The sequence below is a fragment of the Silene latifolia genome, chromosome 1 (assembly GCF_048544455.1).
Source record: "Silene latifolia isolate original U9 population chromosome 1, ASM4854445v1, whole genome shotgun sequence".
NCBI classification, from domain to species: Eukaryota; Viridiplantae; Streptophyta; class Magnoliopsida; order Caryophyllales; family Caryophyllaceae; genus Silene; species Silene latifolia.
Genome location: NC_133526.1, coordinates 187,955,723 through 188,027,811, shown reverse-complemented (window position 1 = coordinate 188,027,811; position 72,089 = coordinate 187,955,723). Strand labels below are relative to the sequence as shown.

General features: G+C 35.6%; 2 protein-coding genes across 2 annotated transcripts; both read right to left on the bottom strand.

The window, feature by feature from the left end:
• Positions 1 to 40,521: 40,521 nt before the first annotated feature.
• On the bottom strand, positions 40,522 to 67,744 carry LOC141613711 (putative disease resistance protein At4g14610). Its single transcript, XM_074432458.1, has 7 exons — positions 66,334 to 67,744; positions 50,996 to 51,472; positions 50,318 to 50,690; positions 43,699 to 43,757; positions 42,040 to 43,367; positions 41,052 to 41,443; positions 40,522 to 40,947 (listed from the first exon to the last, which is right to left on the bottom strand). The coding sequence occupies exons 1-3, from the start codon at positions 67,250 to 67,252 to the stop codon at positions 50,638 to 50,640; spliced, it is 1,449 nt and encodes a 482-aa protein (XP_074288559.1). The 5' UTR covers positions 67,253 to 67,744; the 3' UTR covers positions 40,522 to 40,947; positions 41,052 to 41,443; positions 42,040 to 43,367; positions 43,699 to 43,757; positions 50,318 to 50,637.
• Positions 40,858 to 43,356, bottom strand: LOC141589280 (disease resistance protein At4g27190-like). Its single transcript, XM_074410263.1, has 6 exons — positions 42,823 to 43,356; positions 42,679 to 42,740; positions 42,040 to 42,580; positions 41,482 to 41,489; positions 41,052 to 41,361; positions 40,858 to 40,947 (listed from the first exon to the last, which is right to left on the bottom strand). The coding sequence occupies exons 1-6, from the start codon at positions 43,354 to 43,356 to the stop codon at positions 40,858 to 40,860; spliced, it is 1,545 nt and encodes a 514-aa protein (XP_074266364.1).
• Positions 67,745 to 72,089: the final 4,345 nt, after the last annotated feature.

Sequence of the window (72,089 nt, the reverse complement as noted above, 5' to 3'; positions counted from 1 at the left end):
TTAACACAAAATCTGAAAAAAAAAAAAACGATTTTGTATAATTTACCGACGGCGGTGGTGGAGGTAGAGGTGGGCGGTGGGTGGTGTCGGGTGGGATAGTGGTGGGTGGTGGTGAATGAAGAAGAGAGAAATGAATGATTTATTTGGATTTTTTGGGTTTTTTTTTATTTATTTGGATTTTTTGGGTTTTTTTTTATTTATTTGGATTTTTTGGGTTTTTTTATTTATTTGGATTTTTTGGGTTTTTTTTATTTATTTGGATTTTTTGGGTTTTTTATTTATTTGGATTTTTTGGGTTTTTTTTATTGAGGTTTTGAGAGAAGAGAAGAGTGAAATGTGTGAGATGAGAGAGAAATGGGTGGGTAGAAAACAAATATATAGTAAATTAGTGGTTAATTAGGGTGGATTAGTAAAGTGTGTTAATTAGCTTCTATAATGACTTTGGGTGAGTTCATCTCATCCCTCCATCTCACTCCATCCAATGGCTCATAATAGAACTTATGGACTCAATATATATATATTGGCCTTACATGATCTCTTCTCTCTATATATATATATATATATATATATATATATATATATATATATATATATATATATATATACATATATATATATATATATATATATATATATATATATATATATATATATATATATATACATATATATATCACATGCGGCTATTGAACTGTTAGTTCATTTATATTCTCATTGTAGGGGGCCAATGCTTCCTATTCAATTTGGGACATTGAACTGTTAGTTCATTTACACGTATTTAAGCATGTTAATAATAAATTTATAGAACCGTGATTCATTACAATAATCACGTACTATACATTCATATTCTCATTGTAGGGGGCAAGCCATAGTGTTTTAGAAGACATCAACCAACGAGCGATATTATTGATTTGTTCTACGTATGAAATTCTGTACACAGAGAACGCCTTAGGACTCAAGAATCTGTAGACGTGAAATGGGAACTTCCACTCAGTGATCTGATTATTCAGGTACCTATTACACCACATAGAATGAAAAATGTTATTGTAATTGATAATTTTAACAAACATCATTATTCGTAAATGGAAATCACTAAATAGTTTTATTAATAAAACTTACTTCATCCAAATCAAAATGTGAACATCTAAATTGTCAAGGTCGACAAATTCCATCAGTTGCTTCGGGTCCAGTATGGCTATATCACATGCGGCCATAATTTCCTCTTCAATGTTAATCATGACTACATCCCCTCTAGGTGACTTCTATACAGCCAGGTTGTGCAAAGCCATCAGCGAAGCATTTTTCATTTTTTTCTTATATTCACACGATTCATAATAAGAATCATAAGCAGGCTTGACTGCAACAACTTCCGTTGACGTAGTAGTAATTGCTTTAGCTGCTGCCATGACTTTGCTTAACTTCTGCAAATGTACTTACGATGTGTTAATATTCGTACCCTAATATATTTAAAGAACAAGTAATAATTAACGTCTGCGTATAGGTACCTCCGGGATGACAACATTGATGAGGTTGTTAAGCCATTGCACATAAGAGCTCAGGACTTCTTTCAAATAAGTAATCTCCTCATTAGGAAATGGTACTTTTACTTCCCCATACTCGTCTTTATGTAATTGGGACACTTTCACTTTACTGCAATTGTGACGAAGGGGTATACCATGAACCTTAACTTGTTGAAGCCAGTCGTAAGCGAACACGTGTCCCCTGGCAACAACAACTTTCTGTTTCCCCTATAAATAGAACAGACGACAAGCCACCTTGCAATCGCCCTTCACGACAACTTTAATCAATTAGTACACATATATTCACTACCTTTAATAAACTTCATAAGTAAAAAACGTGTACTGAGATGAATAATTATAAACTAGCAGCTATTACCTTTTTCGGTGTAGAGAAGAATGTCTTATCATTAACTACCTCAATCTCTTCCTATGTCACGGCCTTCCTGGCTTCCTCTTCCTCTTCAACTGCCTAATATCGATCCTCGGCTCCCACCTGAGTCTCCTATGGCATTTCCTTCTCCCTTGCCATGTCCTCCTCGGCTTCCTTCTGTACATTAACACTTGTCCATATAACACGTACTGATTTTCCAAATCATATAACACATTGTGTATATATTTATAAGACATAAATATTATTAACTCTTTTTCCTCCTCCTCCTCCTTCTTCTCCTCCTCCTATGCTTCCTTTATGACTTCTTGAACCATATCCAACTCTTTTTCTGATACCAACATGCATCGATACCCCTCTCAAACGACCTGGATGCTCTGCTTTTCCGATTGCCCTAGCAAGAATGTCATCACGTCCTTCGGGCTTTCATTTTCCTTCCTTGACCTCCTTCTCACAGATCCTCTACATACACATAAAACCATTAAACAACACACAATTATATAACTCTGACTACCAGTGGTAGAAGTGACATATTTATTCAAACTTACAATTTTCTCCTTGATGTCCTTATCATATTCAGTTTCCGTCTTTTCATTATTAGGAGTGTGACCTTCTACCCAAACGTCGTGACGACTGAATTTTCCAAGCTTTGCCTACAATTCATTCATCACATTGATATTCTCTCAAAATATGTATGATTACTATGAACATATATAATATCCGACTAAAACACCTAATAGTCTAATACTATAAGAATTATGTACTTACAAGTTTCTTCTTAATCAATCTATAACCACCTAGGGAGCCGTAAAAGACGGTCTTTTTCTTTGAAATGTTCGCCTTGTTTCTCTCACTCATAGCCTTCATCAAATAATTTGTATCAAGAAACGTAAGCATGACCAAACACTAAACTAAGTATACTTCTTTACTTATTATTATTAAGTTACCTTAAACTTGTCAGACTGCCTATAAGCGATATAGTTATCCCAATGGTCTTTGACTGACATACGGATACTTCTTTGTTGGTGTGTGTCTGATCATCTACCCGATTTCCTTGTTAAACAAGTGCTTCTCAGCAATCTTTAACTTCCAAGAAATGAGGGCTTCCCCTGTCTTTGTTTTTAGGTACTTATCATACTTTTCGGGGACAACGTAAGCTAATTGCATATATGATGAGCATTGTTGGTACAAGTGTTTCGGCTAATACACATATCAAGTAGTAACTTAATTTCAGCAAAAACATTTATTAATGTATATACATACCTTTATTCCGTTTATTAGCATGGTGTTACGTATTTTACTCAGTTGATTTATACGCGGCGTACCGAGAGGCACATACTGTCTTACACAACAACCAATCCAACCCGCAAAATACCCGGCATACTCACCATATGGCAGCCCCGTATCTTTATCCCATTGTAAAGGATTATGTATCTTTGAATTTATTGCTTCTAGGGAAACCCTGTGGCACATTCGACCCGCAGTGTGTTGCAAATTATTCTCATGACCTGAGTCGTCGCCTGACGCATTTCCATCATTTCTTTTCCGCTTTTGGACCATATCTAAAGCAGAAATTAATAAACAAATAATAACAATGCATACTTATAAAAACAAACAAATCTACCGAGAGGAGGGTTTATTACTTCTTTAAAGAGGAGAATCCGGATTGATCTGGCGGCGACAATGGCGATGATAATGATGACTGCGACGGCGATGGGGTAGGCTGGTGGTTGAGGGGAAACTCAATGTTTAAGAATATTATGTGGGGGAGGGGAATCTCAGAGTATATATGTGTGTGAATAATATAACACTTGCAAGACCTTATTTATTGGAAAGTAATAAACATGGTAGAAGAAAAACCGTTGTATTTTGTTCCCAAACAGACAACGGTTTTGTTTGAAACCATAATTGATTAGTACTATCTACAACAGGTTTGAAATAACCGTCGTCTGTAAAATTTTCATGTAGTTTGATTTTCCCGCCAAGAAATAAAACATCATTTTTATAAACATAACAACGGCCTGAACCGTTATAACTGCATACGTCCTTAACAACGGTTTGGGTATAACCATTTTATTTTATATTTCATTGTGTTTGATTTTACCGCCAAGAAATAAAGCATCATTTGGTATATTCCAGCTAATTACAATATGTTTCTTAGAAAATCTTGCTTATTTCCATTAATTTAAAGGATTACAAGTTTACACATAAAGAGTACAAACTACCACCATACATAATAAACTAGGTAAATAACAATTAGAAGAAGAAATTTGACAATTAACTTAAGTCATGCCTCATTATTTTTGAGTTCTACGATATCCATGGTTAACTTCTTGCATTCTTCTTTTGCCTTCAATATTTCACTGTCATTTCCCCGCTTCGATTCTTCGAATTGATATAGTATACTTCTCACTTGAGTAATCTCGATATCCATGCTCCTTTTCTCATTCACTAACTTGTTTATAACCTTCCTCTGCCACTCAGTCATTGGTTCATCAACCCACTTGAAGTAATTGCATCCACGCATTTTAGTCTCGGGATTATAGAATTTGCATGTAAGAAATTTTTTTCCCGGATTTTGCAAAGTCCAAGAAGTCCGAAAAGCTGCCGGAACTGAACAATTACATGTCCCTGTTGAAATAGAGGAAGAAGAAGAACTACCACTTGACATAATTTGAGTAATGAGAGAGAGAGAGAGAGAGAGAGAGAGAGAGAGAGAGAGAGAGAGAGAGAGAGAGAGAGAGAGAGAGAGAGAGAGAGAGAGAGAGAGAGAGAGAGAAATAAAGAAAGAAAGAAGGTTATTTAAAATAATGTTATTCAGCAATTGCATGATTTAACACGGTTCTTATAAGAACCGTTGTAATTATCTTATTAATATCTTCCAATTTTCATTTATTTTTAGAGGTGTTTGTGAACTAACACGGTTGTTATGCACTACCGTAGTCATTATACTATATGTTATTATTTCATTCCTTTGTCTGTTCGCAAGTTATTTAAAATCTATGTTAATAAGCATTTTCATGTAATAAAGAGTAGAACAATATATTAAAACGAGCATATTATACAATGGCATAAAAAAAACAGTACAACAAGGGGAAAAAAAGGAAACACAATAAAAAATAGAAAACCCACAAAAACAAACAGCTAACTAATTAGTACATTAATCAAACACCCTAACAGGAGTTTGACTAGGAGGTGGGTACTGAGGATAAACATGATTATAAATCATGCGTACTACATCGGCATCAAGACGAGGATCAAAATGAGGCACTTCTTCGTCTTCTCATGATTTCGGTACATTAATTAAAATGTGCGGAATGATTCTTCTCCTCAGATGAGCGTCCTCGGCGGTGGCAACCCATAAATGAGGCCTAGCGTGAACATAACGATCCCTAGGGTGGTCGCTATAATAGTCACTTTTGTCCCTTTGATGGTCACGTGATGCATATCTTGCAGCGAGTTGTTTTGCTTGGCGAAAATCGTCAAGACCATCCCCTCGAAACATGATCATAGCATATCCAAGAAACCCACGACCAGAATTCCAAGCCGGGTAGATTGCCCTCACATTTGAAAACCCATTCTCAATGAGGATGTCCCTTAATGGGATAAGAGACTTAGAAGCTGGATTCTCGGCAGCATCGCGTATGACTGGGAGATTGTGAATTATGCACGTAATCGGGTTGATATAGCGGGTTACCGATTGCTGAGGACGTGCGACTGCGGATGATGAAGACGACGACATTCTTTTAATTATGATATGTATGTATATGTAGATTATTTAAAAAGTGAAGTAGAAAGGTTAGTGGAAATGTGATGCTATTTATAGTATAATAAAGCTATAATTAATTGGATTAATTTTATCCAGACGTTACATTCAAACTTGTACTAATTGTGCATGCATGCATATGGTGGATAATGGTCAAACAAACAATAATAATATAGGGCATGCATTGGTAAACCACAAACTTTTCAGCTTTCACAGTGGATCTGTATTTACAACAGTTATAAGAAAAACCGTTGTTTATTGGTGTAATATGGCAACGGATTTACAATAACCTTTGTTGATATATGAAATATGATAACGGCTTAACAAAGAACTGTTATCTTTTTGTGTTATACATACGGTCAAACAATCAATACTGCAACTTTGAATCAGAAAAAGTAAAAACTACAGGGTATGCATTAGTCAAATCATAAACACTAGAATATCACAGATAATTAAACATTGTTTTATAAAATGGATTCTGTCCAACCGTTGTTGATATGTGTAATATGATAACGGCTTAACAAAGAACCATTATCATTTTATGTTATACATATGGTCAAACACGCAATACTGCAACTTTGAATCAGAAAAAGTAAAAATTACAAGGCATGCATTAATCTTGTTAAGTAATTGGACCGTTGTGTTTTTACTAATTGGACAAAGGTTTTTTGATAACCGTTGTAAGCTAATATGTTTAACACGGTAGAGTTGACCGATTCTTATTTAACTTGTACCATTTCAACTTTCCAATTCTTAACTTGTTAAGTTTCCAATTCTTATCTTATTATTATACCGGTTCCACTTCTTACTATCTTATTATACCGTTTCCAATACAACCCAAACTCATTATAAGTAGAATTATAATTTTCACAATCTTAACTTGTACCGTTTGCACTTTCCAATTCTTAACTTGTTAAGTTCTCCATTAATTTTCCACATCAATTATGTCGTCAAGTTCATCAACTTATAGTGGTTCATTTTATTCATCCGCTGATGATGATGAAGCATCATATGAACCTCTTGTAGGACCCCCAAGTAGATTTATGTACGCTAAACCCTTTACGTACATCATTCACAATCTCCCGTATACAGAGGACGGGAATGGAAAGGCTATACTCTCGTATAGCCTTGACTGGTTAATAGGTCAGATTCGGTTAGCCGGATTGAATTTGGGTTAAACTATATACCCGGCCAATGATGCGCATCGTGGCTTCGGACGGTGCGCCCATGATATGGCTAAAGTCGTATCACCAATATCAAAATAAAACTATCTCAGTACTAACAAGAATAGCTAGTCGTAAGACAGGTATCGAATCCACAGGGAGGCGGTAATAGTCAGTCTGTAAATATTTAGATCGTCTGAAGGTAACCGTTTTCTTGGGGGTTTTGATTTTTTTGTTATCTAATCAACTAATAACAAGTAATTAAAAAGGTTTATAACAATAATATTAAAAGTCTAGGATTTCCGGTTCACTAGGTCAATTATATGGGGTCTCTTAATCAATTGCTAGATCTATCAAGTTATCTAAGGTCACAAGATTGGTTAATTCTATTTATGTACTTTAGATCGATTATAACATGCAATCGCTATAATTAGACACAATCTATTTGATTATCGCAACCTATATTAATCCTAACCCTGTCGGTGAAAGCATTAATTCGCTACACTAATTAACAACTCAGGCCTAAGTTAATTAACTAGAAGAAGAACAATAATCAAACGATAACTTATAAGACTTCGCTAGCAATTAATCAATAATCCCCTTTCTAATTAACCTAGATCCCCTTCATCCTAGATGAGGGATTTAGCTACTCATAACTAATGTAACAATAACAACAATGATAATTGAAGACATAATTGAAAATATGAAATAAGAACAATTAATTGAGAACATAAACTTGAATGAATAATTATTGAAGAAAGATTAATACCGTAGCAACAAGGAAAGATTAAGCTAGAGAGTTTTTCAGTCGTTCTAAGCAAAAATAAAGTGTAACCTAATAATAACATACGAGTTTAGAATTTATAAAACAAAATAACTGTTTTAGGAAAATCCGGAAATAAGACTGCCAGAGAGGTTCCTCGATCGAGCCTAGCAGGACTCAATCGAGGACGATTACTCGATCGAGCCTCAGGGGACTCGATCGAGGAACCAACTTCACAGGTTGATTTCTTCGTTTCTTCACTTCTAACCTTTAAGCTACGTCGTTCCGCGTGCCATGCTCCGTGTATTCCACTATGCCATCTCCTCTATGCTCATCTTAGCTCGATTATCCTCGTAATGCGTCATTTCTGCATTAAAACATAAAATAGCGGTAGTATCGACAATTCACTACAAAAGGGTATATAAACGATATAAAGGCACGAAAACGGTACATAAAATGGTATGAAAGGAGTTATAAAAGTATATATAAAAGTGATACATCATTGATATGGCTAAAGTCGTATCACCAATATCAAAATAAAGCTATCTCAGTACTAACAAGAATAGCTAGTGGTAAGACAGGTATCGAATCCACAGGGAGGCTGTAATAGTCAGTCTGTAAATATTTAGATCATCTGAAGGTAACCGTTTTCTTGGGGGTTTTGATTTGTTTGTTATCTAATCAACTAATAACGAGTAATTAAAAAAGGTTTATAACAATACTATTAAAAGTCTAGGATTTCCGGTTCACTAGGTCAATTATATGGGGTCTCTTAATCAATTGCTAGATCTATCAAGTTATCTAAGGTCACAAGATTGGTTAATTCTATTTATGTCCTTTAGATCGATTCTAACATGCAATCGCTATAATTAGACATAATCTATTTGATTATCGCAACCTATATTAATCCTAACCCTGTCGGTGAAAGCATTAATTCGCTACACTAATTAACAACTCGGGCCTAAGTTAATTAACTAGAAGAAGAACAATAATCAAACGATAACTTATACAACTTTACTAGCAATTAATCAATAATCCCCCTTTCTAATTAACCTAGATTCCCTTCATCCTAGATGACGGATTTAGCTACTCATAACTAATGTAACAATAACAACAATGATAACTGAAGAAATAATTGAAAATATGAAATAAGAACAATTAATTATGAACATAAACTTGAATGAATAATTATTGAAGAAAGATTAATACCGTAGCAACAAGGAAAGATTAAGCTAGAGAGTTTTTCAACCGTTCTAAGCAAAAATAAAGCGTAACCTAATAACAACATACGAGTTTAGAATTTATAATACAAAATAACTGTTTTAGGAAAATCCGGAAATAAGACTGCCAGAGAGGTTCCTCGATCGAGCCTAGCAGGACTCGATCGAGGACGATTACTCGATCGAGCCTCAGGGGACTCGATCGAGGAACCAACTTCACAGGTTGATTTCTTCGTTTCTTCACTTCTAGCCTTCAAGCTACCTCGTTCCTCGTGCCATGCTCCGTGTTTTCCACTATGCCATCTCCGCTATGCTCATCTTAGCTCGATTATCCTCGTAATGCGTCATTTATGCATTAAAACATAAAATAGCGGAAGTATCGACAATTCACTACAAAAGGGCATATAAATGATATAAAGGCACGAAAACGGTACATAAAATGGTATGAAAGGAGTTATAAAAGTATATATATAAAAGTGATACACCAAACTCCCCCAAACCAAACCTTTGCTTGTCCTCAAGCAAAGAAATCAAACCCAACAAAAGACAAACATACAAATGGTGAACGAATAACTCAGAGCAAATGTCTAGGCACATACAAATCCCAGCTATCCATATTTATAACAAAGTAATGACCAAAAATTGTGCCAATAAAACAAATTCAAAGGCACGGGTAACAGATTAACGTAGCTCTACTCAAGATGTGACATGATACCGAGACTCAGCCAAATGCTTTTCAACCTTGCAAGACAATTCTGTTGGATTCTCGCGGTTTCACTCATGCACTCATAAGGGGTGAGATATATGTAAGATAGAAAGAATAAAGACACTCACTCAACTTATGAAACATGCATGCAATCTAATGTGATAGAAGATTCTCCAACTAGTGCGCATTCATAATATAGACCAAGTACATGTATCAAGGACATAATGGTGGTAAAGAGGCATAGGTATAGAAGTGGCTTGTGCAAAAGCATGTATGGATATGTGAGGCTCAGACGGTAGTCGCAGCGCTAAACCAATAGCCAAATCTAATAGTAAACAGTAAAATCATGCAACTAGAGAAATCATCTCAACTTTGACAACATATAAGAGAATGAAAAGACTCTCCAAAGGTGCATTAGACTCTAGTAATTACCACTTACGGTCTCCTAACAAAACTTGATGAAGCAATTTCTCTCTTTTTTTTCTTTTCTTTTCTTTCTTTTTTTTTTGGTATTTTCGATTTTTTTTTTCTCTTTTTTCTCTTTTGCTTCACAATTTTTGTTCTTTTTCAACATAGGAGATCACACAATTGCTTATACAAATGAAAGCTACTACCCACATGACATAAAAAGTCCCAACCCAACCAAAGTAGCTATATCAACAAGAGACTCAAGAAACTGCGACTGTCCCGAAAAAGGTAGGCAAATTCTTGAATGTAGCTAAGAAATGGGATATAAAATGGCTATATGGTTCAAACGGGCTAACAAAACTGGGTAATGTATGGCATATTTGAACAATAAGAATCGCCCTTCCTCATATACTCAATCATATGAATGCGTAAAAGTTAAGAAACTAATGTCACACTTATGCAGTTTGATATTACATATTCCACAAGGAAACCACACTTTTCAGCCTAAATAACAATGAGACCGGTTTATTAATGTTCCCGGCCTAGGAAGCCCTAAAGACCTCAGAAATTTAAGTGGTTTACCAACAAAATAAAGTCCAATTTACTCGGCATAAGGCATATTGTGACGGTCAAGACTTGAGTAAGGAGCTTTGTTTATCATAGCTAACGGGTCAAAACAATGTACATGGACAACTCAATGGGATTCAAATGCAAAGACAAAGCAAATTATCATCATTGCTAAACAATTCACCAAGACTCGACTCAGAATAAATAAAAACATGTTTTTGTGTTTTATAAAATTTTCAATTTTTTTGGATTTTTTTCAAACAACAATAACATAAACACACAACAGAAATAAATACCCTCCCCCAAACCTAAATGTCACAGTGTCCTCATTGTGACGCCTACAGCATAGCAATCACACAGAAATCCAGCAACCTATGGGACACTACTAACAAAGGGAAGAGGGAAGATAAGAAATACAATAAAAACAAAAACAAGAAAGATAGTACCAGCTGTAATGCAAAAGCCTCCCCCAAACCAGCTGAAAGAAAGGGATGTAGTGACCAGTAGTCACTACTGAGCTCCACCACCATCATAATCAAGGTTGGCTTCATCAAAGCCATCAATCTCGGCGTACATAGCCAACAACTCAGGATCAGTAGCAGGTGCCCCACGGCCTCTAGCACGGCCGACTCGTCTACCATGGGCTCTAGAACGGCTGCCTCCTGGAAAAGCTGTTGCAGCAGAAGTAGAAGCTACAGACTGGCCAAAAGCCCCCCCACTGCAAAACAGGAACACCAACATCCTCTGGGAAGACACTAGAAGGCTGGTGGGGACATACAGGACTGTAGAAAGGACAACCCAAAGCACCATAATCTGTACTGAACTGCCCAAAATCAGCAGGAGTCACACCGTAAAGGTGGAAAACACGGCTATCATCACCAGGCGTGGTGTAGTAACTCGGAGCAGTGCCCGTGTAATGCCCTCCTCCAGCAAGAGTAACAGCCTCCATCTGCTCCCACAAACGCCGCTCAGTCAATACGGTGTTGATACCCTCATGAATCCTCACCTTTCTCGCAAGGACTGGGTCAAAGTGATAACCATGGGAAAGAAAGGTTGTAGGAGGAGCAGTGGGCTGGTAGGAACCAAGTAAGTGAGTGGCAGGCTGAGGACGTCGTCGACGCCCACCAGTAGTAGTGGTAGTGCCAAAACCGGGAAAAGTAACCAGAAGCTCCTCTAGTATCAAGTATGTAACAGGAGCAGGTCGCTCTCTAGCGGTACTCTCCTCAAGAGGCTCAACAGCCGGCAAATGATCACTAGGCAAAAGCATATAGGAATGACCACGCACTTTCCAGTAATGATCCTTCCCACCCTTAATGTCAATGTAAAAGATGTCATAACGTAGGTGATCATCATCTACCAATGGCTCATGGTCATCCATCGGCTCATAGGGGTCCGTCCCCTCAAAACCACACAAGACCCTAGCAATCCTAGTAATAAGGGCACCACAATCCAAATCAGAATGTTTCCCAGTCATGCGGTCAAAGGCCTGGCAAACAAGAGCAGGGGGAGAAAACTGAAAGGTAGCATCCTGAAACGGGTTCAAGTAGCTAGCTAAAATCAAGACCTCCAAAGAAGAGGCCTTGGTCCTATCATGTCTCCCATAAAGCAAGTACCGTAAGAAAAGCCGAAGACAAACATGCTGAACATCCAGCAAAGACATACCACTAACATCTGCGTCCGTAAAACCAGTAAACAAAGGGAAATATAGGACCGCAGACAACCCACTACCATTATACAAGTCACCAGTGGTATGCTTAACGATCCCCAAAATCTCAGAAAGACGGTCAAAAGTCAAGGATCGTTCCTCATTAAGCAATCTAAACCGAATAAGATGGTCCCGAGGGAAGTAAGCATATGAACTCAAAAACTCGAGGGTCAAGGCACGCTATGATAACTCATGTAGTAGAAAAATACCCTGCAACCCAATCTCAACAAACATACCAAACATTATCTCATCAATCTTTAAGGTTCGCAAAATTTTCCGATCAACACACCGAGTGACATTCATGGTTTTGGACATCAAGAACTCGAACCTATCCCGCTGCTCTTTATCACGGAATTCAATAAAAGGAAACTCGTCAAATGGTGATAAATTCTCCTCCTCCTCAGAAGACTCCATCACCTCCGGCTGACGAACAGGAGCGCTCATCTCCCGTGTCCTTTTATTACCTTGCCTACTAGTCGACATTACCTGCAAAAGAGACACGTAAACAATCACAAATCCGACTGTTACAACAAAACAGTCCCGTTTTTTAGCAAATATGGGTCGAAAAATTGGGTTTTAAGACCGAAAATCGCAAGGGAACCATCTAAAAAACTAGGGGATCATGATTATATATCAATTAATGAAGATTCCAAGCATAAGAACACAATTTCTAACCAATTTAATGAAGGAAAAGTAGATTTATATACTTACATATTCATATATGTTTTAATTTAATTTGTCATAAAATTAATGATTGATCTTATGCATGCAAACATAAAACAAGATAAGGAAGAAACATTGTTCTTACAATGGGATTTTCGGTTAATAGGGCACAAGAGAGATCACCTTTCTCTCTTGTTCTTGTGCTTTCCTTTAATGGAAGAACTAAGATCCAAGTGTAGGATCTCTCCTTAGGATTTATACCCAAAGCTTACTCTTAATTAAAATTAATATTATAAGAACTAGTACAATATTAATCTTGTGAAAAATGACCCAAAATAATTTGGTATTTTGTCTCTCTAAAACCGGTTAGAGGAGAAGAGGAAGAAAATATTTTTTTTTATCTTTCTAAAATCTTATTTAGATGAGTGAATGAATAATAGAATGATACACCCACTAATGAATGTGGTGTATATAAAAAATATAAGGCAAAAACCTTTTGTTTTCCCCTTGTGAAAAACCGGGCAAGGAAGAGGAGGGAAGAAAAAATTGAGCCAATGCATGCTCTTGTTTGCCTTCACAATGCAAACTAGGGTTGCATGGCTAGGCTATGAGAGAATGATTATGTCTTCCACTAATTAAAATCAACACAATATCATCCTAATCCTCCTCCATATTTCGGTACACTTATAACATGGAATCCATGTTATTTTTGTCAATTTGTCAATATGTTACATGTCACATGTAACATAAATTTGTTATGTATTTTTAACATATTAAAAATCAACGTATTAATAAAAACACGTCATATACAAAAATCAACTTAGTAATTCATAATTACTTGTACCAAAATATTTTTCCAATTTATAAATCACAACAACTTGTATTTATAATTATTCATTCGAATTCAATTGTTTCCTTAAACAATAATTTCATCTGAGCAATGATACAATTCGATTACTCAGACCGTATCTTATTTAATCAAATTTCAATGAGATACGTAAATTTTACTTCCAAAATCGTCCGTCAATTTTCAAGTAATTTAATTAACTCGTAACATTATACGATTAATTAAATGATCAATTAAGAGTGTTGCCCTATAGGTATGACCTAGGGGGTCAACTGATCACCACCGTCACACGACAAAGAATAATGTCAAACTCTAGTCACCAATCATTACCGATATATGTTGACCAGTTGACAGTAAAATATTACTTCCCAATTGTATTCTTTTTAATGAGACTTAAACATGTGATCATCATGATCAACAGTCGTGATCGCATTATTGTCGGAGGGCACATATTCCAACAATCTCCCACTTGTCCTCGACAAGTGTGCGTCACCAATTCTCTTGTCCTATTACTATCTCCCACTCAATGCAAGGTGTCTTTCAGGTCGTACTTGCAAGTGATCATATCAAGAGTGGTTTCCTCGATCTGGAGAATAACTGATTGACCGGATTTATCTATCATAGATACATTCCGAGCGTGGCCACGCATTTCCAGTTCATTACTCCTCGAGTGGCCCTGAGATATTGTTATAACCCTGACTAGGGGTGGACAATTCCTATCGCACTCATTCCCTTCGACTAGCCACAGCCATCATAACCCAAAATATGCCCATTTGACCCCATTTACGAAGGTCGTAGTAACACAAATCAAAGTTAATCTGAAACTGTGCCATCTTAGGTGAACAGTCTTTAGTCAAAAGAATCGACTCATTCGAATACTATAGTAGCTCTCGCCACGACCAGGCTATATAAATTTGCCAGAACTCTATAAGCGGTCATTAGGCCCGACAAAATGTTCCTAACAGTCTGCCTATGTGATCGACTAGTCATCTCACATGACTCTATGGCACTTGAACTTGCCATCAATCGCATCACACTCTAGTCACTTCGAGACGTCACCTCATACAAGTAACTATGGGCAAATACAATGTTAATCCATGTTCACTTTAACGGGGTTCAATTGTCTCCACAACCCGTTTGGATGTAACAAAGTGTATGGTGAGTTAATAATAACTCAAACGACAAATGTCGACATCACACTCGGGTAGTCAATATCATATTACAACCTTGTGATGTATATCGTAAGTGTAAACACTTATTGATTGCAATAGAATTTTAACATGCCATGTGTCCATGTGTTCAAACTTCTTATAATCGCATTTTCCTTTACATTCATGTTCTCTCTCATAGCATGAATCTTACCAAGTACGCATCAAGGTTCCCGACCTTGGTTTCGGTTCTTTAACTTGAAAGAACTTCCTTATCGATTATCACATAACGAACGAATTTGTGGTGAATGATATAACTTGTACTGATCAAGTACTCCATCCACACACAATGTACTAGGTACATGTTTTGTAGAGTCTTGCAACAATTTTGACAAGACGATTAGCCTAGCACTTCTCACAAGTCCTAGCATAGTTAGGAAAGATTAGTTTTGAGTAACTTCTTATTCAACTAAGTATCTTTCCAAAACTTCTTATTTCTCTTTCTAGCTTGAAAGGTTAAAGATTCTCATAAATCCTTGCATGTGAACGGATTTTCTATAATATGTGTAACCTCTTGACACACAGTAGAGCATTCCGTCAAACACCGAAATCGCTCATCGGATTCTACTCGAGAATTCATGACGTTTCTATTGTGGCTTACCAATGAATCATCATGCTCTTATGCATATGATTCACCATTGGACATGTGCATGATCATTCTAATGGCGGAAACATTAGTTACTAATAATCATGAGATCAACCATTCATAGGTTCAATGAACGACCATGACTGCTAATGGCAATTCCATTTTCATCTATATGAATATCCTATGTGTATTTTGATATGATGTGTATCTCTTAATACTAATCCAACATCCCTTGATGTAATTGGATTCATCATAGTCCATTTTCATCCAGAATTGAAAACTCAAATGCTTCTTTATGAAAGAAGGTATTAGCTCGTCATTCTTCAATGAGTGATGAGTTGTAAACATTCAAAGGATGATAGCTCCCACTAAATTCCATGTCTTTACATGACAATTTCCTAACTCCCACTCAATTCTACATATTTCAAAATTGACTTCTCAATCGAAACTTTTCAAGAATTGAAATATAAATTGCATTGCCAAGTTATTAAGATAAAACCATATATGTTCCCATCATATCCTTTCAAAATACCTATTTTGAAGTGGTCTCATCTTAACCTTATGAAAAGATTTTAATCTCTAACTCTCACATATCATAATGATGTGTAGCGATGTCATTATTTAAATATAAATAATATCTAGAACACGTCCTTCGAAATACCCTTTCCGAAGGAGGTTTAACCATTTCATAATGAGGTTAAGTAATGACATTTGCGTGGTTAAAACTTGGCCATTGAAGATATCGGTATATCAATCTTTGCAACTCGATCATAACTAGTATGTGACTTTGATTCATTTAGGCTTTTAAGTAAATCTCAAGGTTGAAACTATTGGTCAAAATTTTCATTAACTTAGTCAAAAAACTTGTTAAGACTTTGCATTAGTCATTTTTCTTCCAAAACTTTCTTTTGGTCTCCTCGTGTAGTAATCTTGAGAATATACTCTTATGATTACTTCACTTGGTCTCTTTAGTCATATAGAACTAACTTGAGACCATAGATCTTATCTATTCGGTATACTATGTAAATAGATATACCTTCATTCAAATCATTCTTTCTTGCGTAGATCTTCATTTACACAAGTACACAATTTTTATCTTGTCTCGTGTGTTGTGTCCTCATTTTTCTCTCACTCTATCTTTAGAATAAATACACTATAGATTCAAAGATAGCATATGAGACACGAATAATGATGTTAAAGTATAAGGAGAACTATCTCATAGATAGACTAATAGTTTTAGATTTCATATGTGTACTTGATGATTGACATACCTTTAAGAGAGTTCATAGACTCAACACCACTTTATAAATGATCATACACAAGCCTTAAGCATGTGGACATATAATGAAACCCGTCGTTATATTTGTCTATTAGATCACTTTAAGTGAATAATCTTATGTTTCTAAAAGCAAGCATTTAAACATGAATTTTAGAACAAAAGGATAAAATGATAAAACGGGTGACTTGGGTTGCAAACCAAGTCACCTTTATCCAAAAATACAACCCATTATCCAAAATACCTTTCCATGTCGAACACGGAAACTTAAGGTTCTAAAATTCAAAACAGAATTTAAAATAAGACAATGAAAAGCAAAGCTCCATGAAAGCTATCCCTAGCTTCTTGATGGTTTCTCATGCTTGCTTTTCCTTTCCCTTGTCTTTGCTTGGTGGAGGCCCTATTTACAATAAAAAGGGAGATACATTATCACAACTTTGCATCATAATACCATAGTTGAATTAGAAACATAAAAGAAGGATAGTCATTTACCTACTGGAGTGATCTTTCCAGCCTTAATATCACCAAGGTATTTGGAACAATTTCTTTTCCAATGTCCCATACCATTCCAATAATGGCATTTATCAAGAGGACCCTTCTTGATTTTTGAAGTTCTAGCTTCACAAGTCTTAGCTTTGGTGAACGTGGGAGTTTGCTTTTTACCCTTCCTCCCATTCTTCTTGAACTTCCCCTTACTCTTAGTGCTTATGTTAAGCACATCCTTGGGTGGGTTCACATTTAACCCCATGTCCCTTTCGGCTTGCACAAGTAACTTGTGCAATTCTTCAAGAGACACATCCTTGTCTTGCATGTTAAAATTCACCCGGAATTGAACATACGCTTTCACTTTGGACAAGGAGTGTAGAATCCTATCTACAATGAGTTCTTTGGAGATTTCAACCTTTTGAATTTTCAAGGTCTCGACAAGCTCCATAAGTTTGAGCACATGAGGGCTAACCTTTTGGCCCTCTTTGAAGTCGAGATCAAAGAATGCCGCGGCCGCCTCATATTGGACGATCCGCGGAGTTTGTGAAAACATTGTCACAAGTTTGGAGTAAATCTCATTAGCATTGCCCATTTTAAAGGCTCTCCTTTGGAGGTCCGCCTCCATCGCAAATATCAAGACATTTTTCATTGCGGCGGACTCCTTTTGGTAAGCCTCATATGCTTCCCTAGTGGCGGTGGTCGACCTAGTAGTAGGTTCGGGTGGAGAGGCCTCGGTAAGGTAACGAAGCTTGTCGTCACCTTGGGCGGCCAATTTGAGTTGGGCATCCCAATCGGAGAAATTTGACCCATTCTTTTCAAGTTTACATCGATCCATGAAGGATCGGAGCCATGATGAACTAGCGAGAGGTGTGGCGTTTGGAGTTGGTGTTGCCATTTGTTATGAGAAAAAGAAGTGTTCTACAAAACAAAATATAAGGAGTAAAACAAATGTCGTTTTAATAATAATACTCGTAAAAATGTATGATTTAAACAAGTTTTATGCATTTTTCTAGTGACCTCTACCCAACTAGATAAATGATTCCAAGACCCAAATTCATATCGATTTAGGCACGGTGGGGCCGATTCATCCTTTATCAATATAACTTGGTGGATTAACGTTTAATCGATTCTACTTTTAGAACTCTTGGTTGATAATATTACATTAACAATTATCTTTAGCCCAAAACACATCCGACAAGGGCACGGTGGGGCCGATACATCCCTTATCAAAAACTTTTGTTGAGTTCAATCCAAATTTCGAATAAATGTGTCCATGATCCAAACCCACATTAACTTGGGCACGGTGTGGCCGATACATCCCTCATCAACATGAATTCGGTGGATAGACATTTATCACCCACTTCCCCTACGTAACAAGGTTTGTACCCCGGTGGGGCCGAGCGCACTCCCTCGCGAAATAGGTTTTCATGGTTTCTACTATTTGGTAAGGCTATGTCTCAATTAATTGTTTTAGCGAGAGGTCATGTCAATTTATTATCTATCACGTTTTAAGTGAACTAAAGCGGTGAACTACGATAATTCTAATTGACACGGTCGATAAACTCGATAAAAGAAGATACATGTTTTAGTTATGGCGATTTAGCGATGCATGCGACATAAAATAAAATGCAAGCATAAAAATAAATAAATCCTAGTATGGCCTTTCCTAAAATAGAAAAACTATTTAACTATTACATATTCGGAAACCAACTCCATTGGTCCCTTGAACTTCGGTTGTGGCACGCATCTCGAGGTAACACCGTCTTTATGTATCACCATTCTTGAAGAAATCCGTCTTTGGGAACTCCGGAATGAATAAAATTACATAATAAATTACATCATTTCCTATTATACATTTGTAACTAAAATAAAATAAATCTATTAAATTAAAAAACGATGATACGAGATCACAAAAATTACAACCGAATCGATATTCCCATACATTTCGGGAAATACCAATTAAAATCTAAGGCCATACTAAGTAAAATTACATAATTCAAAAATTACATAAATTAAAATTATGACAATCATAAAGAAAATGCAGCATTATAATATGTATGAACATGCTCAATTTTATGCTAAATCGCCTTTAATTAGCCAATATCGTATATTATTCGGTTTTTACGGATTTGCGTGATTTCAACATTTTATAATCACAAAAATTACATAAATTCATATTTATGCATAAGTTAATTACCCTAACCTCTTAGGACTCAAAATTTAGTCTTCACTAATTATTTGACCATAATTAACTCATATTTATAAAATTGTTCATTAATGGACTAAAAATTACAAAAATAAGCTATAAACTTCAAATAAATCACAAAATTTCAAATAAATTCAAAATTTGAAATTTAAACTCATGAACATTCTGGAAAAATACCATGACACTCATAATGTTCAAAAACTTAGGTTAAGAATTTCGAAATTTTCCGGAAAAACAATGTTGCGGTTTATCGATTTTAACAAAATAATCATAAAAATATGAGAAAAATTATATTCATTAACTTTTCAATTTTAGATCTGAAAAAGATAATAAAATGCAACATATGATGTTTTTCTTTAGCCATAGAGTATGTTTTATTAATGTTGCACTAATAAAGTCACTATTCATGCAATTTTTCTTCAAAAATCCATAAATCATGCAAAAAGACTTCACTATAGCCTATTATTTTACACACATCTTGTAAAATTGCATGTGACATCATACTAAATTTATATGACCAGATTCGAAATTTATCTCATATTAACCTATTTTTCACCTAAATCCGAATTTAATAATGAAAAAACCATTTTTCGAGCATAACAAGTCCAAAAATTATGAAAATTTACAGGTTATCTCAACATAATATATGTGACAACATATCCAAAAATCACTGGAAAATTCGAAGTATAGCTAATTTTATACCGAAAATGACATTTTTACTCATAAAATCATATTTAAATGCCATTATTGTATAAAATGAACAATAAAAATCCGTAAATTTAACCAAAATATCCTAAAACATTTTAGGACCAGAAATTTTAACATGCATGAATTAATTTCGTGATATATCATAATAACACAAAATTTACAAGTTTTATATGTTAATCTTTATAACTCGGAAAAACTTTTAACCGATTTGCATGCAAACAACCATGGCTCTCTGATACCGATTGAAGGAAAAGTAGATCTATATACTTACATATTCATATAAGTTTTAATTTAATTTGTCATAAAATTAATGATTGATCTTATGCATTCAAACATAAAACAAGATAAGGAAGAAACATTGTACTTACAATGGGATTTTCGGTTAATAGGGCACAAGAGAGATCACCTTTCTCTCTTGTTCTTATGCTTTCCTTTAATGGAAGAACTAAGATCCAGGTGTAGGATCTCTCCTTAGGATTTATACCCAAAGCTTACTCTTAATTAAAATTAATATTATAAGAACTAGTACAATATTAATCTTGTGAAAAATGACCCAAAATAATTTGGTATTTTGTCTCTCTAAAACCGGTTAGAGGAGAAGAGGAAGGAAATATTTTTTTTATCTTTCTAAAATCTTATTTAGATGAGTGAATGAATAATAGAATGATACACCCTCTAATGAATGTGGTGTATATCAAAAATATAAGGCAAAAACCTTTTGTTTTTCCCTTGTGAAAAACCGGGCAAGGAAGAGGAGGGAAGAAAAAATTGAGCCAATGCATGCTCTTGTTTGCCTTCACAATGCAAACTAGGGTTGCATGGCTAGGCTATGAGAGAATGATTATGTCTTCCACTAATTAAAATCAACACAATATCATCCTAATCCTCCTCCATATTTCGGTACACTTATAACATGGAATCCATGTTATTTTTGTCAATTTGTCAATATGTTACATGTCACATGTAACATAAATTTGTTATGTATTTTTAACATATTAAAAATCAACGTATTAATAAAAACACGTCATATACAAAAATCAACTTAGTAATTCATAATTACTTGTACCAAAATATTTTTCCAATTTATAAATCACAACAACTTGTATTTATAATTATTCATTCGAATTCAATTGTTTCCTTAAACAATAATTTCATCTGAGCAATGATACAATTCGATTACTCAGACCGTATCTTATTTAATCAAATTTCAATGAGATACGTAAATTTTACTTCCAAAATCGTCCGTCAATTTTCAAGTAATTTAATTAACTCGTAACATTATACGATTAATTAAATGATCAATTAAGAGTGTTGCCCTATAGGTATGACCTAGGGGGTCAACTGATCACCACCGTCACACGACAGTAATGTCAAACTCTAGTCAGCCAATCATTACCAATATATGTTGACCAGTTGACAGTAAAATATTACTTCCCAATTGTATTCTTTTTAATGAGACTTAAACATGTGATCATCATGATCAACAGTCGTGATCGCATTATTGTCGGAGGACACATATTCCAACATTTAATGCATAAACTCAACCCGGATTTTGAAGAACCCTAATTCCCAAATTAGTAAATTAGGTTTTTAATTCAACCAATAAAGGGCTAAAAAGCAAGGAAATAGCAATTATATATGAGCAATGGAAGATTCAAGGCAATAAACTCAAGATTTAAGCACAAAATTTCAGATTTTCGGACCAAATTAAGAGCAAAAACGGGACTTACCTTATCAAATAGAGCAATGAAAATGCAAAAATAAGCACAATAGATTGATGTAATCACTTAATATGCAAAGAAACACAACATTTATGGGAGATTTGATGATGAATGATGATGAATTGAGAGAGAAAGAGGAAGGGTAGTCGAAAATAAGTCAAACAAGAATGACGGAATAAGAAAGAATTGGAAATAAAAAAAAGCAATTAAGAAGAAAACCGGCCGGTTCGAAAACACGGAACCCGGTCTAAACTGGTTCCTCGATCGAGCTTGGGGGGACTCGATCGAGGAACAAAAATCCCAGCATGCCGTCTTTCGTTTTAACAAAATTTAATTAGGCATTTGGTGCCTTGATCGAGTCCTGACTTGACTGGATCGAGGATGTTGGTGCCTCGATCGAGCCCTGACTTGACTCGATCGAGGAACCTGTTGGTACCCTCCTTTTCTGTTGTTAGTGATTCTTGTCTTCAAACTCCATCATAATCTACACAAAAACTCTTGAAAATATATTAAACCCTCTCCTCTCATCTCTCAAAACTCAAGGTTAAATTTAAATTGAAATGCGGTAATTAAAATAAAATCCTAATTTACATAATAATACATTACAAATTCCGAGCTGCCTCTCGGTAGCGTTGGTTTAAGCGGTCCCGCACGACCGTAATTCCTCATCAGTAAGAAGAATCAATGGCAAAGAGGTTAACGGCCTCTATTACCCCAATATGAGCTCCTTCATAGTAGATCTTTAATCGTTGCCCATTCACTTTGAAAGTCTCTCCTTTGTCAGTTTGCAGTATAACTGACCCAAATTTGTTCACATCAGCAACAGTGAACGGTCCAGACCATCTACTCTTTAGCTTACCTGGAAACAAACACAAACGAGAGTTAAATAGTAAAACTTTTTCACCGATATAAAATTCCCTTTGCAAAATATGCTTGTCATGCCACTTCTTCGTTCGCTTCTTGTACACTTGATCACTATCATAGGCATGCAGTCGAAATTCATCGAGCTCATTCAACTGGATCAGTCGTTTCTCACCCGCCAGTGAGGGATCCATATTCAGCTCCTTTATGTCCCACATAGCCTTGTACTCAAGCTCCACATGTAAATGGCAAGATTTGCCATAGACTAGACGGTAAGGTGATGAGCCATTCGGTGTCTTGTATGCAGTACGGTAAGCCCATAAGGTGTCATCAAGCTTCCGACTCAATATTTTCTGTTCTTGCTCACTACCTTCTCTAAGATCTGTTTTAATTCTCGGTTGGAAACCTCCACTTGTCCACTGGTTTGAGGATGATAGGCCAATCCTCTGCGGTGAGTAACGCCATAATTCTTCAATAAAGAATTAAGATGACGCTCATTGAAGTGCTTTCCTCCATCAATTATCAACACGCGAGGCACTCCAAACCGTGGAAAGATGATTTTCTGAAACATCTTAACAACAGATTTAGCATCACAAGTAGGAGTGGCAATTGCCTCCACCCATTTAGAAACATAATCCACAACCACTAATATATATTGATTCCCATGAGAAGTAGGGAATGGCCCTTGGTAATCAATGCCCCAAACATAAAAAATCTCCACCTCTGAGATTCCAGTTTGAGGCATCTCATGCCTTTGCGAGATATTGCCAGTTCTTTGACATGCATCACAAGAACGGACAAAAGTAGTAGCATCTTTTAAGATAGTAGGCCAATAAAAACCCAATTGCATTGCCTTAGCAAATGTCCTAGAAGGACCATGATGACCACCATAAGAAGAAGAGTGACATTGAGAAAGGATGGCACGTACCTCACCCTCTGGAATACATCGTCTATAGATACCGTCTGCGCACTCCCGGAATAGATATGGATCGTCCCAGAAATACCGTTTCACATCATGCATAAATCTCTTCTTCTGCTGATAAGATAAGTCAAGAGGAAGCATACCTCCGACCAAGTAATTGGCATAATCTACAAACCATGGAGTATTTGCAGCTACAGCTAGAAGATGGTCATCTGGAAAAGAGTCATCAATGGGAAAAATCTCTCTTTCTGCAAATCTCAGCCTAGACAAGTGATCTGCAACAACATTCTCAGCACCAAACTTATCACGAATTTCTAAATCAAATTCTTGCAACAACAAAATTCATCTAACAAGTCGTGGTTTAGCCTCTTGTTTGGTTAAAAGATATTTTAAAGCTGTATGGTCAGTGTGAACAATAACTTTAGAACCAACAAGATAACCTCTAAATTTTGTCTAAAGAATAGACAACTGCAAGAAGCTCCTTCTCCGTAGTAGCATAGTTGATCTGCGCATCATTAAGGGTATTACTTGCATAGTAGATGGCATGTAACACCTTACTTTTTCGCTGCCCCCAAAACAGCTCCAACTGCATTGTCACTAGCGTCACACATAATCTCAAAAGCAAGGCTCCAATCCGGAGATCGGATTATGGGAGCTGAGATAAGAGCTTGTTTAATCCTGTCAAAGGACTTAACACACTCGTCAGTAAACACAAAAGCTGTATCTTTGTGAAGAAGCCAAGTTAGAGGTTGAGCAATTTTAGAGAAATCCTTAATAAAGCGGCGGTAGAACCCTGCATGACCAAGAAAACTACACACACTTTTAACATTAACCGGGTACGGGAGTTGCTCAATTACCTCAACCTTAGCTTTGTCCACTTGAATAACCTTACCTGAAACCAAGTGAGCGAGTACCACCCCTTCAGTAACCATGAAGTGGCACCTCTCCCAGTTGAGCACAAGGTTGCTCTCCTCACAGCGCTGCAACACTTTAGTCAAGTTTCTCAAACAAACATCAAAGTCAGTACCATACACACTGAAATCATCCATAAAGACCTCCATGACAGACTCTATGTAATTAGAAAATATGGCCATCATACAACGCTGAAGGTAGCAGGAGCGTTACATAAACCAAAGGGCAACCTCCTATAAGCAAATACACCATAAGAACATGTGAAAGTGATCTTTTCCTGATCGTCAGGATGGATGGGTATCTCAAAGAAACCGGAGTAGCCATCTAGGTAACAGAAATAACTATGACATGCTAATCTCTCTAACATTTGGTCAATGTAAGGAAGTGGGAAATGGTCTTTCTTAGTAGCAGTGTTCAACTTCCTATAATCAATGCACATCCTCCATCATGTAACAAGTCTAGTAGCAATCAACTCATTCTTATCATTCTTTACTACTGTAGTACCTCCCTTCTTAAGTACAACTTGGACAGGACTAACCCTCTTAGAATCAGATATAGAGAAAATAATGCCAGCATCAAGTAATTTCTGTACCTCTTTTCTTACCACCTCCTGCACTGGAAGATTTAGTCGTCTCTGACCCTATGCACTAGGCTTGTGGCCTTCTTCCAAGTGAATACGGTGCATACAAAAATCAGGACTAATACCTTTCAAATCATCAATGCTATATCCAATGGCCTTTTTATGAGTTCTCAAAACAGTCAACAAAGCAGAAAGTTGACTTTCAGTTAGGCTAGCATTGACAATTACGGGATTCATTTCACAGTCATCAAGAAACTCATATTTAAGATGAGAGGGAAGAGGCTTTAGTTCAGGTTTCTTTACCTCAGCCACCTTAGGTGCGATACCTAAACTGTATACCTTTTGATGGGGGCATTCCTCTCCAGTTAGAAGCCTCTCAATCTCATGAACTTCTGGACTCCATGAACCCGTCTGATCAGCTGAATCCGAAACCAGGGCAATCTCCAGAGGATCCCTGTCCAAACACATAGGAAGACACTCATCAATAGTAAAATCAACAACATCTATACTATGACAAGTTTCTTCTATCATGGGATGTTTTAATGCTTTTTCTAAGTTAAAAACAATGGTATCATCCCCCACAGCTAGAGTCAATCTCCCTTGCCTAACATCTATAACTGCCCCCGGCGTGTGAAGGAACGGTCTGCCCAAAATGATAGGGATTTGGTTATCCTCAGCCATGTCCAAGACAACGAAATCTACGGGGATGAAAAATTTCCCAATCCGAATGGGAACATCCTCTAACACCCCCAGTGGGTGTTTAACAGATCTATCAGCCATCTGCAAAGTCATATTAGTAACCGTTAACTGACCCATATTTAATTTCTTGCAAATAGAATAAGGCATGACGCTAACGCTAGCTCCTAAATCACAAAGAGCTTTACTAATAGCGAGATGACCAATATGATAAGGGATAGAAAAACTCTCTAGGTCCTTTAATTTAGGTGGTGAATTAATTGGCAGCATGGCACTGCACTTCTGAGTGTAAGCAATGGTTTCCACCGCATCAAAGGATCTCTTCCTTGTCAAAATCTCCTTCATAAACTTTGCATAAGCCAACACTTGAGTAATTAATTCAGTAAAAGGAACACTTATCTGTAAATTAACATAAACTTACCAAACTGCTTGTCCAGCTTAGATTTTTGTTGCCGATGAGGAAAAGGTAGTGCAATAGTAATGGGCTCGGCTTGCTTGACCTTAGAATCAGGTTTTGAAACATCGTCATCTGCCAAAGAGGTGCCTCGATCGAGTCTTGATGTCACTCGATCGAGCACACTAGTTCCTCGATCGAGGAACCTTAGCGGGTTCATCTTTTTCGTTCTTTTTGCTCTTGTCTTCAGCTCGTGTTTCAACTTCGCCATGTACTTTTTCGTCATTACTAAGCTCCAAATTGACCAATCCCTTAGGATGCATATAAGGTACCTCATAATCAGCAGTGGGCACGTCATTATCATGGCTTTGCATGTCGGGATTTGCATATGTGGTACCGCTCCTCAGTTGAATAATATTAGCTTGCTCGTGATCTTGTTTACCTTGAGGAGGAACACCCCTAGCCTCTTTTGATGGATTTTGAAGTGCCATCTGAGCCACCTAATTATCTAACATCTTATTGTGGGCAATCAGTTAAGAAATTTGAGTCGTCTGCTTCTGCTGCATTGATAAAGTTTGTTGCAAAAGATTACGCAACCCTGCCATCTCATTGGTTGGAGCTTATTGAGGAGTTTGTTTATGAGGTTGTTCATATTGGTTGTTAAACTGCTGGCCTTCTTGATTTTGCCTTTGATATCCCCCTTGTGGTTGATTACCACGATTGTTGGGAGGGACATAAGTATTCTTCTGTGGTTGTAGCTGCTGCGGATTTTGCACATTCTGACTAGACCATTGAAGGAAGGGATGCTCCTTCGTTCTTTCATTGTAAAAGTTGGAGAAAGGTGTACCTTGTGCACCTTGTCTGTAAGACTGAAAGGCATTAACCTGCTCCAATGTGCTCAAACACTCAGCTGCATTGTGACCGTCCAAACCACATCTAGCACAAGACCCCTCTATTTGTTTACTCATAGCATGAACTCTCTCTTTACTACCCAATGATTGGGTAGTCTTTATCTCAGCAATTTGGGCAGAAATAGCCTCTAATTGTGCCGCAAGAGCATTATTAACTTCCACGCGGTAGCATCATTGGTGTTGTCCTGAAACCTCCCATTAGCTGAAGAATCCAAAAGGGCACGATGATCGTCATACAACCCGTTATAAAACTGGTTGCAAAGAAACCACTTTGGGAAAACATGATGGGGAACTGATTGGACTAAACGTCTGAAGCGAATCCAAGCTTCATTCAAATCTTCGGTGGCTCCTTGCTTGAAACTAGTAATTTGACTTCGAAGTGCGTTAGTCTTCTGAGGTGGGAAGTACCTCTTGTAGAAAGTAAGAGCTAAAGTATTCCAATCAGTAATTCCTTCACCCTCCATATCCAAATCTCTCAACCACTCTGTAGCTCCATCCTTCATAGAAAAAGGAAAAAGCACCTGCTTTATCTGATCTTGTGTCACTCCAGCTGTTAAAGGAATAGAATGACAATAAGTGACAAATTTGTCCATATGTATCGCAGGATTCTCAACAGCTGCCCCTCCAAATAAGTTTCGCTCCACCAAATTGATGTAAGATGGGCGAATTTCAAAGGTTCCATTGTCAGTAGTGGACAACTTGAATCCTTGTGGGATAGAAGCTAAGGTCGGCTCGGAGTGACTGGCTAGAGTAGGCATGATGGTAGTCTTAGGAGTAGGAATTTCAACAGGAATTTCAAGTTCGGGAATTTCGTCCTCATCGTTGGACTGATCGGCCGAAAGTGCTGAGCTCACCGTCTCGACGTCAAGTATACTCAAGTCTTCTAGTTGACCCACTTCTTGCTGAAATTTCCGTCTGTAGCGAAAAGTCTTTTCTAGTTCAGGATCAAAAGGAATAATCATGGACCTATTCGACCTGGGCATACACGGAACTAACAAGAAAAGTGTGAGAACGGTCTCAAGGAACTAGGTTCCCTGAGACAAAAAGACAAAATAAACAGAAACAAACTAAACAATTGTTGCCTCCCCGGCAACGACGCCAAATTTGATATGGCTAAAGTCGTATCACCAATATCAAAATAAAACTATCTCAGTACTAACAAGAATAGCTAGTGGTAAGACAGGTATTGAATCTACAGGGAGGCGGTAATAGTCAGTCTGTAAATATTTAGATCGTCTGAAGGTAACCGTTTTCTTGGGGGTTTTGATTTGTTTGTTATCTAATCTACTAATAACAAGTAATTAAAAAGTTTTATAACAATAATATTAAAAGTCTAGGATTTCTGGTTCACTAGGTCAATTATATGGGGTCTCTTAATCAATTGCTAGATCTATCAAGTTATCTAAGGTCACAAGATTGGTTAATTCTATTTATGTCCTTTAGATCGATTCTAACATGCAATCACTATAATTAGACACAATCTATTTGATTATCGCAGCCTATATTAATCCTAACCCTTTCGGTGAAAGCATTAATTCGCTACACTAATTAACAACTCAGGCCTAAGTTAATTAACTATAAGAAGAACAATAATCAAACGATAACTTATACGACTTCGCTAGCAATTAATCTATAATCCCCCTTTCTAATTAACCTAGATCCCCTTCATCCTAGATGAGGGATTTAGCTACTCATAACTAATGTAACAATAACAATAATGATAATTAAAGACATAATTGAAAATATGAAATAAGAACAATTAATTGAGAACATAAACTTGAATGAATAATTATTGAAGAAAGATTAATAAGGGAGCAATAAGGAAAGATTAAGCTAGAGAGTTTTTCAGCCGTTCTAAGCAAAAATAAAGCGTAACCTAATAATAACATACGAGTTTAGAATTATAATACAAAATAACTGTTTTAGGAAAATCCGGAAATAAGACTGCCAGAGAAGTTCCTCGATCGAGGAACCAACTTCACAGGTTGATTTCTTCGTTTCTTCACTTCTAGCCTTCAAGCTACCTCGTTCCTCGTGCCATGCTCCGTGTATTCCACTATGCTCATCTTAGCTTGATTATCCTCGTAATGCGTCATTTCTGCATTAAAACATAAAATAGCGGCAGTATCGACAATTCACTACAAAAGGGCATATAAACGATATAAAGGCACGAAAACGGTACATAAAATGGTATGAAAGGAGTTATAAAAGTTTATATAAAAGTGATACATCAGCCTACATCGAAATTGGCGGGGGTGAGGAGCGGGAATGCTTTCTCCAGGTTCGCAAACTTGAGCGGGCATTCTATAACAATGACTCTTCGGGACTCTGGTTTGATCAGGATGAACAGCGGGTAGGCCCATATTTATGGGTTGCGAATGAATCTGACCGTCTCCTACTACTTCCGATTCTGCACGCCAAGGTCGCATTGTAGAGCAGGGGACAGTGTCGTTGCAATGGGAAAAGGATTGTGTGGAGGGCTGAAGGTGAAAGAGACATATATGGTGATATTGTCTCTGAATTCCAGAGGATGGGGTAACAAAAAACATACTCCCTCCATTCAACTCTTCACTACACATTTGCTTATTCACGTTTGTCAATGCTTGTTTTACGTGATTTTTTTTCTTTAGCTTGATATTTTAATGTACTCCTAAAAACCTAAGTCATTATAATAAAAGTTTGATATTTTTCTGGTGATATTGTTTCTGAATTCCAGAGGATGGGGTAACAAAAAAGTAACAAAAAACACAAATAATTAAACTTTAATTCAAACCACCACCACCACCATAATCCAAATACAACTTACAATGCCAGATAATAATTAAAGACTTAATTATTAGAATCTGATGAAGTATTAGGATACTCATTATAAATTTCGGTAAAGAGCAAGTCGTAGATCGGCCCTTCATTATCACCGGGAAGCGCAGGTGGAATGGCCTCTCTCTCCCATGACATAGGCACGGTAGTAAGAATGTGATGCTTCCTGCAATGTTTCAGCAGATGATGATCAAGATGGGTCGTAACCTATAGATAAGGGCCTTGTTGTTTATCATCCGAATAGAAGTCCTCTTTCCCCGCATCTTCCCCCGTAAATCTAGCCTCTAATTTTCTTGTCTGACGAAAACTATCATGGCAGTTGGTTTCGTCAAACACGATAAAAGCGAAGCCTACAAAACCTTGCTTGTTTGTAGACACAGGGTACACTTTTTTAACCGCGGTGAAACCGGAGTTATGAAGCATTTGCGTCAACCACCCAAGATTAGGGTTTAAACCCTTTCCATTCAGACCATAATGAATCAGGAGATTATGGAGAATGCAAGTAAAAGGCTGTGCGTAACGAGAATATGATTGTAGCTCCGATACACCAGCCACATTTTTTTAGAGAGAAATTTAGAAACAAATTTAGAATTTGACCTAAAACATTATGAAGACATATTTATAGAATTATTTTTGTCAAATTGAATATTATTGGTCAAATTAAATATTTATTAAAGTTCAGTTTTGAAAGCAGTAATCAAATTAAAAAATCTAATCAAATACTGACAACGGTTGAATTGAAAAACCGTTATTTCATAATAGAAAATAATAACGGTTACAAAAAATCCGTAGCTATAACATAACAACGGGAAACAAAAACCGTTGCTGGTGTTAATTTAGTAACGGTTTTCGAAATGCCGATATCTTAAACTGATAACGGTTTTCTAACAACCGTTGATAAGAGTGATTCTATAACGAGTTTTTGGAAACCGTTAAAGATTTTTGACAACGGTTTGTTAAGCAGCCGTTGTCAAATTATAATAACAACGGTTTTCGAGGGAAACCGTTATTCCTATTAGCGCGGTCTAGGTTTCCGCCAATATTTAGAAAACGGTAATCTAAGTGTCGTTATTAAATGCATTAAACTGTTGTGATACACTCCTTATTGATTGCCATATTTGGCGTAGTGAAAAGACGTGTTTTAGGAAAACACGGAAACAAATATATCAAAGAGGTTTCTTGATCGAGCCTTGACATACTCGATCGAGGACATGTTACTCGATCGAGCCTCAGTACACTCGATCGAGGCACCAAGCACTTCAGCTTGATTTCGTCTTTAATTCTTCTTCTTATCTTCAAGTCTCTTCATTTCTCGTGCCATGCTTCGTGTATTCCGCTATGTCATATCCGCAATGCTCATCTTTATTTCGATTCACCTCATAATGCGTCATTTCTACATTAAAACATAAAATAGCGGTTGTATCGACATTTCACCAATAAAGGCATATAAATGATATAATAGGCACGAAAACGGTATCAAAACAACATGAAAGGAGTTATAAAAGTAGATATAAAAGTGATACATTGGTCACAAACCAAGGTAGCTACGATACTTGTTAGACCATCCCTTCTGAAAGTCGGGTACAACGTGGGTTCGTTCAATCTTCCAACCTCTTAAAATAACAATTTATTCCGGAAAGGGGCATATCTCTCCTTCAGGAAAGGCAAACACATGATGGGTAGGTTCCAGAATTTTAAACACTCGTCAAGAAAAATAATTTCAGGCAAGACCTGCCTCAACGGAACTAGTTGTTGTAATCTCGTATCAACAAGTATTTGAGATTCCAATCCTTTGAAATCAGAAGCCCAAGATTTCATGGCTTTTCGAAGAGAATCCATGTTTGACAAAAGTTTTATGAAGAAAAGAATAAGAAGTTATGATTTACCTCTTATTATGATCTCCATATATAGGGAGAGAGTTTCCAAAAGAGTTTAGGAAACTTCTTGCTTGCCACCCAAGTAACACGGCCGGTAGGCCTCGGGGAATGTGCCTCCGTGTTTTCTCCATCAACTTGCGTTAAATTTTACGACAAACTCGTTTTTGCGGGTTTCAGTTATGCTTCGCGGGCCAGAATGGCTAATCTACATTTTCATCCCCCAACGAGTCCATGCTTGAATTAAAAACCCGTACACACTTACGAATTTTTTTTATATGTTTTACGGGCCATGTCTTACCCATATCATTTACGGGTCAATTCCCTATTCAGAAACTCAAAGCATGTTTATCCCTTTTTTTTCCCATGAAATTTCGGAAACGTAAGTCCGGGTGAAGCCCATTTTCAAAATGAAACGATTCCGGGCGAAGCCCATTTTCAAATGTTAAGTCGGGGCGAAGTCCATTTTCAAAAATAAATGTTAGCTATGGGCGAAGCCCATTTTCAAAATGAAATGATTCCGGGAAAAGCCTATTTTCAAATGTTATGTCCAGGCGAAGCCCATTTTCAAAATGAAATGATTTCGGGTGAAGCCCATTTTCAATTGTTACCTCTGGGCGAAGCCCATTTTCAAAAGTATTTCGGGCGAAGCCCACTTTCAAGATAAATGTTAATGATCTCGGGCGAAGCCCATTTCCATGTGAAAATCGGGTCAGAAACCCATGTTTTAGTTCGGGCCTTGAGCCCATCCAAGTTTGAGCTATGATTTCCAAAAGTTCGGAGTAGTATTATGTTATTTCTGTTATGATATACGACGAAGTTTAAGCAGGTACGCTTCAGTCAGGCGCCATAAAGTCAGAAACTTTAGACCCCATGCAACTAGGGGATCTGTCGCCAATTGGCTGCAGAGCCCACCACGGCTACATGACAATGAAGGGAGAAGTCTCTGTTGGGAAATGTGTCCTCAACAATAGTGCGATCACATGATTTAAATATCATTATTAAATATCATTACAAGAATACGGAAGGGATGATACATAATATATATAGTCAACTGGTCCACACATATCGGTAATGATTGGCTGGCTAGAGTTTGACATTACTGTCGTGCGACGGTGGTGATCAGTTGATCCCTTGAGGTCACACCTAAAGGACGATTCCCTTAATTGAAAAAGTTAATTAATTGTATACCGATACAGATTAATTAATTCCTTAAAATTGAACAATTCAATTTGTGAGAGAGAATATTGATATCTTATTGTAATGGGATTAAATAAGATTTATTCTAGTAAATAAAATGCTTTATTACTAAAATTGTTTATTGTTTGAGAAACAATAAAGATAAGAATGAATGGTTGATTATAATTACAAGATATTGTGAATTATAATTATATGACCCATTTTATTTATGTGATCAAGTATCACTAGTCAATTTGTTGAATGTAATTTAATTAATTTATAAAATGATATTTATGTGATAAATATGTATTTAATTAATTAGTAACATGTATCATACTACATGTGACATATTGTGTGACAAATGACAAATTGACAAAATAAAATGGTAGTCCATTTTATGCATATATGGACCGAAATATGGAAAGAGTTAGTGGGTTTTGGTTGTTTTATTTTATTTAATAAAATGGCATAATGATGCCTACCTACAACTAACCTTACACCTACTCTTACACATCTATTTCTTGTGAAGACAAAAAGTGAAAATAGATGCCCTATTTTTCTATCATCCAACCGTGAAAAAGAAGAAGATAGAGAATTTTTATTCTCTTAATTTTTGTCTTATCATTCATTCAAAGCACACATGCAAAAGTTCATGTATTTTTCTCTCTTCTCTCTCTTTCACCTTCATCAAAAAGGATGAGATTTTAATCCAAATTGTTCATGTAAGATTACTAAAATTATCAAAGTAATATATGAGTATTAGTAATCAATTTTAAGGTATACCACAATATAAATATCTAGTACATATTAGTTTGTGGTTTTGAGGGATAGTCTTGGGTGCAACTAATTGGAGGGCTTCTATTTTGAGGTCATGTATGTTCATCCATTAATGGAAAGCTCAAGAACTAACAAGAAGGAGATCTTGTTGGTGCCCAATATGACCGAAATTATTATGGTGAGAAAATGATTTCTTCTCTTACCTTTTTAGTTTGCATGCATAAGATCTAGAATTTATTTTATGACCAAATAAATTTGAAACATATATGAATATGTTAAATAATGAGATATAGATTTTCAACAGTCTCCACCAAGTAAAGTAGTTCGTGTCGGGTTACTAAGATGAAAATATTCCCCGTCGGAATGCAACCAGTGATATTACAACAACACTGCTCAAAGTTGCGCACCAATGATGAAAGCTGTTAACTCTAATGGGTGACAGTAGGGGAGAAATATCTCCAAAGTACAACGACAACCTCCTTTCGGAAAGCTCTGTTTTGGGGCAAGACTGCAGAATGCCAAGGCCAAGGTATGTCGAACTACGATGGAGGTTTGATTCCGTCACAACAGATACGTAGGCGTCTAAGGATAAGGCTCAACCCACCATATATACAAGTTTATGGGTCGACGACCAATGATGATGATTTGACGCAACAAAAGCAAGAGTCAATCCCCAGCATTGTTTCAGGTATGATCTCTTCTTATGGCTGACTAGCTTACATGCGCAAGTCCAAAGGACTATAAACGACCCGCGAAATCCTCTGGTCGAGAGGGACCGGCGGTATACTTTGACTTTCGCCTTGTCCAAGCCTCAGTCAAAGTGGGGGCTCTGTCAAAGTGGGGGCTTTGTAGATACTCGTATCTGTCGATATTGGAATTTACAGAAATCCCGACAAAACACGTCGCTCTTTAGCGGATTCTGTTCTATTATGTGGGATGAGCGTTTTTAGCGGTTTTATAATTTAAATGAAATTTCACTTATTTCGAAATAAATGAAATTTATTTCATCGGTTTTTTTATTTTTGAGTTTATTTAAAATTTAAATCTTAAATAATTTATTTGAAAAATAAATTATTGTTCAAAGTTTTTAGTTTGAATTTATTTGAAATGAAATTTGTGACGGTTTCATATTTTATCGCTTTATTTTAATTTGAAAAGTTAATTTTAAAGCGGTTTTAAACGAGGTTTTCAAACGATTTTTAAGCTCGATTTTAAGACGGTTTTAAGCTCTATTATTGAACGATTTTGAGCGCGAGTTTCGAGGGTAGCTTTGTCACAACCCATTCCCCCATTGATCCCAGGTTCGAACCAGCGGACACTGACCTTTCTCCTTCCTTTTTCACCTCAAACCCACGACACCCACACAACCCCTTCCCCTGTTTTCAAGCCCAATCCAACACCAAACCCGACACCCAAACCACCACCCAACCCATCCAACACCACACAGACCCATCAACCCAACACCTGTTCTAAACCATAACCATGCCCAAACCCGTAACCATCAACCCGCACCCATCCCCTGTTTTGCGCGACAGAGGCTCAACCCGTCCCTTTTTCGAGCCCTATCCAACCCAACTCCTTCAATTATATTTTCCCTTACTTGTTACCCAAGTATAGAAGATATTTACCTCATCCCACCAGCTAGCAATCTTCCAAAACAACCGAAACAATCTCCTTCCCTTATCCTTTCCAAAACCGAAAGATTATATCTTTCCATACTCCATATTTCGGTTAAACTCCTTTACCCCTTCCATAAGCCAACTCCTAAGCCTCCCTACCAGCTAAAATACCGAACACTAGCACCTCATTCCCTTCTCCTATATAAACACACCTCATAAGCACCGAAGAGGGAGACAAAAACACACGGTTTTGAAAGAGCTCGAAACCCTAGAAAACCACCATCAACCTCACATACAAAACAACCCTAAACTCCTCTCATACCAAGAAACAAAGTTCAAAGTTCACACAAGAGATTAGACGAACATTAGAGCATCGATTGCTCTCTTGTTCGTGTCTTCTCTCGTTCTGGACAACACCTGTTCTCGTCCCTTTCTCTTTGTTTTAAAACCGTTTTTACTTATGTTTTTTTGCTGAAGTTTGTATCTTCGGAGTCTAAGGATTCTAGAACATCTTTCATATTTAGATTTGAGCAAAAAACAAAGTCACAATTGCTGTTTGAAATTCGTTGTACGAAGTACAACAAAATCGTGTTTTCTGAACTTGTGTGAACTGCACCTATTCTCATTCGTTTTTAATCATTTTAAAATGCTTTTTATTTCTATTTTTTGTTAAAATTTGAATTTTTGCAGTCTAAGGATTCCATAACATCTTTCAGATTCAAATTTGAGCAAGAACCGAAGTCACAATCTTCGTTTGAAAATCGCTGCACAAAGTGCCTTTTACGCGAGAAATTGCTTTTTGTTTTCGAAATTGATTTTGTCAAAATGTTTCCGAATTTGTTTTACAATCGTCAAAGACAAGCCTTCTATGCAACACTTGCATACGGGATCCGAGTGGTGTCCAAGTTTACATGTAAGTTGAGGGTGTACAAAATCCCGTCTCTTCCTCTTCCTTTTGCTCGTGTATGTCACGGCCTAAGGCCTTCTTTTGTTTCATTTTTTGTTATCATCGTTAATTATCGTTTCATTAGTTAATGTTTCATAATTATGATGTTAATGATGGGTTAATTGCTGTTTAGAATAGATAGTATGTTAATCATATGCTTGTATTTCAATTTACGACGATAACATGCTTAGTTAGAATAATTAACATGTTTAAACAAAATAGTTTGCAATTGTACGACGATAACATGTTTTAAATCAATTAAAATGAAATTTTAATTAGTTTAATTAGATATCACATGTTTAATGAAATTACGAAGTAATTAGTTTAATTCACATGTCTAATGTTTTGGTTTAATTTTAGTTATGAAATGATTAGATTAAATCGCTTGTTTTAATTGATTTATGATGCATGTATGTTTTTTTGTGTCGTTATCAATTGTTAAATCATAAACTTGGCCTAATTAATATGTAGACGGCATGTTAATTGATTAGACATTCATAGGTCATACAAAACCTGACATAGGACTTAAATGAATGTCTTTAAAGAATTTAATGAATTCATCTTTTCTTATGACGATTTCTCGCTAGTTGAATTGCGCATGCTTAGCATCTAATTCATTGTATTCGATGACTAGAATAGTCAATTTTGACCACCCATTAGGCCGTGTGATGCCTCGGCCTTCGTGCCACTTTGGTTCATTTTTTTTGTCTAGTTTTATTTAATTATTGCGGTTTATTTCAATTGTTATTGTTATTTAATCGTTGTAATTATTGTGATTCATTTCAAGCAATGTAATTTGTACTTTAAATATGGAGATAACCCTACAACAAGGACACGAACTTTCACAAAATTTTGCAATAAGGACCCAAACTTTCTTTTAGAGACTTGAAGGACCTCATTTTGATTATTGGACAAATTTACCCTTCTAATATGTTTGTTGAATATTTTCTATAAATAATGAAGAAAAAATAAAAAATAAACTAATTACTTTTCTTTTTCTTGAAAATTACTTTGAATGTGCGTAAAGAGCAATTTTATTCTTATCAAATACTTCTGTGTTTCAATTACTTTGAATGTGCGTAAAATTACTTGTCAAATGAGTCGGGACAAAATACATGTCAAAAGATATTTTCTAAATTTATTTTAATAATTATTTTATTATTAAAGGTTTTATTATAAAAATAATTTTTTAATAGTGTTTTAATTTAAAATACAAGAAATAATAAAACTTTAAATACTATTTCAAATATAATGCATAATATTAATATTTTAATAAAATTCTTGAATTTTCTTTGTCTTAATGGGCCGACCCGCTCGAGTCGGGTTTTCGCCCAAATTAGCGAGTCATTTTGGGGATGAACGGGTCAGCGGGTTGAGATTTTTGGGTCTAGACGCTGGAAAATTCGAGTCGGGTAAGATTTTGACAGATCTACATATAGTCGTACTTGTTATCTTAACCTCATTTTTATGCAAATACTATACAAAAAATAATTCACTTGTATTAACAACTAAGAAGTGCGAAAACATTTTATCCTTAAAACAAAGAAAAATACAAAACTATTAATATTTTTTTTTGTAACAGAAATAAAACAAAATATTGACATGCAAGGGTATTTTAGTCAAATAAACAAATTGAGGTCCTTAATGTGTCTAAAACAAAGTTCAGGTCCTTGTCGCAAAATTACGTTAAAGTTCGGGTCCTTATTGTATGGTTAACTCTTTAAATATGGGTCAAGCTAGTCCTTTATTTTGAGTCAAAATGATTTTACAAAACCTTTATTTTAATTGGTTAAATTAAAGTATTTAATCAATTAAATCGAAGTGAGTGCGGAAAACGATGATGAGGCTAAGGACGAAATCCTATGTGAGCCGTGGCCTCATCATTGGCACGTTTTCAAGGCCTAGTAGGCGTGTCAAACGTGAGTCACATGTTTAGCAATTGTATTTAGATCGAATTGTATATTTAATTCAATAGTTTGCACATCGAGTCGACGTGAATCGTCTGGGTTGTAATAGGTAGGGCCCCAAATTGCTTTCCTTCCCCCCAAGTCATGCTTGTGAATGTTTGTTAGCATAGTTCAAATCAATCTCACATGGTAATCACTTGGACAAAGTAGATTAGATACATTAAACGATTAGAAACCAAATCACATAATATGATCAAAATGGTGTTTTGCAATCTTATACAACAATCATAGTCTTATCCAAATTAGCCATCATATAGTCCTAAGTAGAGGCCGTTATTGCAACGGGAGGTGGGTGTTTTATTAACGAACTTCCCACCACGTACTTTTAACAACGAACTCAAATCTCATTTTCAAAAGTGGTTTCCAAATTTCCTTAAATTTGGTGAAGACTCCAAACGATTTTCAACCCCGTGGATAACCCCATTTTCCCACATCCACAGATAGTAAATTATTATGGAAATACATATGGTGGCGGTTTTCAGAAAATAACCGTCAAAATAGATGAATTACAATGGCAGTTCTTGTCTAACAATCGTCGTAGTATATAAGTTTATAATGGCGGTTTTATATAACAACCACCACTATATGAGAGCTATAGTGGCGGTTCAACAACCGTCGTAAAATTTATACGACGCCGTGATAAACGACGGACTCTAAATCTCTAAAAACCGCCACAAAAGGTCATTTATAACCGTCATCGTAGGGTGTTTTTCTACTAGTGCTCCTCCTTCTCCTTCTCCTTCTTTTTCTTTTTCTTCTTCTTCTTCTCCTCCTCCTCCTCCCCTGTTTGAGACACGAGACAAATGAACATGCCCATTAACATGAAACTTAAATTCATATTTATTGGAAAACAAAATTTCTAAAATTCTCATATAGTAACAATCAATTTAATTAAGTACTCGAATTATGTTTTAAATAATTTATGGACTTTTAATTATTGAATTAGACTTTTAATTGAGATGGTCAATAATACACAAAAATACGAGATCCATACTTCAATCATCTACTTTTAATTGAAATGGTCAATTATGTTTTAAAACATACATGCTGCAAGTCGAACACGATATTCCATGTGAAGAGTAGTTAAACTCACGATGCTCACATGACCATATAATACGCTCATAACCATGACATACTACCAAGAGGAAGGCAAACATTACCCCAAGATCCAAGTTTGGTCGTCTTTGAAATTCAAGACTCAACTTGACACAAATGTGACTAAAAAGGGGAGTTCTACAAATTGTATTTAGAGATAAAGTGTGAAAATATAAGTCCGAAATTGAGTCTAAAAAATGAAAGAGAGAAGCATGGGCTAATTTGAAAGAAAAATAATAATATCTGAAATTTGGTTTTTAGACAAGTAATAATAAGATATACCTTATGTAATATTTGGGCAGGTTCGCCAACATATATTGCAGCTCCTCATTTGCAAGGTTTGGATAGTCCTTGTAGTCAACATGCAGTTCAAATAGTTTGGGAGCTTCCATTCCTCCTGACGAGAAGGATTTCATACCATTGCATTCTTTAATAGAAACGCTCTCCAAGGACGGCAATTCCACAATATCATTATTCTTTGGATCTTCGCGTATAAACCACTTCATTTCGGGGCAATGTAGTAGATCCACACGATGCAATTTTGTGGCAACTAAAGGCTCGGAGGAAAATGACAACAATCTTGAACACAAACTAATCACCACTCTCTCTAAAAATGGCAGTTGTCGAACTTCATTCCTTTTTTCAGATAAAAAACACTGCATATTTCCACAACTCAATAACAGCACTTTTTTTAGTTTTGGAGCTACAAAAGATCCTGACCAAAATGATTGGATACTACCACAACCGCGTAAGTGAATACTTTCAAGTGATGGAAATAGTATTCCACTGTTTGGTTTGGAGGCAAACTTGGTGATATTCAACTCCTCTAACATTAGGATCTTAAGGAGAGGGAAACTATAAACGCTTTCTTCTCCATCACCAGCCAGCTCATCCTCGATTATTACTTCCATGTTCTTACAGTCTTCTATCTCGAGACTTACGAGTAGTTGGAGTTGTTCTTTACCCTTAATGAATAGATCAGCTGAAAATACATATTTCCAGCTTAAACATTTAAGAGAGAGGGTGCGAATATTTTTGAGCGAATGCAGGGGTAAAATCTTCAGTTTTGGCATACCATGCAATGTTATTTCTATTAGACGTCCACATAACGATATGGCAACATCATCGTCTTCGTTGTCAAACAATTGTTCCAATGACTCACAAAAACCAACAGAAAGGTTTTTTAAGTTTGGAAATTGAGAATATGTGCAAAGGGCCTCCCCATTTACTACTGAAACTGAGAATAGGGATTTGATATTATTGAATTTATAGACTTCTAAATGCGACAATTTATGAGACACAGAGTGAGGAATGGACACCAACCCATGGACTTTACCAAGTCTTAATAGTTGCAAGTTTGGAACAGGGTTTAATGACATGCCACCGCTTTCACTTTCTCCTTACACAGGTGATGAAGACCAATTCCATAACCTCAAAACTTCGTTGGACACTTCTTGTACGTCCAGTCCCTCTAGGCATCGGAATTCAATCTGCACATTAATAACAAGTAACTTTGTAGTTAACCAATATGAGTTTATATATTCTAGACCAATCATATATTTTCTCATTCGTTTATCAGTTATGAGAATACTACCTTATCGGAGAATAAGGTGGTTGAGTTTTCTGACCCATCAAAATTAGTGAAGTCACCGTTGTTTGATAAACACAGTGATTTCAAATTAGGGAACTTAAGATTATAACTTCCTCTATAGAACCTTTCCATTTTCCAACAATATTTCAAGGAAAGACATTTCAATTTGGGAAAATTAATAGCCTTTTTAAGGATTTCGTCCCCTTCTGTCTCTTTGTTTATGACTTCTTGTAAATGGTCACATCTACTTATCTCCAGTTCTTCAAGTTGGACAAGTGCAGCAAACATAGATGGAGACCCCAAGCTACGCATCCTGGAACACATGCCGGACTCCAGAGTGTCTGAATTGTATCATTATCCCACAAAATCAAACTCTCAAGAGATGGATATGTGCTCTGTGGTACACATTGAAAGGTCACATGTTAGATCGTACTTCATGATCTAATAGGCAATGAAGCTACATTTAAAAGCAAATTTATTTTTGGTGATGAATATACATTTGTATTTTGTACTCGGCAATTTCATTGTTAAGCAAGCAAATTAGTTAAGTAATGTGAATCTGCTCCGTTGTTACAAACGGACTACGAAGTACCGGTAAATGATATGATAGTTTATGGTGACGGTGTTATGAGTGGTGGACTGGTGGTATTGTGGTAATGGGAGATGGTTGTGGCTTTAGCCATGTTTGGCAGGGAAAGGAAACTAATTTGGTTGGGGATAGATTATTAATAAGGGTAGACTAGTCAGTTTTAAAAAAAATTAGCTTTAAAATTTGAAAAAGTGTATTACAAAGGTACAAGTTATCAATTTTCACTAATAATAACAATAACAATAACAATAATAATAATAATAATAATAATAATAATAATAATAATAATAATAATAATAATAATTTCAATTATCTCTTTTATTTACAAATCCGGCCTTGATTTACCCAAATTTAACTTTTTGCATGTTTCATTCTTATTCATTCATTCCTCTGACGACTTACCTCTAAATTGAAGAGAGCGAACACCTCAGTTTCAGATTGCTCCAGAACGCTGGATAGATGGCTAACCGAGTTTAAGTGAAGTGATTTCAAACAAGGAAACAAATCGATTTGTGTCTCGTATTTTGCATCCTTATAAGCAACGAATTTCAATGCTGGACAGGATTCAACAGAAACCTCATTAAAGTTAAGTAAAATGGAAGTCAAAGACAACCCACATTTCAAGCTGGGCAAATAACTTAACTTGAGGCGACGGAGATTAGAGAATACTCCTACTGAAGCTTTCCCTTCACCTATCATCTCTAAGAAGTCCATATATATTAGCTCCAAAATCTCCAGATTTGCAAAGGCCATTGGCTCATTATGTTCATCTGAGTGGATTACAGATTTCACCTTACAATTTTCAACTTTCAAATACTTCAAGTCCTTAAAACCGTCCTCGTCCAAGTCGGGGACAACATTCTTGGTGAGCCTACTACAATCACGTAGTACTAAACACTCGGTTTTTTTAGCAACGCTCTTAACCCGATGTTTGGACTTGCGTCTATATTAATCAGCTCCAAAACATAGCGGAACACAGGTAACGTTTTATGACGGAGCTTTTCATGACTTCCGTCAGAATTGTGAACACGTATTTTGAACTTCCCCAGTTGCTCGATGAGCTGGCCATTATTCACCGTTAACAATTGTTCAATGTTGGATACCTCCATTTCAAGAACATTCAGGTGAGACAACATATCAAGCTCACTTTCACTTGCTTGGTTAGACCCCCCCTCCATTGTTAACTTCGATATTTGTGGATGCCCAATTTTCAAAACCATTGAGCATGTAAAGACCTTCTAAATTAGATAAACGAGATAAGATATTAGCTGGGATTCTTTTCACACCTTTGCAATCTCCCATATCCAGCAATCGAAGCATGCACAACTCCCCAATTTCAACTGCTAATTCTTCCAACGTTGATCCACGCAAGCTGAGAACAAGAAGGTTCACCAACTTACCAATCAACTTAACGTCTTTCAACTTACAGTGGTGCAAATGCAATGTTTTTAGACGCTCCAATTCTCCCATTGATTCTGGTAACCCCATATTAAAGTTCACATTTGATAGGCTTAAAACCTTTAGATTCTTCATTCCTTGGAAAAAATCAGAAGCTATAGTTGTTAGTGATACGTCGCCTTTTAATAACAAAATTTCAAGCAGAGGAGCTTTCACTCCACTCAGTGCAGAAAAATCATGACCAGACATCAATGATATAGCTGTGAACTTCTCAAACGTCTCCTTACACATCCAACGAGGGATACTTTCAACTAACGTCATGCGCTCTTTGCCTGCCAAATGGTAACAAAAGAGTATGCATTACAAATCAAATACGAGTTTATGATAGCCATAATAATACATGGTCTAAATTGATTAAATTAAAAATACGTGGGATTTATACATTAAAGAGTACTTTATATCAAGAGTTGCTCAATTAGTACCAAGTTGAAGGAATCCCACTATCCTATCTATCACACATAGCTCTAACCAAACTTGTCCGTGAAGAACCTTAAAGAACATTTGAAAACAACTAAACAAGAGAATGATTGGTAATTTTCATTTTTCCAAAAAAAAAAATGATGTTAAGTTAGTTGTAGTGGTTAATAGTCAATGTAACATTACCTTTGTCAATAAATGAGATAGCAGATGCGCGAACAAGATCGTGAATCTTGACTTCAACCCTCCATTTTCATCCTTGATTACATACCCCTTCTGGGCAAAACGAGATAGAGAGAGAGAGCATGAGTGTTGGTGGTGCAGCAAGGAAGGTCTAGAGGCTAGTGTCGACGTCTGTGGGTGGCCGTGGTGGCCGTCGTGGTGGCAGAAAGATGGTGGCGGATTCGTGATGGATCGATAATCCAATTCATTGCTTTATTTCTGGACGGCTTAACTGCTTAATCGGAATTGCTGGCACTTGAGGTAGGGGAAATACACTTGTCCTAATATCGTTGTTGTTGAATTGTGTTGGTTGGATTCGTGGTTGATTTACGTTATCATTTATATTCGGAAAGGTGACTGACTGAATTGATCATATTGAGTATAATATTACAATATCGGATAACTGGCATGATCTTATGATTCATCATTTAATTGATTTGTATAACGTGTTGCATCAATTTCTTGTGAGCATTCATATGCATTGGAGTCGGAGGATGTTCTGTGATATGGAACAGAGATTATTCAGGGTCTGTGATATTCAGGGACTGTGATATTCAGGGACTGTGATATTCAGGGACTGTGATATTCAGGGACTGTGATATTCAGGGTCTGTGATATTCAGGGTCTGTGACATGGTGTGGAAGTTATTGATATGGTGTGGAAGTTATTGATATGGTGTGGAAGTATTGTTATGATGTGGGAGTTATTCAGGGTTTGTGATACGGAGAGGTGGAGTATGTGACAAATTGAAAATGGAGCTATGTGTTTTGTTGTCGTACTTATTTTGTTTTCCCTACTCAACCTCGTGGTTGACCCTGTGTATTCGTGAACACCTGTGATGATCCGTTTTATGGGGAGCAGACTTGACAGGTTTAAGAGATAGGACGGGAGCTTGATGGGCGTGAGACATTGGATCAGACGACTTAGTGGCTAGATCATCATTTAGAAGACTTTCACTTTTATTTTGTCAGTTCTTGTAATTCGAAATTTGAAAGAGTATTTGTAATAATTCAGTTAAAATATTATATAAATTGCCTTGGAGTTTAATTTGTTATTCACTACCTCGGGAAACCGAGATGGTAACAGTCCGTTTTATTAAGGAATGTCTTGACGAGGACTTCTTTTATAAACCGGGGTGTTACAAAGTGGTATCAGATATGTGACTTTTATAATTAGAGAATTAACCGAGATGGACACATATGTAGACTCAATCGATCGTAAAAGTCACATATGTGTCCAAATTGTTAAGCCACGAAAAATCTTGATGTCTCAATATTAAATAATAAGTTTTGCAAACTGACCCAAGTCTTGGACCAATTGAGTTGTAAGATTCTTTAAAAATGGTATTCTTGTGTTTTGAACCTAATTCTTTTTCCTGTGATTTTAACTCTCCGTGTTTTGTAAAAGTAATATGAATCAAGTTTTAATCGAACGGTTATTTATTCGTGATCTTTGAAAGTTACAACGTGAATCATGACTTGTAAAATGTGTGTTCTAGGTTGAGTCTTCATACAGTGTTTGATTAATTCACGAGCTTTAATAATATGAATTTATAATGTCCTTATATGATGATAGTAGCAGGCATGTTCAGTAGTTACGTATCTCAACCAGTGATAAAAATTGAAGTTTAGTTGATAACATTGTTGGCGTGATGGTATGGGTAAAATTGAATAAATTAATTTGATTCGTAATCGAAGGTGAAATATTTTAAACGAGTCTAGTTGTTACATGTTTGGCATGTTAGTAATATTTTATATCATATTTGCATAGTGGTCGGACATATATAAATAATAAAACTACATTGTCACATCTTAGTAAAGTTGATAGTATTGAAAGTAATTTGATTATTCTAATACACTCGCATGAAAATTATAATAGTATGTTTAAAAGTTTACACATGGATGATAGTGGTGATTGTGTCAAAATGTTCACACATGTAGGATGCATCTGAGTCCTAATGTCGTTCATATGAGTCGGTATGCCTATGGTTATACTTATAACTTTCATTTCATTAAACTATTTCAGTGGACCTAAACCTAGGACATGATAAATAAACAGTGTTGTTAATTCTTAGAGGATATGTTCATCATTATATCGTCATAAAATGTTAAAGTGAATCTTACAATTGTATGGGCAAGATATAAAAGAAACTGTTTGATATAATACGACATTTGGCATATCTATATTCTCGAGTCATCACTATTAATTATATTCTAATAAGGATTGTTTATGAAAACTATGTTGGCAATAATATAATGGGATAACCCTTTGATGATTCACATGATACACGTTGGTTTAAAGGATAGTCGTTAAGGTACGTCTAATTGAGCCGTGAATATAACTGAGTAAAGAAGCACAACTAAAACCCTGATGTTGAGGTAATAGTCGTTCATTAGTAAAGATAGGATTGAAATGAATAAGATGAACCTGTAAATTACGATATATGAGTCGGCACCTAAGCTTGTTTTGTTGGAAGGAATTGAATTAAGTTACCTGATTTTGAGTCTCGTGGTAAGCTGTAAAGGGATTCTACAGACTGCTCTGTTATAAGAATTATGTTAGGAAGTTTATTCACCGTCCTGTAGGAAAGTAAAAGTTTTGAAAACAAAGTTAAATTTTGTCGTACGAGTATAAATTCAGAATAAGATTTTCAGCCAATGTCGGGTGGTATGGTTCCATGATATTTGCTAGCCTGGAGGAATGAAACTAGAACGGAGTCATAAGTAGTGGATTAATTTGGGCATGTTGTTCGTTCATGTAGCGAATTTGGGGTTATGGTTAGTTACGAGTGTCAAGGCGGGTAATGTAACGGGGTGATTTAAGCGAGTTACGAGTTAACATGGTATGTTAATATTAGCATGATATGCAAGGAACACTTGTAATTGGTGTAATTAAATACATCTAATCTTTTCTGTCATTGTGTTGGATACGGTCTAAATATGATTAACATCAAGAACGAAATTGTGTATGATAGTCTTGTACGTTAATCTTCCAATATCGCTGTTTACTCACTGGTTTGACTCGACCAATAAGTTTGTGAAAATGTGCCAATCAAGGTGTTTTCGTCAATTATGAATAAATACCAAACCCATTTGTTGTGAGGATTAAAATATTTCGAAGATAATAGTATCTATGGCCGGCATCTTCATTTTATTGGTGATTTGGGTGACTTGACCTAAATGTGTACAATTAAGTAAAGGAAAGTCAGACTAGACTTCTTAAGGTATAAATTTTCATAAATCGATTTAGTAAGTTTTGGACCCTAATTCTTTTCTCATGTAGATTGAATCCCTATGTTTCTAAGGTAAAAGATTACAATAACTGGTAAAAGTAATAATTACTAATGATTTTGCTGGTAACGGTAGCTTACTTGAGAAAGCTTGCATATTGATTGTCTTTGGGTAAAGACTAGTTAAACTTGAGCGTGAAGCTTCTAACCTCTGTCAGTTGTTAGCGGTGGTTTGGGAACTTTTGACATAATAATAAAGGTTACGAGGACGTAACCATGTTTCTAGTTGGGTAGGATTGTAAAATCTTAATGCTTGAATTGCACCTGTTGTAGATTGTAGTTTTGATCAAGTGGACGTTTCGTTGTGAGGTTGCCTATGAAAATGAATCCTATATGTGTTGTTCCTACATCTGATAGTTGGTTGATGTGTAAAAAGGGGGTGTGATTAAACTACTGATATTGAGTTATGAGTCGTGGGGCCTTCGTGCGAGTTATGTTTTCGGTCCAAAGGTCGACCATGGTTAACGAGTTTATGTTGAGTTTGAGATCGGAATTTAGATGGAAGATGACGGTGTTCTCAGGTGATTATTTAGTTGATTATACAGTTGTGTTCTCAGGTAGTTATTAGTTGTAGTTAATTGGGTTAAGTAAAGACGAGTTAAACTTCGGGACGAAGTTTATTTTTAGGAGGGCAGAATGTAACATTTCGTAATTATTATGTTTAATTGATGTGCCAAGTGGGTGTTAACCGTGTTAGAAATTTGTGACATCCGTAAGTACGATTTATAATACCCTTCTTAGGATTGAGTATGGGAGCGAACTTCGGGACGAAGTTCATTTTAAGGGGGGAAGACTGTAATACCCCGTATTTTATATAATAAATTAAATGGATTTTATATAATAAACTAAACGGATATTATTATTATATATTAATTATTATACAATTCAGATTACAAATTATATCAAGTTAATGGTGAGTCGATAATTACATCCAACGATCGTAAGTTTACGTTACACATAAGATAATTAAGTAAGGATTACGGGTATTGGTTAAATACAAATAAGAAGGCATGCTTGATTATTTTTATAGAACCTAGACTACCCATACTCCCTTGTTCATGTCAACCCATACTCCAACTCCACGCCTACACCAACACCCATACAAACCATACTCCCTTGTCCTTCTTCTTCTTTATTAAACCCGGCAGCCCTACCCTTTTCCTGGCATTTTACACACCTTTACTGTACAAGCGAGAGAGAGAGAGGGAGCATGAGTGGTGACGGCGCAGCAAGGAAAGCCTTAGGGTGTTCGTCGACGACCGTGGCCAACCCTGGTGGTTGTTGTGGCGGCAGGAAGAAGGTAAGGCAACCTCCTTTCCTCTGTTTCCGTTTTCTGTCAGGTTTTGGTTGTCTGTTTCGTGTCTTATATTGGCATCTATGGTAGTTGTTGATAGAGTATAAGGGTAGTGTGGTGAGAGACGAGTGTCATGGTGGTTGTTGGGGTTGTTATGGGTGGTGGTAGTGGCCGTGAAAGGCAGTGGCGTCGGGGGTAGTAGAAACGAGTTTTTAATTGGTTTTCAGGCGAGTTTTAGTTGGTTAGGATTTGGGTGGCACCACCGTCGACTAGGGGGAGGTCGACAAGGTGGTGCTAGGTCGTCTGTGTGCGTGGGTTGTTGGCGAGTTGATTGGTGGTGTTTTGGGCAGGGGCGAGTTGATGGTTGCGGTGGAGGTGAGGAGAGAACAAAGGTTGCTGGTGTTGATGCACGGTGAACCGGCCAGATTGACCACCCTGGTTCGACTCGCCGGCGGCAGTCGACCAGGCTGGTGGTGGTTGTTGGTGGTGGGGCCGAAGTGGGCAGCAGGTACGGTGGTTGTCGTGGTGGTGTAGGTGGTGCGTGTGGTGTGTGTGTGTGTGTAAAAGGGCATGGTTGATGATGGGTTGTATTCGTTTTTGGGGAAACGGGTTTTTCCATAGTTTAATCATTATATTCCGATTAATGGGTCGCATTCTTAATTAAATAATATAATTTCCGAGCTATTAAATAATTAAAGACGGGTTGAGTTGGTATTGCTAAGTTATTCAAATAATTAATTCGGGTTTCTCTTAATCGAATAATCCGTTTAATCCTTTAATTATCAATTGATTTAATTTCCGAGTATCTAAAATAAAATAATAATTAATAAAAGTTAAATGATTGGAGACGGGTTTTGAGACGGGATTGTTTAAGTTGTTAAGGAATTGACTCGGGTAATTATAAATCATATAAATCATTTAATTATCATATTAGTTATCCAATTTAATTCCCGAGCCGGTTAAATAATTCAAGTCGGGTTTTTGAGTCGGGTTTGTTAAAAGAGAAAAGTTACTATATCGGGAAGGTTTCCATTTTAAGAAATTATACTTTAATAACTTCTATTTTGGGAAGTTGGGTCAAATACTAATTGGGTTACTTTAATTATCAGCCGGGCATATGTTGGTGTCGGGATTGTATGTCGGGAAGACTTCTATTTGAGAGATGTCTATATTTGGTAGTTAGTAATTATAAATATTATAATTGTTTTAGGTGACGGATTCGTGAAGGATCGATAATCAAATTCATTGCTTTATTCTGGACTGCTTAATTGGATTTGCTGGCACTTGAGGTAGGGGAAATACACTTGTCTTAATATCGTTGTTGTTGAATTGTATTGGTTGGATTCGTGGTTGATTTACGTTATCATTTATATTCGGAAAGGATTGACTGAATTGATCATAGTGAGTATGATATTACAAAATCGGATAACTGGCATGATTTTATGATTCATCATTTAATTGGTTTACATGGATAATGTGTTGCATCAATTTATCTTGAGCATTCATATGCGCTGGAGTTGGAGGATGGTGTGGATATTATTCAGGGTCTGTGAAATGGTGTGGAAGTATTCAGGGTCTGTGATATGGTGTGGAAGTTATTCAGGGTCTGTGATATGAAACGGAGATTATTCAGGGTATGTGATATGGTGTGGAAGTTATTGATATGGTGTGGAAGTTATTGATATGGTGTGGAAGTTATTCAGGGTCTGTGATATGAAACGGAGATCATTCAGGGTCTGTGATATGATGTGGAAGTTATTGATACGGTGTGGAAGTTATTGATATGGCGTGAGAGTTATTCAGGGTCTGTGATATGGAGAGGTGGAGTATGTGACGAATTGGAAATGGAGTTATGTATTTTGTTGTCATACTTATTTTGTTTTCCCTACTCAACCTCGTGGTTGACCCTGTGTATTCGTGAACACCTGTGATGATCCGTTTTATGGGGAGCAGACTTGACAGGTTTAAGAGATAGGACGGGAGCTTGATGGGCGTGAGACATTTAGAATCACCTTTTAATAACAATGAGGATGAAATGAGTTGCTTTGCCCACATATTTGCTTGCTCCATTGCTTCTGAAAGGCCATTGACACGCTGAAATAAATCCAACCCAATACCATATCTCATCAAGTCGTCGACTGTTATAGCCAAATCGAGGGGAGATAAACAAGCAAGAAATAAAAATATCATTTTTTCTTCAATATCAACAAGCTTGTAACTTGTTTCGAGAATTGAGTATGTCTCACCATACTCACTACTAATTTGACTCGAGATAGGCTTTTCCGATGTCTCGGCAAAATGACACCACATTGGCAGATTTTTACCCCTTAATGTACTTGCTGTTGTAGTAATTGTAAGAGCTAACCCACCACACTAATAGGAATATTTATAATAGTTGGGCCTCAACCATCACCTTAAGGTTTTGGTTGAGATGGTTCATCTATCATGGTATCAGAGTCAGTGTGACCGAAGGTCACGGGTTCAAATCCTGGCAACCTCAAACCCCTCAAAAACTCGAAGTGGAAACCCAAAGACACGGTGCACGGGGAGCGGTGCACAACTAACCACTCTTCAAGCCCAACGGGCATTTGAGTGAGGGAGCGTAATAGGAATATTTATAATAGTTGGGCCTCAACCATCACCTTAAGGTTTTGGTTGAGATGGTTCATCTATCACACACTTCCTCAATAATCTATCAGCCACGGCTTTAAACTCTCCATCGCCGACTTTCTTTTCAGATTGGTTTTCAAAAAGATTTAAAGCTTCTCTTTCGTTCAATAAGCCCACCTTAAATATATTAGCTTCTTGGACATCCATCATCCTACACACCTCTTTTTCTCTAGTTGTAATCAAAAGTTTACAACAGAAATCTTTAGTACTTCCATGAGGAATCCCCACTTCATGTAACTTAAGTTTCTTCCATACGTTGTCAAGGATTATGAGTATTTTCTTGTTCTCTAATTGCAGTCCATTATAAAGAACGCGCGCTCGTTCAGCTATAGTGTGCATATCGTCCAATGTCAAGCCGATTCCACTGGCAATTTGATTCTGAATGCCTTTAATATTTGGTATTTCGGAAACCTCTACCATTACTCTTTTATCGAATAAACCAATAGCTCTTTTGTGGGCAATTTCTTTTGCCAAAGTTGTTTTTCCTGCATCCATCGTCGTAACAGAAGTTAGTTCCGATTGAAATACAAAATTTCTATTCCCTTGTTCCATTTATTTATTTACCTTTCTATTTATTGCGTTGTATTTTAATCAAAGGTAAATAAATAACTGAAACGGACGACTAAACAACTGCGTAAAGTGCAACATTGAACTCGTACATTTGTGACATTCTGATTTGTCGACTACAATATCCAAAAGTGGAAACATTATGAAACAAAACAACACGGGGTATTATGCAGTTGTCTTAATTCGTAAAAAGAAACAGGAGGATACTATTATGGGTGGCTAATTCTTAGAGCTACTCCCCCCATTCAACTCCACATTACAAGTTTCTATTTTGTATACAAGTGAACATTTAATTTCGATTTTCTCTCGATACATAAGTGAAAATATATTCACGTGAGATCTTATTTGATTCATCTTTAGGATTACATTAACAGTATCCAACTTTTATAATTTTTACAAATACGTAGTTAAAGATATTTACCGCGTAAAATACGCGTTAATAAGCATGAAAAAGGAAACTTGTACTATGTAGTTGAATGGAGGGAGTATTACTCTATGCCTCGTTTTTGGATTTAAAAAAAAAACATAATGCTTAAAACGAGAAATCAATCAATATCTATCTATCTATCTATATTATCTATCTATCTATCTATATTATTAAAAGAAGTTTTTTTCGAGCGATTACACAGAGTCCGACTTTTACGAACTACCTCAAATTAATTAATTAGTTTAATTAAGACTGGATATTAATTAAAGTATCAACCTCTTTATTATTTATCACCTACCAGTAATTGAATTGTTCTCAAACTAAAATTGTATGGGAATAACAACTCTAAGAAAACACAACAATCTAAACGTGCATCCCCACTAAACTAAAAGAATAAGAAAACTCAATGTTTTTCCCGCCTAAATGCATTCTTCTATAAGTGGGCCTTTTTTTTTTGTCATCTAAATTCACTACGTTAGTGGGCCAACGAAAAATTCAATGTGTAAGTATAATTTTGTCTGTAAAAGAAGAAACTCGGCTGGCCCAAACATTGATATTTTATATTAATACTACTTTATTTAATAATAATAAAATTTCCATAACTATAGGCGCAATCTTTGCCACAAATAAAATAGTCAGTATCCTATATATTATACATAGAAAAGTTCTGGCTCCAAACATTATAGTGTATAAATATCCAAAATCTTATGATGTATAAATAAATTTTGCCATTTTAAATAACGTACAAAAATTAGCTATGATGTATAAATAAATTTTGACGTTCAAACTGAGTTTGATTAAAGCTAAGTAAAAAAAACCAACTGATTATATAAATAAAACGTGTCAACTTCGGTCTTTTTAATCTTTCCATCTTATACAACTATACAAGCTAACATGTTTTAATGTCCAATATAAAAATGTGATATTATTATTGTTTTTTTGTGTTTTTTTATATATTCTCTTCATAAAAAAATCTAGGATGTGAAATCCATTAACTTGAAAATTTTCATGAAAAATGCAAATCACTCCAGCTAAATGGATAAAATTTAATCCAAAATATAAGAACAGCGGTAAACATTACACTTGAAGTTGCACAAATGTGCTATCAAATTTATGAGTCCGAGAAACATAGAATACATTACATCAAAATTCCAAACTTCCAGTATGCCTCAAAATAAAAAGTTTCTCCAAATAGCAAATAAGTTTAGCGCAATACCAGATACGTAATACGCTCGATACGAATTTGTAATACGAATTCGCGATTCGCTCTATTTAGCATATACGATACGTTGAGTGAATTACAAATAACACAATTTGCTAATACGGATCGATTCGTTTCCTCACTAAACTACAAGAATAAGACTTGCTCACAATTTTCCCGCTCAATTGATTGCCAAATATGATGGGCCGCATTAAAATTATGACTTTTAATTTATTGACTAAAGATTGCATCCACCGAATAAAATATTACGATCAGAATAAAATATTACAATCTAACCAAATGCCTACTAAAAATAGGCTTAACACAGCCATTACTCACGCTTAATATAGCCGTAGTATACTAATTTGTTCTTTTTTAAGTTGGTGGTTTGAGTTGATAAGGTTTCAATTTTATTTGCTTTTTTTTTTTGTTTTCTAAAATAAATTGTCTTTTTTTTTTAAAGTTAACTAATCCATATTAATATGGGTTGTTCTTAATAAAGGATAAGAAGTAAGAATCAATAATTCTAATTTTTTCTATTAAAAATAAAAGAAAAAAGAATATAGGGGTAAATAGTATTTTTAATTGTTTGTAAATCGTCTTTCTAGATGTGTCGTATACTGTTTATATATGTTTCCGGGTTATAAGGTCAATATGCGCTTTATAATAGCATAGTACTGACCTTATATTAGATTATGTTATTTCATCATAGTCAGCTATCATTATTCATTACTTTTAATAATAAAATAGGTTCATACAAAAATAACTTAATCTAAAAGTCCTTTGAATAATAAACTTTTTTTTATAATATTACTAACATTATAATCATTACATTACAACATACTATTATAACTACAACTCATTTATGTAAAAATTAAAACTCAATTAATTTAGCCCTCACAAATGCCGTGCTTTAGCACGGGATTTCAACTAGTATATATATATAATACCTTCTTGCCTCATCGTTTACTAAAACCGTGATTATTTGCATGTTTTTTGTTTTTTCGTTTTTCCTAATTCTTAATTTTTCCGGTTCTCTAACTGCGTGCCATTTATGCATGTATTTTGTTTTTCTTAATTTTTTCCGGTTCTCTAATTGCGTACCCTTTGATTTTATTTTGTAGGTACTATGCAGTGCAATTGATAAATAATTCATGATCCTACTTGAAAATACACAGAGAAGAGTTCACCTGCAAGCAGATTCAGATAAACAATATGGGACAGTGATTATTAGTTTAACCTCCTGTTCTAGAGTTTATTTATTTATTATTTATACTTTTTGGTTTGGACTCCGTATCACTTTTCGTTCGATTTACTTTTAATTATTGTATGGTGTGTGTAATCATAGATTAATCATGTTAATTTCTTTAACATTAGGTTATTTTTATACTATTTGAGTATTTCGAGTTTCACTTATATCATTATCCGTTTGCCTTCACTAAAATCTCCGCTCCCTTTAAGTGTACATTACTGCCATAATGTATAGAGAACGTGGTTTGACGTTGCGAAGATGATGCTCAAGTCGATAAATTGAGGAGAGTTTAAACCGTCTTCATATCTGAAAACTCTAGCACGTTAAGGACTTCATTATAGTGTTTGGGATGCCTACTTGAAGACAAGATTGCATGAAAATAAATTTTAAACAACTTTGCATGTTGTTAGAATTTTGAAGGTACTTGCAGATGGTTCCAAGCCGTGTTTACACATATACAAATGGCTTTCATGCATGATTTGCAATGTTTTTCTATGCTCTTTTGTATTAAAATTTGGTTTTCCCAGTTAGAGTTCAAATTCAAATTATCAAATTAGGTCCAGTTTTTATTGCAAGCCATTGAGAGTTGAAGATTAGCGTACAATCAATTTAATTACACCTACTTACAAAAGGACAGATTTCTAATAAACTTACTAACCTTCATAATATAGTAGGATCCAGGTTATGCATTGTATTACGTAGAGTATCAAATCTTTCAGATACATCGGAATGCAATTTGAAAGACAAAAATAATACTTAGGTTTACATTTTTGTTGAGGGCAAAAAAGGTTCGTAAAGTCACAAACCGGATCTTTACTTTGAAAAGTAGGACAACTATCAATATGGTAACCGAAATTTTGTGTACTCGCATAAAAACCATTTATTTACTTCCTTCGTAACGAATACCTTCCTAAATATAAAAAATATACGATTTATAAGGAGTACAAATATAAGTGAAAATGGAAGCTATTTCAGAAACGGAGGGAATATTATTTTCTCCATAGGTTAGTAACCCAGAGTATGATTTAAAACACTTTTACCATGTGAAATTGGTTAGTGTCGTGATGTCGTCCATAATTTTGCGTACTCATACTCCAACTTCTAAGTTCTAACCATAATGTTTAATTTGAAGGAGTGTGTTTTTCGTTATTACTATCCAACTTTGCTAGGTAGTTTATTGGCTAAATTAAAGTTAGCTTGATAGACTTGGTTCCAACTAAAATTATTAATTCTTTTAGTTTAAACTTTAAAGTATGATTTTAGTAAAAAAAAAATCACCAGACAATTTTTTTTCGTGATTTGTTATGAGAATATTACGATATATATCGTAATATACCGTAATCGGAATAATATCGGTGTTAAATAAGTTATATTATATTGCGTTATTAGTTGATATTATTTAGATATTTGAAGTATTATCAATATAGTATAGTACATTATTAGTACCATTGTATTCATTCCGATCACGAACAATAATATACAACAATTCACCTTATAGATTCTCCCCTTTCAATTTCTAATATGATTATAACTCTATATTGTTGCTTTTAACGAAAAATTAAATTTCTAGGCCTGTTGTAATTAAAACCTATCATAAGTAGCCATTAACGATGATAATAATATAATACGAGTAGTACTTTACATGGAGATTGCATACATGTGAACTCTGAAGGGTTGTGGCATCATAAGATCATTTTCTTGAATGAAATTTAATACCCGCTAAACATCTTAACTGTAATTGAAATAGTATATAATAGGCGAACAAACATCAACATTTACCTTCGCATATATTCTATGTGTCCCGATTATTTGTTTACTTTTGATTTTGGCACAAAGAGCAAGTAAAGGGAGGTGGGGAGCATTTATGATGGTTGTTAATGAATGACAAATGAACATAATTATGTGTATGATCAAATAACCTATAAAAAATTTACCTAATACAGAAAGGTAAGCAAATAAATGAGACACCTTAAAATAAAATAGGTAAACAAATAATTGAAACAGTTGGGGTATATAGATAGATGGAATGGTTGATATTTCTTAATGCATGCTTGCTAACCTTACATACAATGTATTGAAATTTGAACATAATAAAATACTGCATTGATATTGCAATTAATTGATAGGATACTATTAATGTCCTATTATGAATAGAACACCACACATATAAAGCACAAATACTATCCTACAACCAGTTGTATAATAACATTGTACAACCGTCTCAAAATTGGTGAGCTCTTACACAAAGTTGTTGAGCTATTTTACGAAATTGTTGAGTTTAATAATTATTCTGTTAAGTTCAATAACTTTGTACCATAACTCGATAACAAAACTCAACTACATTGTATAATACATTAACTGCAGATAAAGTAGCACACAGTTTCGGTCATACAAATATTTTCAGTTACCGCATTATTTCAATAAAACATTACAAATAGGCCCATGCATCGCACGGACATTAAATCTAGTGTATATTATTAAAAGAAGTTTTTTTCGAGCAATTATAGAGTGTCCAACTTCTGCGAACTACTAAACATTTATTAAAAGCTTAATAATCATAAAGGATAAAACTTTTTAATAATGGATAGATTTGTTGTTACTTTTTTAATTGTAACTGCAATTGCTACCGTTTATAGCTATAAATATAGTTTTTTTAGACTACTCCTACCAATTAGTTTTGATTTTGATGTACATGTTTTTTGCTTTAATCGTGTAGCTTTGTTTGTCTTTCACATTATAGTTGTTTCTACCATTTAATTAACAAGATTGTAATGCATGCAGTACGTCTAATTCGTCAATTATATGATCAAATTAATTATATGATCAAATTGAGCATCTATGTCTAGTTGTTATGCTTTTGTGTATTTACTTTTCCATAGACGCTCAAATGGTTTAAAGTTTGAATGAATCATATTAATCAATTTTCTTTATTGTGGCCAGATTAGTACATGCTGCAACCGGAGATGGATAAAGTAAAATATAAATAGAAAAGGTATGCACTATATTTTAGGTTTATAAGCAATTTTTTGAAAATTACTTTTGACTCTACGTATTTCTGGAGTGTTTTAAAAGATACAGGTTTCAAAGGAATAAGGATATTTGAAAGTTCGATTTATATGAAACCTTTTGAACCGATACTTGTACAAATTACTCAGATTATGAAATTCGAATATAAAAGGAAATTTTCAAGTGATATTAGAAAGTACAAATTTTGATCGAAATCTAAATGATAAGAGTGTGCATTATTAGTAATTTTAAAGTCTATTAGTATTTCATTAAGCGATCATCCTTCATCCCATGTGATTTGTAGAGTATTATCAAAAACTTACTATTGCATTGCACTACTCCTATGTTCATTGCAATATACTTCCGCCGTACATTATTTTGGACATAGTTCAATCAAATGGGGTCTTAAGAGAGTTCGGCATAAGCATATTCAAGTGTTCAAAGTCTTAGAATTCGAGTTGTTTAGAGTAATACCACCAGCAGCGAACGATGTGAGGTAGTGGGCCGAACAGAGGCGAGCACAACCAGCAGGGACGACTGCGACCGGACAGAAGCGAGGACGAGTGAACAACAATGACTACAGAGGACAACCAGGGATGACGTCAACACTAATAGCGATGATGAATGGTTTTATTAGGGCGAAAAAAGGATGACGGAGGGCACCATGTACGAAAAGCTACAAAAGAGAATTATGGACGATAACAGAGGGCGCAATGGTGACAAAGCGTTGGTGGTTCTGTGTTAGGGCTCATGGTTGTTTAGTATTAGAGAATATTAGGAAATATGACTATATTATATTTAGGAGATATTATCTATATTATATTTCCTAATATTCTAATATTTAGTGTTTGAAAGAAGCAAGAAGTGTATTGGACAAGTTAGTGTAAACAAGTTATTAGCGTGAGAGGTACGAATGGTTAGTAATACGGAACCGTTCACTTTATTGTTAACTAGTATAGATCCCGCGCGAATGCCCGTTTTTTAGATTGAAATATTAAAGAAAATAACAGTTTTAGAATTGATATTTAACTCAATTTGAAATTTAATTGTAAATTTATTATTAATAATGTTTTGTATTAATCGATAAAAAGTAAAAGTTTAGTATAATCTAGTTGTAAAAATAATATAATGAAGACCCAATTACAGATATGTTATAATAAAAGCCCAATTACAGATATGGTATAATGAAAGCCCATTTACAGCCAACTTCATTTAGGCGGGAAAATTTGGGAGATTTCTTATTCTTTTAGTTTAAGGGGAATTATACTATACTAGTTTTAAACACGTGAAATTCACGATCTGTTTTAAAATTTGTTGAGATTTACATCATTTTTTTATCTTCTCATTTGCTTTTTGAAGGCTAAAGTTTTTGAAATTTAATCGTAAATATGTTGTAAATAAAATATTTACTTACTATCAATCAATATATCTTTCGCTAAATACTTTTTCGACAAAAAAAAAACAAATAGAAGTCGTAAAATATGGTCAAAGTTCTGTCTTGGATACCATAATAAAGCAAATGAGAAGATAAAAAAAATGGAGGAAATATTAAATAACGCGAATAACAGTTTTGCAATTGAAATTGTACTTTGTATAATAATTAAAAAAAAAATAGAATTAAAATGAGATTTTCCCCATTAACAAATTAAACGTTATTGGTCTACATAATATTATGTAGATCTGTCAAATTGACCAGAATTATAAATATGTCTGAAACTAAACCGTTTTTTCACGGTCATAAACCCTCAAATCTTGACCCGTTACCCAAGACTAAATTACAACAAAATAGTTAGTAATACGGAACAATTAGTTTCATATAGTATAGATGTTTTCGAATGTTCAAAATATTACTGATCTCTAATAATTATAATCAACAACAAAGAGAATAGTTAGTTTCATTTAAAATGTTTTCGGATGTTTAAAATCCATTGATCTCTAATGATTATAACTTATAAACATCTCACAAATTTTAAATATCTAAACTCTGCATAATTTGTGACTACCCCATATCACTCTCGATCATTTCCCTTTTTCATTAATGATTGTCGTTAAAAGCATAGATTTTTCTATTACACAATTACACGAAGTAGGTATTATGGTACATAATTCTCTAAAGACACTTTGCATGTAATTTAATAGAGTAATAGTCATGCAATCAAGGTTGTATAGATTTGTAGATAATACACAATAAATAATTACTAATAGGCCCGTGCAATAGGGCATTAAATCTAGTAAATATATATATTTGAGGTTTTTTTCGAGCGACATGGTAGTCTCCAACTATTTTAAAACACTTAATTAAATTTTAAAATTAATTACTAACAATGTTTCTATTAGAATTAGGAAATAATTAATCATTTACAATTTTTCTATTAGAGTTAGAAAATTATTATTTAATATTTGTGCACTTATAATTTTAAAATTACTTTTTCCAACTTTTCTATTAGAATTAGGAGATTATTTCTTAATATTCGTGTTTATTTATATATATGAAAACTTCGATATACTATAGAAAAAAAAACTCAGATATATTCATAGTCTCCAATTTTACACGCATTCAATATGATAATTCACAACATAAAACGTCTGTAAATTTCAAATTTTTTTAAATGCTTAAAACAAAATTAAAAACTAAGATAAAGAATAATATAGAAATAATGTTTAATAAAAATTTAACATATATATAAAATAATATTGATGCGTATCGCAAGCGGAAGTCTTAATTTGAGCTAACAAATAAACGAAGGATCCGAATACACTAGGTGCAACCCGATCAATCCTGAGTACTTGTAGCGAGAATAACTGAAAGGAAAGGATATTTGTTCGATCTAGACCTATAGATCGACCAATGGGTGAATTACTCGGTACGCGTCAAGTAATCCAACTCAAACTCGGGATCGCGTCCTTTGTTTGAGACAAGGTTCGAAACTCGATGAGCCTTTGGTAGCCCTCTTACTCGTGTAAACCACACGAAATAACAAGACAAGATTTTCACATAAGTGAATTTTTTTCTCAAAACTTCATGCTTTACAAATGAGAGAACCGGCCCTTATATAGCCAAATTCTCCTTGGCCTCCAAGTCTAGTCTTTATTGTTTACATGAGTTCCTAGGTGCCTAGCTAGTTTTTAGCTTTGACTTAGGAATAAAAACTAGGTAAGACTTTACAAAGAACTGGGCTAGACTTGGTAGAAAACTAGACAATGCATAAAAACTAGAATGTAGGAAAACTAGGTGGTTCCATGAACCTAGTACACGGCCTCCACGGTCCATTCCACCTCCCTTGCGGCTAGTTTCGGTCTAGGGAAGTTCCTCGGGGTCGTGATCATGCAAATTTCCCGCCCCTTGTTGGTGCCTAACCACGTTTTATTTGTCAAAGTTGTGGTGCTTGGATTCGAAACATCCTTGATGCCCTTAGACTCTCCCAATTCGAGTACGACATCGTCTAAGGCATTGATATCCGCATCATCTCCTCCTTTGAAAGGAATTGTCCTCAATTCCGCAATTCCATTATCATTGATGTAAGGAGAGAGGTCATCTACATTGAAGGTGGCATGAACACCATAGTCTCCTGGGAGTCCGATCTTGTAGGCATTATCACCGAACTTTGAAATCACTTTAAAGGGACCTTCCGCGCGTGGCATTAACTTGTTCTTACGTTTGCACGGAAACCGCTCTTTCCCCAGGTGAACCCAAACCAAATCTCCCTCTTTGAAGCCTCTAGGTGGGCGAGTCTTATTGGCCTTTCGCTCGTACACTTCATTAATGGACTCAATCCATGGAGTTTGATCATTGCCTTTAACTTTTCCTCCGCATCTTTATGAACTAGTTCGTCTTCCGGTAAAGGAATGAGGTCGAGTGGTAGGCTGAAGTGTCGTATCCGACGCGTATCGGAGTGTCAGACACGTGATTCTAAAATTTAAGTGACAAGGGGATGCGGTCAAACAAGTGTCTTGACCGACTTTAGAGACACCGATAAGACACTTAGAAATTAAAAGCTTACAAATAAATAGTAAATATAGTTTATTAATATCATTTTTTTACATGGGAAAGGACAAATTTATTTCAAAAGTCCAACTTTTCAGTTTTCAATTGCATGTGAGTAATTTTATGGAGAAATAAAATAGATTAATAGACCATTAAATATGCACTGCCGCCTCTCTCTTCTTTTATATTTTAACATTTCCCCACATTTCTCTCTTCTCTTTAACCCTTTTCACTTTTCCCCACGTTATTTCTTCATCTTTTCTTGCTCTCTCTTCTCCATCTTCCTTGAAATACTTCTGACTATCACTGTGCAAAAGTGTCGGGAGTCGTGTCGTACTGTGCAGCATCCCATGAAGTGCCGTCGACACGCCACCTACCTAGAGTGTCGAAGCTTTTATGGTGGTAGGTAGGGGTTCACGCCATACAAGATTTCAAATGGAGAGTGTTTTGTTGCGTATGTTGGAGATCGGTTGTAGGCGAACTCGGCATGAGCGAGTTTCAAATCCCAGAGTCTTGCTTATGAGACCGCGCAACAATGTGCCAAGAGTGCGATTCGTCACCTCCGTTTTACCATCAGTTTGAGGATGGCGAGACGTGCTGAACAATAGCTTAGTGCCCACCTTCCTCCATAGAGTATTCCACGATGAGAGACTATCGCCTTTGGAATCCCATGAAGACGGAGTATCTCTCGGAAATACAAATCAGCCACGTTGCTAGCGTCATCCGTTTTGTGGCATGCTATGAAATGAGCCATCTTGGAAAAACGATCCACCACTACCATGATCGCGTCCTTACCTCTTCGAGTACGTGGTAAAGCAACAATAAAGTCCATGGATACGTCCTCCCATGGGCGGCTAGGGATAGGCAATGGTGTGTATTTTCCGGGCTTGAAGGTACTATTTGCCACGTGACAAGTGACACATTTCCGGATCACATTTTGTACGTCTCTTTGCATTCGAGGCCAGTGGAAATGCTCCTTTAAGACCTCCAAAGTCTTATTGACACCGAAGTGTCCACCAAGTCCACCTCCATAACCTTCCCGTATCAATAACTCCCGAACTTGATGTTTAGGCACACAAAGCCTATTTCCTTTGAAAAGAAAATCATTTTGAATGGCAAACTCACCTTGTGTTCCCGACTTGCATTTTCCGAACAATTCGCCAAAATCGGGGTCATCCTCATAGTAATCTTTCAAGGTTTCGAATCCAAGTAGGCGAACATTGAGCACATTCAACAAAGAATATCGTCGAGAGAGAGCATCGGCCACCACGTTGCTTTTGCCATCCTTATACTTTGAAGAAAAATGAAAGGATTGCAGAAACTCCACCCATTTGGTGTGTCTTGGCCTCAACTTCTGCTGCCCATTAATATACTTCAATGATTCATGGTCCGAATGTAAGATGAAGTGATTCGGGCGAAGATAGTGGCTTCAATGATTAAGTGTGTGTGTGTGTATATATATATATATATATATATTCTTAATGGAATGAATGAAAGGCAAGAGATCATAATCTGTATATCCATATCGATATCCGGTTAAACGATTATACCTATTTGTAGTCCAAGATACACTTAGATACGCTTATAGAATAGACTACAATAATAAGCTCAATTCGAGATTCTAATATTTTAAGCGAGAAAATTCAGAAATTCGTTTATTCTAGTATATAGGGGATTGTAGGAATGGTGAAATAAAGAAATTGTAGAAGTTAAGGTGAAACCTTTCTTCCAAGAAGTAACCAACCAATAATTGTGTTTAAAAAACTCTCTTTTTTATATAGGGATAATTAAAAATGAGATAAATGGAAGATAGTTTCTTACCAAAATCCTATGAGAAACCCCAAAACCCTCTTTCTCTTAAATGGAAACAAAAGAGTAGCTGAAATAATAGCCAACATCAATCCTTCATTCCTTTATTACTCTTATCTTCTTACCTCTTTAGTTTGACATCACAATTTGGATTTTTTGGGGTCTTATTTTCAAAAACTAAATCAAATAATTGCCAAAAAAAAAATAGTTTAAAATGTCGGTGCATTGCATCGAACAAAAAAGTTTGATGACAAGTTCAATGTGTAGATGTTTAAAAGAGGCAAAACAATCTAATACTACAAAATAGTTTATGTAAGCTTGACTTCAAGTGAATGCTAGTGTATCTTTTTTTTTTTTAAAACAAAAAATCGTCTTACGTTTAAGTTTATTCCTATAGCTATGAACTTTGTTGCTCATGATCTAGCTAAAAGAGCTAGTAGAATATAAGAAACTCTTTCTTTCCAATTTTAAAAAAAATCTAGTAATATATAGTAGACATATAATGTCAAATTTAGGCCTTGTTTAGTTTGGAGGATTCAAAAGCAAAATGGCAATTTCTATTATTTGGATAACAAAATAGGGGTGGATGATTTAAAAGGGAAGGAAAATAGACCCCTCCATCTCCCACCTACGAAGCAAAATGTTTCGCCTCCATGGCTCCAATAAGAAATGATTTGTATGGAAAACTCTCATCATCATTCCCCCTTTCATGCCCTTCCCTCCCTTTTATCTTTCACTTCCTTCCCCTCCATTTATGCCATCCTAATAAAGCCTTAGACATTTAACCGTGACATCATTAGCGAAAAAAATTGTTCAAAATGTATGTGAAATTGCAAGGTATATTAAGGCCTCGTTTGGTTCGTCAAGGAATTAGAATAACACCAGAAAATCTAATTCATGTGAACTATTTTCTTATGTACAAAATCACGTGAATTCAGAAAACTCGTTTGGTTGCGGATGTAGGAGTTGAATGCCACGGTAGTTTAGGGGGAGTAGGTAATTCAAAACTCCGGTATATTGAGTGCCTACATTTTGCCAAAAAAAAAGGCAGCCAAACACACTCCCTTTTTTACAATTTATGTGATTTTAATTTTCCCATGAATTAGATAGGCAACCAAACGAGGCCTCAGGGTATAAGACCAAGACCAACTCTGTAGCTTATCTTCCATTTCCCTTGATCTTACAAAGATTGAACAACCCACCGCCCACTGACCGGATTCGCTTTTTAACGGCTATGAACATGTAAAATTTAACTTGTACGTCGTGACAATTCAAACTAAAAATGACTCGTTAATTTATGACCAAGATATATCTACAACATAAACAGACCCATAGATCTAAAATTTGCATTTTTTCCCCAAATACCTCTACTTTTGTAAAAAAAAAAAGTTTGACTAGTCATATCTCTTAGCTTAGTTTGAAAAAGCGTGCCTCCAAGGCGCCAACCATATCCTTTTAAAAACATGTTAGGCTCCGTTTAGCACGGCACTTCAGGTAGCTTATTTGACCAAAGTAGCTTATTTGACTAAAATTTCAGCTACCAAAAAAAACATTTTTTTGGAAAACCGTCTAAGATGGTTTGGCCATGTGAGAAGGAGACCTATGGACGCACCAGTTAGGAGGCTGGAGACTTGGAGAACAGAAAAGGTCCCTAGAGGCAGAGGAAGACCGAGACAGACATGGTTGAGAGTGATAGAGCACGATATGAGAGTTCTGGGGCTTGAGGAGAGTATGGTGACGGAGAGGGCACAATGGAGGGAAAGGATACATGTGGATTTTTAGTATTTGATGTTTTCTGACAGATTTAGTGTTTGTTTATTTATTTAATTTAAAGAAATTAATTTATTTATTTTTCTCCCCTTTACTTCACACTTTTTCAACAAACACTTTCTTATAGATTTTACCTGGTTCATTCCGGATCCTTAACTCTATTTCGGTTTTTAAAAATGGTTTTAATCTTTTCTCTCGATTTAAATTTTAAGTTTTTATAAAAGAAAGACGGAATTCGATTTTAAAACCCCTAAGTTCACCTTGACTTTCCATTACATTTTCATTCTCCCTTTTTGTTTTTCATCTTCCCTTTTTTTATTCGCATTTTGAGGCGTGCGTTCACCCATGGACGGTTCGAAAGGATGATTCATGTCAGCCGACCCCAAATCATTTTGGGATTAAGGCTCTGATGTTGTTGTTGTTGTTGTTTGACAAGTAGCTTATTTGGTCAAATAAGGTACCTGAAATAAAATGCTACCTCAGGTAACATTTGAGAAATCAGGTACCTAAAATAACTTATTTTCCATTTTTTACCCCTTTATTCTATAATATTAAATAATTTTCATATCCTTTTACGTCATTTTACCAAAATCAGCTACATTTTCAGCTAGTTTGCCAAACACATTTTTATATAATCAGTTACCTTATCGGCTCCTAATTTCCAGCTACCTTATCAGTTGCCTTTTCAGGTTTCAGTTAGCTTTTCAGTTTTCAGCTACCTTTAGCCCTCTTTATAACAACAAAAGGGACTATTCTCGCACAAAATTTGATTGTAAAATATGGATGTTTTTTTGAAAAAACAGGGCGCCTTGTGTGCAAAAGGCGCGCGCCTTTGCCTTACACCTTGCGCCTTCTCAAACTAATTCTCTTAGTTAAGAGATCGAAAAGCCACAAATATTTTTCCTAAGTGATCGTCTTTACGAGATCTTCAGTTTAAAAAAATCGCGTTTTTCTGATATATCTTGGAACGGAGTTACGACTTGTCAAAATTATTCAAGAAACTTTAACCGGCTTTTATTTTCAAACACATGCATAAGATAAATATTTTTTTTACAAAATGCTTTTATTTTCAAATACATGCATAAGATAAATAATTTTTTTACAAAATAATTGTCTTTCCGAGACCTGCAATTTTAGAAGAAAAATCGTGGCATTATGAAATCGTGACTAAGAGATAGTTAAAGTAATTTTTGGAAAAAGTAGGGACCTTTGGGGAGAAAATGCAAAACTAGAGAGATACCATGGGAATTATCCAAAAAAAAATAGCAGAACATGCATATTTGAAGCATATAAAATAAATTTTAAAAAGAAAATGACAATATAACTTACCGCAACCACCCATGCCATATAGACCAACAATGATAACTTGATCATCTTTTAAATCTATCATTATTTTCCGCAAAAGTTCTTCTCTGGAATCCAAGCCCTCTATGAAGTCACCGGGAATAATTTCGAGTTCATCTGGTCTTGTACGCCTCGTTAGAGGACCCGCGGGACATCCATCAATCATAGACTTGACAGCCTTAACCACAATTTCAGCTAATTCACTCATATCATGACGGTGACGATAACCTTTGAATTGGACGACACACCAACCGCAGTATCTGTGTGACTTCCCATTTTCTTCAACCTGTTCAGACCTGGAACTCTTGCTCAAAACATCCATGATTTCCAACCCTAACACTGCACCATCTGGCAGACCCTTCTTGAAGTTGTCGTCATCCAGAAAAGTCAGCAAGCTCCCCATACGTTTACGCCAACCTCCAACTTTCTCTTTAATGATAATTTCATTAACTTGTTGGACATCCTTGTCATGTTTCGGGAGTGGTAATTCCTCTTCATTATGATCATTAAGCTCAGCCTCGTTTAGAATGATATCCTCTGCTTTACGCAACATCTCGTCCATCTCGTTCCCATCTCTCCTGAGCTTCTCAAGATCATCATCGTTCAACAGCTTAACCACAGCAACAGTCGTGTCATCCCTTTTTATGAACTCCTTAAATTCTTCAGCAATATCCTTCAAAACATTGCTGGCTATCTTGGCGACTTTCTTGTAATCAGCATCCTCCTCAACATCAACTTCTCCACCAACAACCTCTTGATTGCACTTCTTCTTCACCACATGGACCAAAATGTCAAAAATCTCTCTATCGTCTTCCCATAACTTCCTCAAAAGAGGTCGTTCTATCATTTTGACCACAATTTCAGCCACCCTTTCTTCTTTCATGAGCTTCTTCATTTCTTCCATCGATCAACTTCATTATACTATTCCGCCAATTTGCAGTCACTCTTGTCATCTTCCGCAAATCATCCATTTCTTCCATCACTTTTGTATCAAGGTCCAGCTTCTTCGCACATAAAACGTTAAGCTCGTTTATCAGAGCAGCCATGTTATCATCATAACTGCTGATAAACTTCAGATACTCTTGTATTCTCTTGATAACCAATGTATCAAAATAACCCACCCCGGTTTTTACACCACTTAATATCGGGTCAGACATTGCTCCTCCCCACAACACACACGCACACTATTTGTTTGGTGTTTTTTTTTTTTTTTTTTTTTTTTTTTTGAATTTGGCTGAAATAACTTACGGAAACACAAGACGCAACGCACTCAAGGGAGGAAGGATTGTGCTTTGCCTCTAACTCTCTAAGAGACCATGAAGAAATGAAGAATCAGAGGAATGGAACAAAAGCAATTAACTTCTTATGCTTCCTTTCAACTCCAAGTGTTGTTGCAAGATTTAAATGGAACAAAAGCAATTAACTTCTTATGCCTATTTTGTTAATTTTAAAGTCTCAAGTGGCTGGAAATTTTTACAATATGACCAGATTGAGTCTTTTTTTAATTGTAATCAACAACCGTGGTTTGCCTTACTTGGTGATTATACGTGACGATTAGAATAGTAGTTAGTCTCCTCGGTCATATCTGTTAGTTTTTGATGTGTTGATTATTTGTTAAATGTTAAATGTGAGCAAGGTATTTAGAGTTAGGGAGAGTTGGTTGTATGTCTATGAGATTTGTTTGAATGTTTTTTTCATTAATCAAATGAAAGGATACAAGGCTATTTATACATTTTCTATGTCGGTGGAAACATACATGTACACAAGCTTGGATTTCTCTAGATATTTAACCTCATGAAAATTCTAGACTAATCTTACTCTTAGACACACTGTGTTAGATTTTGCTTAGTGCTATAATCTAGATTTCTCTAGATTATTTCTAACACTCCCCCTAATCTGAGAAATCTTGAATTTTTACTTGTCTAAACTTGGTATATTTCTCGTTGGGAGTACTCTTGCAAACGTGTCTGCTACTTGCTCCCCCGTCTTGCTGAATTGTAACTCGGTCTCTTGATCTTCCACCGGTTGTATAAAATGTTGTTTTATCTTGATGTGCTTTTAACTTTGAAAAACTGATCTTCTTGTAGTTGCAATATTTTGTTGTTGAGTAGCCTTTGGGAATGTGTCGAGTCTTGTATTTTTGAATTTGGCCATCTTCATCCCACTTGATCTTGTATACTTGTTTATGCGAGATAGCTTTTTTGTATTTTGGCTTGTCCACAAGCTCTCTTGTCTTTCCTTTTTCTTTTCTTTTTCCTTTCTCCACGGCCTCTCGGCATTGTTCATCATCAGTGCTTTTTCGAAAGTTTGATAACTCTCGAGCTGTGAGTACCATGATAGCTTGGCCACAATCCAAGTCTTTTTGCGAACTCGGAGTTTGTTTTTCTTGATATTGTCGATTTGGTAATTTTTGATTTTTTGAAGATGGTGTTAAAGGTTTTGGTTTTGGGTAGTTTGAAATGTTTGATATTTGAGGTGTTTGTTTTTGTGTAATTGATTTTTGTGCGTTTAAAGGCATTTTTAATGGAAAAGTTTTGTCTGCGGCCATGTGTACGGAAGCTATTAATTGGGCATTTTTCTTATCGTAAATGAGGCATTTGTTAATGTCAAATTTCACCATATATCCTCTTCGTATTAGTTGCCCAACGCTCAGTAAATTTTGTGTTAGGCCCGGGACATATAAGACTTCATGAATGAATTTAGTGAAGCCGTTTTTAGTTTTAACGGCTACAATTCCTTTACCCGCAACTTCTTGGATTCTCCCGTCGCCAAGAGTAATTTGAGATTTTATATTTTCATTTAAGCTGACAAATGCATTCTTGTTGCCAGTCATATGGTTGGAGCAACCGCTGTCAATATACCATATGTCTGTGGACTTTTCCTCCGTATTTAAGCAAGAGTAAAATAATTGTCCACTAGGTTCATTTTCTTCAATGAAATTTGCCTCATCTTCTTTTTTGAACCAACAATCTTTTTCAAAGTGGGTGTGTCTTGTACACCTCTTACATTTATACCAACAATTTTCTGTTTTATGATTGTTTTTCTTGCATAGTTGACAATAAAACTCTGTTTGGTTATATGGTTGGTTCCCTTGATTGTTATAAACACCTCTTCCCCTAATGTGATTATTTGAATTTCTTTTGTTTTGATAGTTTTTGTTATTGTTTTGGTCATTAAATTTTAATTTGGCCTGAAATGCTTGTTCTAGTGGCTCGTCGGAAAATCTTTTCATTCTTTCTTCATGAGCTTGTAGTGAGCTCATTAATTCAGTTATTGTAAGATCTTTTAAATCTTTTGACTCTTCTATGGCGGCCACTATGTGTTCAAATTTTTTCGGGAGACTTCTTAATATTTTTGGAGTAATTTTTGTGTCTTCAATCGTATCACCGTATGAACGAATTTGATTAACAATGTTAGTGGTACGATTAAAGAATGCTTCTATATTCTCGTCTTCCGACATTAATAAATTTTCAAAATCCCTCCATAAAGTTTGAAGTTTAATAGTAATTACCTTGCCAGAGCCCTTGTATGTATTTTCCAGGATCGTCCAAGCCTCCTTTGATGATGCTGCGGAAATGACTCGTGGGAGTATTGTCTCGTCGAGTCCTCGATAAATCAAAGACAGGGCATAGTGATCCCTCTTTTGATTTTCGATATATAAATTTTTCTTTGTGGCATCCCATGATGCTTCCTCGACGGTATTTTTGGGTTTTTCATACCCAGTTTGGACTAAGTCCCATAGTCCTTGTGAGATAAACATTGACTTCATTTGGATACTCCAAAGGTCGTATTTCTCGCCTTTGAATGTTGGTACCCAATTTACTTGTAATGTGTTTGACATGGTTTTTGTTGTGTGATTTTATTTGGGACTAGTTTTTATTTGTGAATGTTTATTTTTTTGCTTTTTATTTAGAGTACTTGGATAGTCGGAGTTTTCCAGTGGCTCTGATACCACTGTTAGTTTTTGATGTGTTGATTATTTGTTAAATGTTAAATGTGAGCAAGGTATTTAGAGTTAGGGAGAGTTGGTTGTATGTCTATGAGATTTGTTTGAATGTTTTTTTCATTAATCAAATGAAAGGATACAAGGCTATTTATACATTTTCTATGTCGGTGGAAACATACATGTACACAAGCTTGGATTTCTCTAGATATTTAACCTCATGAAAATTCTAGACTAATCTTACTCTTAGATACACTGTGTTAGATTTTGCTTAGTGCTATAATCTAGATTTCTCTAGATTATTTCTAACAATATCCGTCTCAATTCCTTAAGTTTATAACGCGTCGACTATTAACTCATATTGTTAGATGGAACAAGCTTTTTGTCATTTCCAATGCATTGTGACTTTTGTGTCAAGGATACTCGGTCAAGAACAACAACAAAACCGAGTCGTCAACAAACTCCTTCTCCTATTTCTATCTACTCCATAGTCAATATTGTAATTCTATATTGTAGCTTTTAGTTAGCACTAACATAGGATTGTTAGTATAGTCAATCGTTTGTTAGCATGATTGTCGGTAGTCAGTAGTCTACTGTTATCTTTAGTGCATAAATACTATACATATTTGTACCACACTTGATCCACCTACCTATTTGAGCCGTTTCATGTTTATTACTCTAAGACGGATATGTACATTTAAATAATAATTGTCGCAGTAATAAATACTCCTTCTGTCCCGGTCATTTATTGTCTTTTTCCATATTGAGGTGTCTAACACTCTAACTCTCAAGTGAGTTGTTGTCTTTTCTATTTTAAGAATAAACTTGATAAACAATTTGATTATTCACACTCAATTTGTTCCACTTGGCATTTAGTAATTGGCCCATTCCTCTTTCATTGGTCTTTGTGCCAAAACCAAAGGACAACAATTGACCAGGACGGAGGGAGTATCTAACAATTAAAAAAGACCGCATTTATATCGACTAAATAGGAGTCGTCGCGCGTTTATATAGCAGAGAAACAACAATGAGGCTCAGTTGTTTACAAGTCTTTTTCAGATTTCATAATCAACATTTAAAAATTAAAATTCAATTAGGTGTTAGGAATTACTCACCTATCATGATTCATGACAGTACAATATATAATATTATGAAGATGAGGAGAAAATAATTAGGTTTAGAATAATAACAAGTGCAGATAAAGGACACAAATAAGGAGCAAATGTATAATTAATTAGAAGTTGAGTTACCTAAAAGCATATATGCTTAAATCGGCCACAGTGATCCACGTTGATTGAGAGTAATTGAAGCAACCAATGTAAATTTTGCAACAGTTTGAAGTTTGGAAGTAATTGGAGAGATTTTTGAAGAAGCCATTGCTGATTTGCTTGGCAAGTCTAGAAGTCTCTATAACCATTAATTACTCCTTAGAGCATCCACATCCAAGAGGATGATTTTCTCCTCTTATATTTCCTCTTTCCTTCTCTAATTTGGACACATCACTTTCACCCATATTCCACTATTTTCATCCTCTTCTTTTTACTCTTCTTAAAAAATCTTCACATCAAAGAGGATCCTCTTATCCTCCTCTCCCAATTTTTTTTATAAGCAAAAATTAAAAAAGAAATGAATTATATGTCACATGCTAAATAATGAATGATAAGTGGGCACAAGGGTCAATGTTGCATATCCTCTAAAAATAGAGGAAGTGTTCCTCTTCCTCCTTCAAAGAGGATATGGAACAATGGTTCCACATTGAAGAGGATATCCTCTTAGATGAGAGAGAGTGTTAAGAGGA

Coding starts and splice junctions, on each gene's coding strand:
- LOC141613711 (XM_074432458.1), bottom strand. CDS start 67,252: ATGGAAGAAATGAAGAAGCTCATGAAAGAAGAAAGGGTGGCTGAAATT. Junction 51,473..66,333: donor ATATGGCATGGGTGGTTGCG/GTAAGTTATATT, acceptor CGATGGATGCAG/GAAAAACAACTTTGGCAAAA. Junction 50,691..50,995: donor TGATAGATTATTGAGGAAGT/GTGTGATAGATG, acceptor TATTCCTATTAG/TGTGGTGGGTTAGCTCTTAC.
- LOC141589280 (XM_074410263.1), bottom strand. CDS start 43,356: ATGACGTTAGTTGAAAGTATCCCTCGTTGGATGTGTAAGGAGACGTTT. Junction 42,741..42,822: donor GGGCATCCACAAATATCGAA/GTTAACAATGGA, acceptor CTTGAAATGGAG/GTATCCAACATTGAACAATT. Junction 42,581..42,678: donor CTCATCGAGCAACTGGGGAA/GTTCAAAATACG, acceptor TGATTAATATAG/ACGCAAGTCCAAACATCGGG.